The sequence below is a fragment of the Muscardinus avellanarius genome (genome assembly GCF_963383645.1).
Source record: "Muscardinus avellanarius genome assembly, chromosome: X".
Classification (NCBI taxonomy): domain Eukaryota; kingdom Metazoa; phylum Chordata; class Mammalia; order Rodentia; family Gliridae; genus Muscardinus; species Muscardinus avellanarius.
The window spans coordinates 71556320-71628408 of NC_137792.1; the positions used below are offsets into that span (position 1 = coordinate 71556320).

Sequence of the window (72089 nt, forward strand, 5' to 3'; positions counted from 1 at the left end):
TATTGCAGAGGCACAGCCTGTATAACTCTATGAAGTAACCCTGGAGAGAGACTCAGGAAAGAAAAAGTGGACAGGAAACATAAAGGTTGGTAATTCCAGAGAAGAATGGCACTTGGTCCCACATTCTAGCTATAACTCTATATACCTGCCTCATTCCCTACCTCAACATGAGGTCAGAAACAATAGCCTTGCATTTAGGAAAAATAAAAGGTCCTGAAATGGTGAATTTGGGTTCTCTATGGCTTGTTTTTAGCTTGAATGAGTTTTAACTTCTGGCCTCAGAGACTCCATAATGATGCTAAGAGAATTGGTCAACATGACAAGGCCTGGCACTTGGTAGAGAAAGGCCTGAGGTGTCTGATGACTTATCTCCTCCTCCTCCTCCCCCTCCTCTTCCTCCTCCCCCTCCTCCCCCTCCTCTTCCTCCTCCTCCTTCCTCCTCCTCCTTCTCCTCCTCCTCCTCCTCCTCCTCCTCCTCCTCCTCCTCCTCCTCCTCCTCCTCCTTCTTCTTCTTCTTCTTCTTCTTCTTCTTCTCTTTCTTTTTTTATTACTGAGGAGTGAACCCAGGGGCATTATAACTCTGAGCTACACATCCAGCCTTTTATTTGGAAACTGGGTCTCACTAAGTTGCTGATGGTCTCAGTTGCTGAGGCTGGCCTTCTATCTGCAATCTCCTGTCTCAGCCTTCCAATTACTGGGATTACAAGCATGCACCACCATGCCCAGCACAATTAATCTATTGTAAGCCATAACAGCAGTAACTACAGATACCAGCCTCAGATGTCAGTGGGTGCCAAGGGCCAGAAAAGATTAATTTTATCTGTTAAAGATGCAAGGGATATGGCAAATATCCAGAGATAAAAGGAGAGGAGAGAGCCAATGGTGCAGGCCCATTCTTCTTGATACAGTAATTGATAGCCAAATAATTTATTGGGGTGAAGGATGAGGAAGAATAGGAATGAGAGCCAGAAGAGTAGGAAAAGGAGGAGTGATTAAGGATTGAGTAAGAACGGAGGAGGAGGGAAAGATGGAAGCAAAGGGCAAAGTGAGCAGAAGGAGGAGAGTGAGCAGAGGAGCAGGAAAAGGAGGGAAGAGAGGAGGGTGTGGGAGAGGACACAGGAAGGGATAGTAAAGCCTTGATAGTGGACTTTGAATCTATTGAATTGAAGTGAAAAACAAGTAATTGACTGCTCAATGGTGATTAAGATTTACAATAGAAGAGCTGAGTTCCTTAAAGGGGCAAGGTTTGATAATTTTTTTTCATCAGTAGAAATGGGAGTTCATGAACAGGTTGATCTCAGTTATAGAGATAGAAATTCACATTTTGTCCAGTTAAATGGTTACTTGAAATTTTAAATCTGCCAGAAAGTAGCAACATCCACAACATTTTCAAATTATGTCAAAATTGAATAAAGTTTAGAAACAAATGAGACCAGACTAGTGCATGAAGCTCAGACAACAATTAACTACCCCTTGTAAAAGGGAAGAATTATTTCTTAGAGATGGAGAACAAGAGATTTCTGGGAGTGATGGCAATGTTCTTTCTTGACATTGTCAAGAGTTAGGCTGAGTGGAGCTGGTAAGAACTAAGCTGAACTGCTCTCATGATGTACTGGAACAGAGAAGGAGAAATAGTCAGTGTTCTCTATTACACTTAAAAGATCCTGGACCTAATTGGGTGAGGTGGTCCACATCTGTAATCCCAGTACCTAGGAGACTAAAATAGGAGGATTGCAGGTTTAGGGCAAGCCTCAAAAATTTAGTGAGAAGCTCTTTCAAAATAAAAAATAAGTAGCTGGGCATGGTGGCACATGTCTTTAATACCAAAACTGAGGAGACTGAGACAGGGAGATTGCAAGTTTGAGGATAACCTCAGCAACTTAGTGCGACCCTGTTTCAAAATAAAAAGAAATTTTAAAAAGGGCTGAGAGATTGGATGCTCTCCCTAATATGTGGAAGCTAGGGAGAAAATGGGTCATAGGAGGAATTCTAGATGAAGAAGGAGATTCTATAAATGAGCAAATAAGCTGACCTAAGGTGATGGGAGGAGAGGAGAGGAAAATTCTCTTATGCACATGATGTACTTTAACAAACATATCAATGTCAATTACTAAGCCAAACATGAGAAGGAGGAAGGGGAGGGAATGGGTGGGAACTGGGTAAGAGCTAATTGGGTGATGTGTGCATGTATGTCTCCACCATCTGGCATCCGATTAAGATGTATGAATACAATGCACCAATAAAAATTTTTAAAAATTAAAAAAAGAGCTGAGAGTATAGCTTAGAGGTAGAATGCCTCTGGGTTGAATCCCCAGCACCCAAAACAAAATAAAGCAAAACAAAAAGGAAACAAACAAAAAATGAAGATCCCAAACCTTCCCAGAATTAACAAAGTCCTATAAGAATCCATATATGCCTACTATTCCAACTTCAGTTCACCAGTGTTTCAGCCATTCTTCTCTCCCATCCATTTAACACTATATATATAGTCTTTGACTCAGGCATATTCTTTCTCTGGCTGGGAAATAAAAGGACAAGTATCCTTGCAGAAATTGGGGTTAAGTTTGTTGACTTGCTGTGGGGGTACAAAAAGAGGCTAGGGGTGACAAGGGTTGGGAAGGTGCTGATTGCCCCTAGAGGGTCAACAATAGCAGAGTACAAGGTAGGTGGAGAATTCTGTTTTGAGAGCCCAATTTTCTCCATAACTATTGTCCTAAAGGTAAATATGAGATTAAAGTAAAGGTATTTCAAGCAATGGATAACATGGTGCTAAGAGATGTAGTATTAGTGTGCATGTACATGTATAAGTACACATAACACAAGGGCAGTGAGTGCATGGATATGAAACATAGTTCCATTATTCCAGGGCGGGTCACAGACCATCAGTGCCCTTCCACACACCCATCAGGAAGCACCTTCCTCCCTATTCTTTCAAGTAGACACTAACTTGCCATGCAATAAGGGGAAGTATGTCAGACATTTAAAGAAGCGAGAGAAAGAAGACCTGTAAGGGGCCTGCTTCTGACACTGGAAGCTAACAGATGGCCTGCTTAAAATCTGACATTTTCCTCCTCCCTTTTCCTGATAGGAGCATAATAACATACCTCCTCCCCTTTTTTTCCTTCTTCCACTCCTGATGAGAGCATATTAATATGTTTCCATGCTCTTAATCAGTTTACTAACTGACCTGACACATGTGGATCTGAGTAAGAAAGGACTCAATGATGACTTAGACATCAGCTGTGTCACTTAAACATCAACTGTGTCCACTGATAAGATACCACTATGACCATGAAGATCTGATTCTTAAAAAAGATTCAATCTCTCTGCTCAGGGAAAATCTAGAGCTTGTTCCTGAATGCATAACTTCACTGGATTCCCGTATATGCTAGCAAATCAATACATTTATTTTTTTCTTCTTCCCAAAGTCTTGTCCCAATTATTTGACTTGAAAAATTGGGGCAGGTACTGGAATTCAGTTACAGTTTTTGGCACCCCAGATGGGACCAGAGTTCAGCCCTTGCTCTAATTGCCTAGAGGCTATGCAAGCAAAGCTTGGATTTGGGAGTCGGGGTGGAGGAGTAAGCCTAGGGTAATAATGTTTTAACAGAGGTGCTCTCCTTCAAGGGACGATGAAGTTCAAAGACTTCCCAGTAGCTGCCAAGGTTTGTTTGTTTGTTTGTTTGTTTGTTTATTTGTTTTTACTGGGAATGTTACCCAGGGTCCTTCTACCTCTGGGATACACTCCCAGACCTATTTTATATTTTATTTGAAAATAGGATCTCACTAAGTTGCTGAGCCACATTAAGTAGCTGAGGCTAGCTTTGAACCTACATGATCCTCCTGTCTCAGTCTCCCAAGTACTGGCATTACAAGTGTGTGCCACCATGCCCAGTCTTGCCAAGGTTTTAAATACCTTGGTAAATTCTTGATTTTCTCTTCCTAGGTGGGTTCAGCATCCTTTGCCATTTGGATTGAGTTAGGAGGGAAGAAACTGAATGCAGTAAGTTGTGACAACCCTGACCATCTGAGTAAGTTTCCCTTGGAGTGCACTGACTCCATAACCCTTTTATTACACACATCTATCACCCCTTATGGGGCCAGAAACTTTCTGTGGCACATCTTGTGCTGGAATCATGGTTAAGTGGGAACCAGAGGATGTCATCTAAGGGACTTGTCCCTGTCTGTGAATGCAAGTTCTTGTCCTCCTGGCTGATTTGTTGTCTGAAGATTTCCATTCATCTCTGTCTATGGACCCTTCTGGTTGATTCTGTATGTGTGTTTGCTTGTATCTGTTTTGTTATGGTACAGCAAAACTGCACCGGTGTGAAATGTAGCCTCGGGTTCTTGTTCTGAGTATATTATAGAAAGAATAGCCTGAACTCTTCTGCTGTAAGCTTAAGTCATTTTATTATTACAAAGGCAGAAGGATAAGACAGAAATTAAAGCACTACATGAAGGATGTAGTGGGATAATTTGAAAAAAAATCACTGAAGTTTTGAATACCGAACAGTTTTTATAAAGATTTTTATGCCATATCTTTGCTTATCCAATCATCTTAATGACCTGACATAGGTTGTCCCCAGGGTAATTCTTTTGATGTGGTGATTTCTTCCTGTAGGCCCACCCTGTCTCCCATACAGACCCAAGCCTTTTGTTACAACCCAAATTGTGTTAATTGATTATCAAAATCAGGGACCCCTTGAAGGCTTGTAGCATCCTCCCATAACCTTGGGGAATTTTAGCTTGCCCTGGAAGTTGTTTATTATGTAAAACTTGTCTTTAGAATGCAAAGGCCCTGGGCTACTTCTAGTCTGGTAACTCTGCAAGGTTCTTTCTCTGAGTGTCTGCATGACACCCAGCTCTGATTACATTCTATATTTTAAAATCAATGCCAAAGCATTTGAAATCAATACATTTTGAAATTAGTACCAAAGACATTTCCCAATACCGGCATATGTTTTACCTTTGAAAAATGGTCTACTACGGGATCACTTTGAAGGTTTAAGCTACATGGGTTATTTATGACTATATGGGTAAAACAAAGAGAAAGATGAGGTTTTACAATGACATAATCTGGCTGATTTATGTCAAAGAAATGTAGCTGATGATATATAAAGTATTCACAGTATGATGGGTGTGATCTTATAGTTGGACTTTTTTGACTGAAAGGAAAGTGAAAGTTTCAGTGCAAAGGAAATGACAGGAAATGGCTCAATAGCAGTACAGACTTTATTTGGGTAAAACCTGTGGAGTGGAGTCTCCAGGAAAGCATGGAGTCCATGTCTGCTTACAGAATAGAAGTTTATATAGGTTGTTTAAGGAAAGATTTTACAGGGAGGGGGAGTGGCAGTCATCTACTGCCAAGGTAATTGTTAAGGGGAGATTCTTGGCAGCTCGGTCAATGGTTATCTATTGCCAAGGAGCAGGTTTGAGCAGAACAACAGGGCTTTCCCTTCTGTAAGCTGTATAGGGATGGGATAAGCTAAGTGATTATTGAGCAAGTCTGAGTCAGACAGTGGGTACATTTCAGTGAGCAGGGAGAAGGGTGTACCAGGCAAGACTTGGAAATTTCTGATCAAGATAGAGCCACTTTTTTTTTTAATTTTTTATTGGTGCACTGTATTCATACATCATAGTGGGATACAAAAAACTTTTGTAGACATACATGCACACATCACCCAGTCAGCGCCCACCCGATCCCCACCCCATTCCCTCCCCATCCCTCCTTCCCATGCTTGGCTTAGTGGTTGACATCTAGTATTATAGCAATTTATCCAAAATTAAAAATGATAATCTCACATAACAGTTTCATTTGTCTGATACCAAACTTTTGATGACTTAGAGATAACATTTCAATATTTCTTTTTGCTTTCTTTCTTACCAGAGAATATTTTTTTCTTTTTTTTAGGTGAAACTATCATATATCTATATATTTATTTTTCAGAAAAAATCTATCCTAATATGGAATATGGACAATAGATACCCAAAATGATCTCGAAAAAGAACAAAGCTAGAAGATATATGTTTTCTAATTTCAAACCATATAAATCTACAATAATTGAAATAGTGTAGTACTGTTCTAAAGGGGGATATATAAACTATTGGAGTTAAATAAAAGCCTAGAGATACATTCTTTCATATATTGTCAAGTTATTTTTGACAAGGTTTCCACGAACATTTGGTGGTGGAAATACTAATCTTTTAACTAAATATTGTTGAAAAATAATAATTACATGAAAAAGAATAAAATTGGACCTTTTCATAATCCCATATACAAATATTAACTCAAAATAGATAAAAGACCTAAATATAAATCTTAATACTATAAACTTTTAGAAGAAAATCTGGGTCATAAAACCTCACAACATTGAAATTGGCAGTGATTTCTTGGGTATGATTTCAATGGCACAGGCAACAGAAGGGTATACAAACTCCCTAAAAAAGAAAATACTGTATATCCAAAGACAATGTAAACAGAGTTAAAAGTTACTGATAGAATGGGATAAAATATTTCCAAATGCTATATCTGAAGGTATATTAATATTCAATTAGAAATTCTAAAAATTAACAATAAAAGCAAACAATACAATTTAGAGATAGGTATAAGACTAACATATAAATAATGAATCTCCACAGATAACTAATCTTATTTGTCTGTTAGATGGAAAATCTTGTTTCTCTGGTTCTGATGTGTTACCTATTTCTTCTTTGTAGTTAATCTCTTTGAGTATTTTCCCTAGTGCTGGTTTTGAAGACATAAATTCCTTCAGTTTCTGTTTGTCATGGAAGCTTCTTATTTCTCCATCTAATTTGATAGAAAGTTTTGCTGGGTAGAAAATTTTTGGCTGGAAGTTATTTTCTTTCAGAGTTTATAGTATGTTACTCCAAGCCCTTCTGGCTCTCATGACTTGATTTGGGAAGTCTGGAGTGATTCTAATTGGTTTGCCTCTGAATGTCACTTGGCCCTTTGTTTTTGTTGCCTTTAAGATTCTCTGCTTGGCTTCCACATTGGTCATTTTGACAATGATGTGGCGTGGGGATCCTCTTCTCCAATCCTGTCTAAAGGGAGTTCTATAAGTTTCCTGGACCTGTGTATCAACCTCTTGCTCTATGTTTGGAAAATTTTCTGCTATGACTTCCTTGAAGAGATTGTTGATCCCTTTGGTTTCACTTTCTTTTCTCTCCTCTATTCCAATTATTCTTAGGTTAGCTCTCTTAAAATGGGCCCATATTTCTTCAATGTCAGATTCCTGCTGTCGGATATTTTTTTTCTATATTAGAAGCTATGCGTTCATTTTTAGAATGATCATCTTCAAGAAGCGAGATTCTGTTCTCCATGTGGTCTAATCGGTTGTTTGTGCTTTGAATTGAGGCCTTTACTTCATTAATTGCATCCTTTATCTCTTTTTGGCTCTCTCTGAGTTCTTTTCGAAGCACCTCTATTATTTCTACAGTTATTTTCCTGATTTGATCTTCTAGAAATCTCTGATTTTCTCTTTTATCGGGTTCTGATGTTGTGGGGTTGTGGGCATTCATTGCTCCAGTATTATTCCTCTTTCCCATGATTTTGGAAGTTTGTGCCTTCTCTGGGTTCTTCCCTTGGGTCACTATGACTTTACTTAAGGTGCTCTGGATCTCGAGTCTGTGGTATCTCAGTCACCACTACTCCTTTACTGGGTTGTATAACAGAGTCTCAGACCCAGAGAGTCAATAGAGGCTGCTTTAGACTATGGGGGGTGTCAGGTTGCACGTTTTCCTATGATGTGATATCTCTGCCACCGCCACTCCCCCACTGGGTCAAGTCCCAGGGAGTACAGTACTGGGATTTCTCCTCTGTGGCCCGCAATTTGACTTACTGTTCTTGAGTACGCAGATGTAGCTGTACTGGACTCGGTGAATTCACTGCTGCTGCCGCCGGTGGCAATATGGCAACGCTGTCACACCCTCGGCTGTGAGGCCTGCGTATTTTTTCTTCTCTGGTTTTGAGTTCCACTCTGAGTCCCTGCAGCGTGTGCTGAGCTCAGCCACTGGGAGCTTTAGATGCTCCCTGTGCTGAGAAATATGCTGAATCCCGCTGGGCTCTTCCGCAGCGGCTCACCTCGGCTCGCTGTCCGCCGCTCCTCTCTGGAGTCTGGTGGGCTGATGAGTGCATTGGTCTGTAGCCGTAGCTGTCCGGTGAGTTCCCCGCTGCCACCAGCAGTAAGGCACTGCTGCTGCGTCCTCGGCCGTTAGGCTGGCGTATCTCCTCTGTGGCTCTGAGCTCTGTTATGAGACCCCCTCCTCTCTGGGGCTGGTGATTTTTTGTTTCTCTGATGATGGTGTTTTCTGGCTATGAAAGGTGCTGATTTTGTGGTAATAGAGATTGGTTGTTAGCGGGGCTCTTAAGCCCCGCTTTTCTTGGTCGCCATCTTCCCGGAACTCACTAAGTTGTTTTTAAGGGTTCTGTCTCTCATACAGAGAGAGAGAGAGAGAGAAGAGAGAGAGAGAGAGAAGGAAGAGGAGGAGGAGGAGGAGGAGCCACTTTTTTTTTTCTCTAACAGAAAGAGATTCTGGCGTTATTGTTTTGGTTTTTTTTTCGTGATCATCTATGCAGTTGCAGGATAAGGAGTCTGAACAACCTGGATCTAAATTAATGGTGCAAAGAGCTGCATCATCTCCTGTGTCTGTGCCAAAAGAAAGTTGTGAAAGTTTAATAAGCTTAAGATAGAATTGCCTTCTCTGCTTCAGTGCCATGGCTTATGGGGCAGTGATGTCTGCCATGAAATTGGTGGTTCCCTTGCCCTCAGTGAGAGCAGCAGCTATACTGTTGTGCCCTGCACCACATCAACATCTGGGCAACATTTCCAAGATGCTGCGCAGGCAGTAGGCAGCTTCCTCCATAGCTTGCAGTCCCAGGCTGTGCAGAAGCTGCAGTTCTTCTCAGGTCCTAGTGCTAAAAATAGTGTTGCCCCATCCCATCTCCAGGTACCAAGGACTGCTCACCTGTCCTGCAGAGCTAAGACTAGGTTGTTCTCTCCTGGTCCTGTACTCTCCTATCTGTGACATCTGGGAAGGTGTGTGGATGTGTGTGTGTTGAGGGGCGAGGAGGTAGAAATAAGTAGGCAGATAGGGCTGGAAGGCCATGGTAGAAGACTTCATTTCCTGAGAGGCAATAAATGCTAACTAAATTCCTAAACATCTCAACATCTGAAAGGACTAGACCTCTCAAATATCTAAAGGCCTCTTGAGAGTGACCAGAGTCTGCAAAAATTCCAGTTGTTCCTGCTGCTTAAAATCCCAGGAAACAGTATCTGGGACTCCAACTGGGAAAGGAAACTCAAAGAAGCATATAAAGCCCTATACAAGCCATTTAACCAGAATGGTTACTCATTCTGGAAACCCGCTCCCTTTGAGAGTTTCTCTCTCTCTCTCTCTCTCTCTCTCTCTCTCTCTCTCTCTCTCTCTCTCATCATATTGAGAGAATGTGGTGCGTGATTCATGGCACTTAGCCTAGGCAACTTCTGGGTAGTAAGAAAATACCCATTAAGAATCAAGGCTGACTGAGGTCCCTAGTGGTAATCTGCAACTCTCTGGGTAGATTGCTTGGACTTTGGGTGAAAGCAGTTTTCAATTGAGGACACATGGCTTGGACTACTCCTAAGGAGTGTCCAGAAGGCATCTGCCAGACACCAGGGTCCCCACTACCTGAAAGTATGATTTGTCTCTTTTCTCTTTCCTTATTCTTTTTATAATAAATTCACTGCTCACCTTTCTGTTATCTGTGAGTGTCATTCTTCACACTTCATAAATAAGAATCCCAGTAAAGAAAACATCTGTTTAATCTTTTGGGGGCTTATAAATCCAGATTACTTTATAGAAGGATGACTAACTGCAGCCTGTCTCTCTCTCTCTCTCTCTCTCTCTCTCTCTCTCTCTCTCTCTCTCTCTCTCTCTCTCTCTCTCTCTCCTCCCTCCCTGTTTTGGTTCTTGAGGCTTTGCAAAATGTTATATAAAACCACTAAATTGATTTGCTCATTAGGGCTAGAGAAATGTACATTTGGTTCTGACCTGACTCCCTTCTTTGGCTTTGACCATTTCTGATATCAGTTTTAAATGACACCAACCATAGTATTAGAGTATACATCCATGTTATATTTTGTTCTCACCACTTCTGGATGCTGCACATGTGCCATTTGTTTGCAGGGCCAAACCTTTTTCCCAAGTTCTCTGCTCCTAATGATACTTACTGCAGTCAATTCCTTCTACTTTCAGTGCACCAATCGGAAGGAGAATAACTGTGCTGAAGTGCCTCACTAAGTAGCTGAGGCTGTCCACGAACTGTGATCCTCCGATCTCAGTCTCCCAAATGCTGGGAATACAAGCATGCACCACCATGCCCGGATTAAATTACACTTTTAAATACCCATCTTACTTTAAGGGGAAAAACAAATTTTGGGTGGATGGGATGAATCAGAGCACATTTTCACCAGGGATCCCTCCAGAATCTTATCTTCTAATAACATAGGTTCTAGGCTTGGAACTTATTGGTCTGCCCTGAAACTAAACAGAATTCTCATAGGGGCTAGAAGAGATCAGAGGCAGGAATAAATGGTACAGCTACATTTATACCGGTGATCAGAAATGTGTGCTGGCACCATGTCTCACTGGCAGCCTCAACAGATATACACATAGACATCTGACAGTCGTAACTAGATGCCAGCTCTATATCATGCTGTTAAGCTTGGACAAGTTCAGTAGATGCATCCTATTTATGGCCATGCATAAACAACAATCATATTTACTAACCCTGTCTATTTTGCCTATTCACTCTCCAGGCTGGAGGAACACTTTTGTTACCGGTTGGAAGAATTTAAAAATTTTCTGCACAACCTCAGTCCTTGCTTATCTGCATGGTAAGTGTTAAAACTGAAAACACATAGGGGGAGCCATCATGTGAAGGCACAATATGCAAAAGACCATGAAGAAAGGGGAAGGATCACACCTCAGGGGCAAGGATCTATAATGAGCCTTTCTCTGGAATGGAAGAGTGGCCTGGGGCAATTGGGTTATGCTCCAGAGATGGGGACTGGAACAGAGCACTTCATGGGCATGGGAAAACTGCCTAGGCAATGGTCATGCTCTAGAGATGGGGGCTAGAGCAGTCTTCTCCACTGGGATTGGAAAGTTGTATAGATTTTCCTATATGTCAAGTTTTATATTCCCTCTGGACAACTTCTTTATATGTATTACATTTTGAAATAATTGCTCTTTGCACATCACACCTTTAGTGACTCTGCATTGTTTCTCTGCCCCCTTCCTACAGAGGAAGAAGTCAAGGGAAGCAAAGCTCTGCAGGTAAACTTCCAGTTCATCTTAGTGGACCCCATCTGCTAATTATATACCTACTATTTCCTCCATCAAGAGCTTGTGGCCCTGAATTCTTTGAGAGACTAGGGCTGGAGGAATTTGACTTCTATAGCTTTTTGGAGCTGAATAGGGATGTTGCCAGGTCAGGACCACCTAATCTTTCTCTTTGTCAGATTGGGGCCTGTTAGGACTGTACATGCTCTAGGAGGGGAGGTTGTGAGGTTATTCCAGAGGTCTCCTTTGTTAATATGTTGACTGTGGGGAAATGTGGTAAGTTGGCCTGAGTTACAGTTAATGGCCTGGAGCTGGGAGAAAAATAATTTCTATTAGCAGGCTTAGGAGACCAACACCAAAGCAAAGTGGCCTGTGAGAGATTGGTTGGTTAGTTTATCAAAATTAAAGTGAAATCTAGTTGAGGAAGCTAGTTAAGAACTAGCTGAGGATCCCTTATAAGAGATGCAGAAGGCTTTAAGTTATGGGTCTTGGTGCTAGTGAATTTTTGTGGTAGAACCACCAGGGGCTTGTATTATCCCTTATATTAGAGTACAAAAGGAGTAATGATAAGATTTAACATTGCCACAATGTTCAGAGCTAATTTACAAGATTACAAAGGTCAAGACTGTCCCCAAGAGTTATAAAGACATTGTTTTCTGATCTTGACAAAATTTATGTTAGGTTTGTTTATTTCCCAGCTGTTTTGGGGATACAACTGCTTTACAAAAGAAGATCAGATGCTTTCATAAGAGTTTGGAGGTCAAATTTATCCTAATTTCTTAAGATGCAGTTTGGTAGTGATTCTTAAAATATAAATGTGTAGTCTATATTTAGTTTAGTAGTTTAGACATTCAGTTTAGTAGTGAGTCTTGAGTATAGACATGTGGAAAAGAAGATAGCATGTGAAAGGGTGTGATCCTGTCATATTAGAACTGGAGATTCTTTTTTCTTTTTGGGTACTGAGGATGGAACCCAGAACCATTCTACCTCTAAGCTACACCCTCACTCATTTTTCTTTTTATTCCAAAACGAGTCTTTCTAAGTTGCTGAGCAATCTGCAAGCCTCCTGTCTCAGCCTCCCAAGTACTGGGATTATAGGCATGCACCAATGCATTCAGCTATAGACTTGGAGATTTTAAAAGCAAATAGTATATAAAACAGAGTGGAAGTATTGCTCATATCCTTCTAGCATACTGATACTGAGTTTCTTACTAGGTCCTTGTCTTATAGAATCAAATAATGAAATCTACAGATTCCAGAAAAGTGAAAATAGAAATTTTATTCTAAAAGAACAAGCAGAGAGGCAGATCACCCCTAGAGGCCTTGGCAGACTTGAGAGTCCAGTGGGACCTTCTGGCACTGCCTGAGTATAGTCCTAGTCAACCACTGTCAGTTTTATACTGCCTTTCCGCAAAGTCCACTTGATCCACCAATATGAAGCAAGCAGAAAGGCAGATCACCTTTTGGGGCCTTTGCAAGCTTTGGAATCCAGCAGGATCTTCTGGCACTGCTCTGGGCCAAACACCATCAATCACACACCATCTTTCCCCAAAGTGCACTCCATCCACCAAAAAGAATAGCAGGGTTAAAGCAGGGGAGCGGTCCCGAGAGGGTACCCAATATTGATGATGGGTATAGAGCTTTATATATGTTTAAAGCTTCTTTATGTAGATATTAGCTAATGAAAAAAGTCCTAATTTTTTCTTAACATAATTTGTCACCTATGGCTGTTAATTACCAAAGTTATGAGACTATTTTTCTCTGTATATTTGTTCCCTGGTCTATGCATAGCAACAGTATATGGTTTTCTGGTTTGTACTCATATGTCTTTGGTTCTTGACATATTGGCTCTATTGATCTGCATTTAATTGTGTTCCGGTGCAATGAACAATACAAAACTGCCTTTCTTCTTAGGGGGTTCTGGATTTTGTTTTTTTCAACCTGTATCTCCCAGAAGTCCCATTCCATCACAGCTTACCCAACACCTAACTTCTCAAGATGACCTGATGTGTGGAGCATCCTTTGCATTGGGTCCCGGTTGACTGGGAGATAAAGTTCTCACCTGAGGCATTCTGGCCTAGGTGCAGTACTGTTTACCCCACCTGCCCTAGGTCATCATCTGTACTTATGTACTTACCACATGCCAGATGCAGATCCCTTCTTGATTTTCTTTCAGATTCATACTATGAATCTGAAAAACCCTTTATCATTTTTTCTGTGATGCCTAAACTTAGAGATCTCTACTTTGTCAGGTTTATAAAAAACGAGGCAATGAAAACTCTACTATGAAAGCAAGGCTTTATAGTTTTAAAAAGGCCTGCATAATTAAAATCTAATAAACCCTAACATTTTCTCCAACAAAAATAACATACTTTTTTCAATAAAATATGATCTATTAAAACACTGTTCAAGCTTGGGGAGGGGGAATGTAGCTCCATGCCAGAGCCCTGATTTGATGTCCTGCACCAGGGAAATTAATATTTGAGGTATATAGGATGCTGGGCAAATCTATAGTCTTGGCTATTCGGGAAGCTATGACAGAAGGATTCCAAGTTTGAAACCAGCCTGAGAGATTCTAAAAATGAATGGGGATGTAGCTTGGCATTAGAACATGCTGATTTAAATCTCCAGCAAACATGCATAGACAGAGAGAAATGCTTGCTACAATACTAAGGTATCAAACTGAAGGGTTTAAGGTTATAGCTCTGAGACGCAGCTCTGTCATACCCATTGTCTGAGCCCTAAGTTCCATTCCAGCAGGGGATGTGGTTGACTTGCATACTTACAAGGCATGCTGAGACTTGGCAGGTAGATAGCTTGCCTATTCAGGCCTACTCCCTGCTACACCAATGTGTGTTTAGAAAAAAAAAACAAACAAAACTTTTGTTACTTCCTGTTGAAACTTTCCCTCTACCCAGGATCGCCAGTCATTTCATATGCAAATTGTATCCATGGCTAAATAAGGCTCTTAACACATTTTCATAGTCTCCTGAGATAGCTAAATGGATTCAGAATACTTTGGGAACTCTGATAATATGTTTGTTAAGGAATCTGGAATTGCCTTAGTTTAGAGCTAGGGTTGGTCATTTTAAAGGTTGACACTAATGAGCAAAGTAGTTGACATGTTAATTTGGAATATGTAGAGAACTGAGCAAGAAGTGAAAGTCAGTATTCCCAGGATAGGGTACCACATATAACCAAGGAAAAATTCTCCCTTTATACCCAATTCAGTTTCTTTCATTTAGGGGTGCGCAGCATAGACTAGGTCCATGAGGCTCAGGATTATCACTACCCCCTTCTCTCAAAAAAATGCAGATAATGTAGAAGTGGTTTTACCATTGAATTTTTTGTAGAGCTGGATAGCAGGATAAAAATCAAGGAAATCCAAGTGAGAGTTGATGTTTCAGGAATAAGGCAAACAGACTTCTGGATTCATTCATAGAACAGCAAAAAACCCATACTTTATGATTTTATGATAATTTCCCCATTAAATCAATCATTGCATTATATTTAGGTGTGTGTGTGTGTGTGTGTGTGTGTGTGTGTGTGTGTGATACTGGGGACTGAACTCAGAGGAACTCTTCTTCTGAGCTTCTTCCTAGTTAAAAAAAGGACTGATTCCAAATTGAGGCACCAATGATCCAAAATCAACCTGGAGTATTTATTAGTATCAATAAATACACATGAATACTCACATGCACCCAAATCTGCACATGCACCTGAGTATTTGTGAACACACTTATAAACAATGATGGATGTATGACAAAGGGAGACAAGAGGCCACTGAAACCTAAAAGTAGCCAGAAACTGGATCCTTTGCTTATGTGAGTCTACAAATTCCCCTACTGCTCCTACTCTTAGCTGTCTTTGCTGCCATTCCATTTTGCTTTAGCTCTCACTTCACTTCCTGAAAATTCTCATTTCCAGTTTCTCAGTGTTTACCTGACTTGCTCAGCCCATTCCTTTGGGCACAGAACTGTTTAAAAGGAAAGCATCTCACAATTCTTGACCTGGGGACTGGCTTTTCAATTGGCTGTGTGTTCTGTTTAACATGCACAGATGATCTTGTCCTTGTACTTTTTGGGAACAATGAGCAGAGCCATCAACTCTAGAATCCATATAGATATTAAAAGGGATCTGACCACTCCCCCAGCTTATGGTTTGCTCTTCAACATGTTTTCTTATCAGGATAAGTGGTTAGGTTTTACTTTAAAATATTAGTACATTATAATTTCACATAGCAGTGAAATTTGTTATTACATATTCATCTGTAAGCAGTTACAAGTTAGAGGGGAATGATGGATATCATTCCAAAATAGCTTGGAAGAAAAGACTTTGATACAGAATAACCAAGTACTACAGCACCACACTTTTCAATGTGTTCTTCAGATTAATGATGGAAGAGAAGTAGTATGCAGGGTGAACTCACCACCCTCCCTGAATCTGCAAGCTCCTTCTTGGAATATTAGGATAGACTCACCTTTCCAGTATAAATCAACACCATGTCAGAAAATACACATCACACCAAAAGAAATAAAAGTATAGCTTCTATTTCAATAGCTGAAATGAGAGGGAAGTTTTATTTTAAACTGCTTTTTTTTGATTTTCCAATATTGTGGGCAGGCATAAGCATGTAAGTCACATGATTTTTTGGCAAAGGCCAACTCCATCCTGGTGTTGCTCGGGTCAGCATCCACAGCCACTTCGACAGATCCATCTCACTTTGGTGCCTCCCCAGTTGTCTACCAAGTAAAAAGCTCAGTATATTTTTGGAGCCTAGGTTGGGTTTTAAGTATTCATCTGCCTTCCTTCTAGTACTCAGTGTGGGTGTGCTTGGACTGACTTCAGACTTTCCTTTATCCATGACCGGTGGACTCCACACACAGCCTCAGGGAGATAGCACAAATAAGAAAGCCTTTAAAAAAAGATGACAAAGGTAATCAAGTGGACCCAGGAAGTTCTTCCTCACTGCTGCCTCCCTGCCCTGCACAATTGATACAGTCTCAATTTATAGGTTTCAGTTATAGGTTTCAGTTACCTCTGGCTAACTGTTGGTCTGAAAAAGTAAATTGGAAATTCCAGGAATAATTCCTAAGTATTAATTTGTATACTATTCTGAAATGGCATAATGAACTCTCATGTCATCCTACTTCACCCTTTCTGAAAGTAACGTGAGTTGTCCTTTGTCCAGTATATCCACACCATATTTGCTACCTGCCCAATTGTCACTTATTATCTTGTATTCAAATAACCTTTATCTCACTTAATAATGGTGCCACATCACAAAAGGAATGATGCATCAGGAGGCATCAGGGCCTAAAACATGGAGGAAAAGATTGACTCCAGAAGGATGTAGTTATGCAGCAGGGTGCAAAGAAAAAAGCATAATATATATAGTGTTTGATACCATAGTTTCAGACATCCACTGTGAGGGATGTCTTGGAACACATTCCCCTAAAATAAGGAGTAACTACTATAAATAAAACAGACTATTTTTTAGTGTTCATTTGACTTTTAATGTGAAAGTTCTCATTTATTTCACTTTGTCATTCAGCTGGGTCTGTGTCTAAAATCTATTTTGTTCTGCTGATGTATTTACAATTTTGATTTAAATTTCTAAATCTATCATGTAGGTTTTTATAACTTATAGGTGAAACTTCCTGTTGTAGCCTGGTGTAGTGGCACATACTTGCAATCCCAGTACTTGGAACACTGAGAAAGTAGGATCACAGGTTCTTGGCCAGCCTCAGCTACTTAGCAAGGCCCTCTGCTACTCAGTGAAACTTATTTTAAAATAAAAGATAAAAATAGGACTAGAGGTGTAGCTCAGAGGTAGAATACCCCTGGGTTCAATTATAAATGCCACAAAAAACTTTATTTAAAATTTTCTATCATGCTTATCCCCTCATGTGTTTTCTTGCTTTTAATTGAATAATTATCTCATCTAATTTCATGACAAAATCCTGTTACGTCTCATGAATGAAACTGCACTGTATTCATAGATAATTATGAGAAAAGAAAGGATATAGCAATTGATCTTTTTATCTAGAAAATGGCATTTTAATTGTCTCAAGTGGGAAATATAAAAGATTTCATATGTTTTATATTATTATTTTTTTGTGGTACTGGGGTTCCTGGAAGCCCAGTACCTGGGCTACACTCCCAGACCTATTTTATATTTTTATTTGGAAACAGGGTCTCTCAAGCCAGCACGGCTGGCTTCGAACCTGTACAATCCTCCTGCCTCCACATCCCAAGCGCGGAGATTACAAGTGTGAGCCAACACGCCCGGCTGTTTTCTATTATTTTAAAATAATATTTACATGTTTGGTGGCAAGTTTGAACTGAACATACTATTTATCTCATTTCATAATTTATTTTTAGAGTATATGATATCTCCCTTTATGTTTTTTAACTTGTATGTATTTTTTGTTTTTTGCAAATGTCTAGGTGATTAATTTGATTGATGAAAGAGGAAAATGGGAATTTTTTCCAAATTTCTTTCTTAATATCAAAGATAGCTCAAGAAAAAAATTATATAGATTATATCAAGATAGCTCAAGATTATATTAAGACAGCTCAAGAAAAAAAATTATAGGCCTATTTTGTTGATGAACTTAGATGCAAAACTATTAAACACACATTCAAAATCATATCAACAAAGTCATACACCATGACCAAGTAGTGTTCATCCCAGGGATACAAGGCTAGTTCAACATATTAAAAATAATCCATGGAATCCATCACATAAACAGAACCAAAGACAAAATCACACAATCATTTTAATTCATGCAGAAAAAGCATTTGAAAAAAATCCAGCACTCATTTATGCTAAAACACTGCAGGGAATCAGAATAGAAGAAACATACCTCAATATCATAAAGGTAATATACAATAGGCCCACAGCCAACATCACATTAAATGAGAAAATAACTATGAAAATTTCCCCTAAAAACAGGAACGAGATAAGAATGTCCATTATCACCACTTCTTTTTAATATAATATTTGAAATTTTACCAAGAACAATAAGGCAAAAATGGGAAATCAGAGGAGTACAAATAGAAAAAGAAGAAATAAAACTATCATTATTTGCAGATGACTATACTTAGAAGACCCCAAAACTCAAACAAAAAGCTTATAGACTGATCAAGAAATTCAGCAAAGTGTCTGGATATAAAATCAATCTTAAAAATCAGAAGCTTTTCTATATGCCAAACATAAAACCATTGAAAGAGAAATCCAGAAATCATTTCTACTCAGGATATCCCACAACAAATTAAATATGTAGGAATAAACCTAACCAAAGAGGTAAGAAAACTGTACAAGGAAAATTATAAAACATTAAAAAAAGAAATCAAAGAAGACCTTAGGAGATGGAAAGATATTCCATGTTCTTGGACAGGCAGAATACATATAATTGAAATGGACATTCTTCAAAAGTAATCTATAGATTCAATGAAATACCCATTATAATACCAAGGTCATTTCTTAGACATAAAAAATCAATCCTTGAATTTATTTGAAACAACAAAAATCCCAGAATTTCCAGAGTAGTTCTCAGCAACAAGAACCATGCAGCAGACATCACAATACCTGACTTCAAACAATGATACAAAGCCCTAGTAATAAACAAGCAAACAAACAAAGCCATCCAGTATTGTATTGGCATAAAAACAGAGATATAGACCAATGGAGCATAATAGAAAACTAAGAAAAAATCTGCACACGTATAGCAAATTAATTTTTGACAAAGTAGTTAAAAATACACTAAAAAAACTATATCCTTTTCTTTTTTATGAAAATGGTGGAGATGGAACTCAGGGGCCTTCAACATCCAAGCTACACCTCTAACCCTATTTTTTATTCTTTATTAGGGGACAGCGTCTCACTGAGTTGCAAAGAGCCTAAGTAGCTGAGGCTGTCTGCAAACCACAATCCTCCTAATTCAGCCTCTCAAATGCTGGGATTACAAGTATGTGCCACCACACTCACCTCAGAAGATAGCCTAGTACTAATTTTCAGCAAGTAGTGTTAATAAAATCGGTTAACTATGCAGAAGAATGGAAATAAACCCCATTTTATCACCCTGCACAAGAATCAATTTAAAATGGACCAAAGACTTAAAAATCAGACCAGAGACCTTGCAGCTCTCTGAAGAAAGCATAGGTCCAGTACTTCAACATGTAGGCAGAGGTAAAACTTTCTAAACAAGATTTCAAAGGCACAAGAAACTAAAAGGAGAATCCATAGATGGAAGCCTATTAAAACTGTAGAGCTTCTGTACATCAAAGCATACTATCAATAACCTTAACAGAGAGTCAACAGAATAGGATAAAACTTACGCCAACTCCTCTGATACAAGACTAGTATCTAAAATACACAGAGAACTCAAATAACCCAATAACCCAATAAAAACAAATAAACCCAATAATAAAACTAATAATAATAATTAATAATAAAAAATAATAATAACAAATAATAAAACAAATAAACCCAATAAAAATGGGAAAATGAACTAAATAGACACTTCACAAAAGAAAAAAAATTTAAATGGATAATAAATGTGTGAATAAATACTCAATATCATTAGCAATTAGAGAGGTGCAAATCAAAACTACCCTGATATTTCACCTAACCCCAATTAAAATGACAATCATTAAAATCATAAACAATAGCAAATGCTGTCAAGGGTGTGGAGAAGTAGAAACTCTAGTACATTGTTGGTAGGATTGCACATTAGTGCAACCACTTTGAAAAGAGTATGGAGGATCCTCAGAAGAGTGGAAATGAATCTACCATATGATCCAGAACTACCACTTTTGGGTATCCACCCAAAAGAATGGAAAACAAACTACCAAATTAATGCATGAGTATCTATGTTCATAGCAGCACAGTTCACCATTGCTAAACTACAAAACCAGCCAAGATGTCCACCAACAAATGAATGGATAGCAAAACTATGGGATATGTACACAAACAAATTTTACTCAGCCATAAAGAACAACATTACATCATTGGAGAGGAAATGGATAGAAATAGAGAACATTTTGCTACATTTGATTAGTCAGTCAAAAAAGTAAAAAAATATAATGTTCTCCCAAATATGTGGAAGCTAGGGAGAAAAAGAATCATAAGAAGAAAAAACCATAGATGAGCAAATAAGGTGACTTAACTGATAGGTGTGAGAGAAGGGAAGACAGAAATTTCCTAATGTACATAATATAAATTCACAAGCATATCAAATTAATCACTAAGCCAAACATGAGAAGGAGAGAGGAGGGAGCGAAAAGGGTTAGGAATTGGGAAAGGGCTTAATGAGTAATGTGTGTATGTATATCTTTACCATCATGTATGTACCCTATTAAGATGTATAACTACAATGCACCAATAAAATAAATCAATAAATATATCAGTCCTATGAAATAGAATGCAATCATTGGAAAGGATGAAATGGCTTTGTGTGTAAAGATATAGGAAGGATCTCCAAAAATGGTAAAGAATGGAACGTGCAAAAAACATCAAATATCTTATTGTCCCATTTTGTTTTTTTTACTGAGCCATCTATATGGATAAAATGGAATTATATCAAATTAAGAATCATTTGTACAGCAATGGAAACAATAGAGTGAAGAGACAAACTACAGCATGAGAAATATATTTGCAAATTATTCATTTGACAAAGGATTAATATCCAGAATATATAAGGCACTCAAAAAACTCAATAACAAAAAGCTGGGCGTGGTGGTGCACACTTGTAATTCCAGTACTTGAGAGGCTGAGACAGGAGGATCGCAGGTTCACAGCCAGTCTCAGCTACTTAGGCACTTTACAACTCAGTGAGACCCTGTTTCAAAATAAAAATGAGCCGGGCGTGGTGGCGCACGCTTGTAATCCCCGCGCTTGGGAGGCAGAGACAGGAGGATTGCGCAGGTTCGAAGCCAGCCGCATTGGCTTAAGAGACCCTGTTTCCAAATAAAAATATAAAAATAGGTCTGGAAATGTAGCCCAGAGGTAGAAGGGCTTCCAGGAACCTCAGTACCACCAAAAATAAATAAATAAATAAAATAAAGAATGAAAAATAGGGATGGGGTGTAGCTTGGAGGTAGAATTCCCTAAGTTTTATCCCCAGTACCACACAAATAAAACCTCAATAACAAAAACTAATCCAACAAAAATAAGTAAATGATCTATCAGAATAGACATTTTCAAGAAAAAATTACAGACTAGGTATGGTGGCACATACCTAGTACTTGGGAAGCTGAGACAGGATAATCACAGATTAGAGGTCAGTCTCAGCTACTTCCTGTGGGGCCTTTAGCAATTTAGACCCTGTTTCCAAATAAAAAATAAAATAGGATTGGGGTGTAGCTCAGAGGTATAATGCTCCTGGGTTCAATCCCTATACTACACACACACACACACACACACACACACACACACACCACATGTAAAAATATAAATGGTTATTACATACAGAAATAATATTTAGTATCATTAGCCATTAGGTAAATAAATTTAAAAAACACAAGAGACCATCTGACCTCAGAATGGCTACCCAATGAAATATGACTCATCTTTAAAAGAGAAAGTAATCTTATCATTTGTGACAACATAACTAAGCCTGGTGGACATTAGGTTAAGTAAAATAAACCAAGCACAGAAAGACAAATACCACATATTGAATCTTATATGTGGAAGCTAAAAAACGGTCAATTTGAATGTAGAATAGGACTTACTAGGCAGGGAAGGGTTGAGGAGAGGGAAGATAGAAGTTAAATAATGGGAACCAAAACGTATTAGATAGAAAAAATAAGTTTTAGTGTTCCACAATTCAGTGGAAAACTAGAGTTCACAGTAACCTATCATGTTTTATGAGGAACTAGAATAAAAACTCCAAACATGAAAATAGTAATGAATTGGAAATCTTATTACCCAACTTGATTATTATATTGTGAATGCATGTGTTGAAATATTACACTGTATCCCAGAAATGTATATAATTATTGAATTTTCACCAGTAATAAAGAAGAGATAAATCCACATAAAATGCAGAAGACAGGATCTAAAAGAATTTATGGCATACTGATAATGGAAATTATTTTGGTGTAGAGATTTAAGATAGAGGAGTAGAGGGAAGGAGGAAGAAGAGAAACTATCAATTATATATCGATACATGTTATTATTGTATAGATTTCAACAAGCATTGAGAAATGTGTGCAAGCCAATTATGTCCACTGAGGTCAAATGACAAGTTTCTTTTTAAGCAATGATTTGGGAAACAGAGAGACAGCACTAAGGCAAGTTGATCCACAGTTATTTTTTTCACTGTTTCTGCCAAGAATTATCAGTAGCACTGAAGCATAAGGAAAGTACCCCAAACCAAAAGCAAAGCAAAACAAAACACACAACAACAATAAAACAACCAAACAAAAATAGACCACGAACCGAACAATGTTTAAAGCTCAAGATAGCAAATTTAGGGAAGAATCTCCACCCTGTCTGTGACTTTAAGAGTTTCTTCTACAAGAAGAACAAGAAGTGATGACACCTTTTCTCCAGGCTCTTGGACTCTATTGTTTTACCAGTAAAACAGTAATGATCAGAGTAACACCAGCCACACTAGCAATCTGGGAAGAGCTCTTTTGTCTGCCTGACAGTCAATTCTCTAGGGATTTTGCACACATTAGCTCATAGGGTTGGAGAGAGTGGCAAAGGTAGAGCACTTGCCTGTGCAAGGCTCTGGGTTCAATACCCAGACACACCACACACACACACACACACACACACACACACACACACGTGCACACATACACTGTTAAATGTTACGATATTATTGACAGCAGGTCATTTAATCTGTGTGTGTGTGTGTGTGTGTGTGTGTGTGTGTATGTGTGTGTGTATGTGAATTGAACCTGAGGCATTCTGTTTCCAAGCTACATCCCCAGCCCTATTTTATTTTGTATTTAGAAATAGTACCTCACTGTTTCGGAGGCTGGCTTTGAAACTGTGATCCTCCTGTCTCAGCCTCCCAAGTATTAGAATTACAAACATACACCACCATATTTATTTAATCTTACAACAAATCGAGGGGACATCACTGACATTTTCATTTATCCAGGAAACTGGTGCACATAAGAAAGTTATGGAACTGGCCCAAGGTCACCTAGCTATTATGTGACAGAGCTGGAATGTGAACCCTGTTAATATGGCTTCAGGAACTCTAGACTTCTTTACCTTCAAGATGTCTCCTCTTGATCTTTGTGGATGGCAAACAAATGATTCCTGTCTTTCTCTAATTTTTTCTGACACTGAACATGGCATCAGTGATTCACCGTGGTTTTATTTGGGATTATGAAGGAACCTGGATGACTGAGGCTTCCCTGTCACCCAAGAAAGGGAGTCTGGTACCTGGATCGCTCTTACAAGTATCTGTTCCTCAATTTTCTCAGTTGTTAAATAAGGCTGAGCAGGACAGCCAATATATAGGCAAGTTACATCTTTTCATAATAGCTACTTTAGTTCCTTAGTAGAACAGCACAAAAATACAAAGTCCTGTCCTCACCAATAATCCTACAAAGCCTACATAGAGAACTGCACTAACTCTGGACAATACCCACATAGGTCATACTTTAGGGCTAATAATATAGTTTTTTCTAGGTGTTACCATGACTTAAGGAGTATGATCAACAAAAGATAATATTTATACAATTATATACCCCATTGATATGAATTGTATATTATAAAATTAGCAACTGCAGAGTCATGACCAAGGCTGATCCAGAGATTAAGAAAGAATAAAGAAACCTACCGGGGACTGAGTTCCCTAGCAGTATACACCGTTGATTGGATTTTGAGGCCCAAGTCTCTGACCACTGCTGAGTGCACCTGTGAAAATATAATGGACACTGTTAGGACATTTTGATAAGTCTTATTAACAGAAGACTTTTTAGTGCATGGGGTGTGGGAGAGCTGTGATGTTAAGAGAGCTGAGTGTCAAGGGAACAGATATGGAGGTGATACCTAAATACAGGTATTACCTGTCCCCTCTTCCAGCAACTCCACTCACTGTATTCAGTTTTGAATTAAGAGGAAGCCAGGTGGTGGTGGCCAGGGTTCAGATCCTGGCATTGTATATAGAATCAAGGTTCTGAGGTCCATTGTGAGTCACAATGATACCTCTCAACCAATCAGGTCCCAAGAATTAGGGAAAAAGCAAGAGTGGAGGAGAAATTATATTTTTTCCTCTCCTGTTTACTTTCTTTCCCAAACCAATATCTGCTCAGTGGTCTGAGAGATAAAACATACAAATAAATCAAGATAATATAGAATCTTTAGTCACCATCAACCAACAAATATAAATCCTGATATATGATGACAAGGTGGAATTGTCTTTTGTCCAAATTAGTAATATGACATTGAATACGGAAGTTAGTAGGTATATAGGCTGAAAAGCCAATTAGCTAGCTGGACATGCTGGTGCATACCTGTAAACCCAGTAATTGGAAGGCTGAAACTGGAGGACCACAAGTTTGAGAACAGCCTCAGTAACTTAACAAGTTTCTCAGTAACCTAGAAAGACCTTGTTTCAAAATAATTTTAAAAAGGTGTAGGGGGAACTTTCTGGAAGGTGGTGATTGAGAGAAGCAGCATAGATCAGTCCTGCTGATGCTCCATCTCTATTGCTATGGAAACAGTGCCTTGACAAGAGAAAGAACCCAGCATTAATTTGAACAGAGCACTGAAAATTGAAAGGCAGTGGAAACCAGGATATAAGGCAGAAGAGAGAGAGCAAAAAACGTACCCTGCCTGCTTCCAACAGCTGAGGACGCAGGTGCCTCAGCACTGCCATCTTGCCTCACTGTGCTGGGACTGCCAGAGACCCCCAGCCAAAAACCCTAACAACTTGAAACAAAATAAACAGCTGCAGCTCATCAGAATTGTAAGTGGTGTCAGCATCTCCTACCCGGACCTGACACGTAGCAGTAGCAGCCAAGCTCACCAATTCCTCCCGAGATCCAGAGCATCACTCAAAAACAGCAGTTTCAAGATGGCAACTTTGGGTGAGACAGCAAAACTCTAGTGCGCTGAGATCTACAACTCAACCACTGGGCAGTCTGCTTCTCTATCAGGGAAGAAGAACAGTAAGAAAGTAAATAATGACAACAACAACATAAACAACAACATCATCATTGAAAGTAAAAAAGCAGTGGAAACATAAACAGAATAAAGATCAGAGACCTAGAAACACTCCATGATACTCACCTGGGAAAGAGAGACTAGAGACCTGTGGCAGTTCCATCTGGGACAGGCTATTCTGGCAGAGCCCACGGCTGCCGGCACTGTAAATTCCAGAGACATCCAGGGAAGAAACTGTGGATTGCTCTGAGGCTGACAATGACAGTCCATTAGCAAAAGCAGTCGGCATTCTACCCTATGCACAGCAGGCCGGACCCAACAGAAATACATGATTCAGCTGAACACTTCAGCAGCTGCTGAACTCATCTCTTCTGGCAGTGATCTGGAGCAGCACTTATCAATATGAGTTAGCAAACTGTTTCTGGGAGTAAAGCTGCCCGTACCTGAACACAGGGGTTTATGTGGCAAGGAAATAGACTACTATTGGACATGGTAGAAACTTGAATTATTAAATAGCTCATAAGACAAAGGGAACTACTACCCACAGTTTGTGGAACTGAGGTATGGACTATAGGGATTATTGTAGTATGCCGCTTAGTGGTACTGGGGATAAATAGTGCAGCCTACCACGTTGTAGGTTCCAAAAGCAGTAAACTTTTGCCTGGTTGTGACTAGGAGCAACAAATCACCAGCACCTGAGACCATCAAGGGCCCCCAGAAATGGCCGTCCAAGTCAGGGATGGTGTCCCTGGAGCCAAAGAAATGAGCCATTCAAACTCCTGCCTTGGAAATGAGCGCTTTTTTCCTGCCAGACCTTAGGTGGAGTGTGAGAAAGGCACCATATTTGCCAGACTGCACAGGTCCAGATGGATTTCCAGCTGAATTCTACAAAAATTTAGACAAGAACTAAACCCAATACTTCACAAGTTATTCCATGAAGTAGAAAGTGATGGAATTCTTCCAAAGTCCTTCTATGAGGCCAGTATCATTTGAATATTAAACCCAAATAAAGATACCTCAAGAAAAGAAAACTAGAGACCAATATCATGATAAACATAGACGCAAAAATTCTAAACTAAATACTAGCCATGTGCATTCAAAATCACATCAAGAAAATTGTACAACATGACCAAGTTGCTCTCAGCTCAGGAAAGCAAGGCTGGTTAACATATGCAAATCAATGCATGTTATTCACCACATAAATTGAACTGAAAAAAAATCACATCATCATATAAATAGATGCTGCAAAAACATTTGACAAAATCCAACACTCATTCATGTTAAAAACATTGCAGGAAATTGGACTTGAAGGAATGTATCTCAACACCATTAAGGCAATACACAATAAACCTAAAGCCAAAATCATACTGAATAGGAAAAAACTGTAGGAATTTCCTCTAAAATCAAGATCAAGATGAGGATGCCCACTATTGCCACTCTTTTTCAATTGAGGCTCTTTCCAGAGCAATAAGACAAGAGAAGGATATCAAAGGAATTCAAACAGGAAAAGAAGAATTAAAATGCTATTTGTTTGCAGATGACATGATCCTATATACAGAAGAACCAAAAAGCTTGACTAAAAGACTACTAGAGCTGATTAAACAATACAGCAAAGTAGCATAATACATAATCAACATAAAGAAATCAGTAGTATTTCTATTTGCCAACCATGAATCTCCACAGGGGAAAATACAGAAAACAATACCATTCACAATAACCTCAAAACCAATAAAAAACCTTGGAATAAACCTAACCAAAGAGGTAAAAGACCTCTACAATGAAAATTACAAAACATTAAAGAAAGATTGAGGAAGACCTTGGAAGATGGAAAGATCTCCCTTGCTTTTGGATAGGTAGAATAAATATCATCAAAATGGCGATTTTACCAAAAGAGATCTACAGAATCAATGCAATTCCTATCAAAATGCCAATGCCATTCTTCATGGACCTAGAAAAATCAGCCATAAAATTAATGAAGAAAATAAAACCAAGAATATCCAAAGAAATTCTCAGTAACAAGAACTATACAGGATGCATCACAGCTCTTGACTTCAAATTATACTACAGAGCTACTAATTAAAACAGCACAATAATGGCACAAAAACAGACATACAGACCAATTGAAAAGAATAGAAGATACATAAACTAACCATGAAATTATACTCAATTGATCTTTGACAAAGGGTCCAAATGCATATGCTGGAAATAAGACATTTTCAATTAATGGTGCTTGAAAAACTGGTTTCTACTTGTAGAAAAATGGAAGTAAATCATTACCTCTCACCTTGCACAGAAATCAACTCAAGATAGATAAAACAAAACCCTGGAAATTAGACCAGAGTCTATAAAGCTGTTAGAGGAGTCACAGGTCTAACACTTCAATATATATGAACAGGTAGAAACTTTAACAAAACCCCCAAACCTCCGAAAATTAAAACAAGAATTAATAAGTGAGATGGCATCAAACTAAAAAGTTTCTGCTCATCAAAGGAAATCGTCAAGAGTGTAGAAAGAAAGCCTAGCCAGGCATGGTGGCACATGCTTGTAATCCCAGTATGTAAGAGGCTGAAACAGGAGAATACCACAGGTTTGAAGCCAGCCTCAGCAGCTTTGTGAGGCACTCAGCAACTTAGTGAGACTCTTTTTCCAAATAAAATATAAAATAGTTCTTGGGGTGTTCCCCAAAGGTAGAATGCCCCTAGGTTCAATCCCCAGTTTTAAAAATAAATGAATAAATAACCTTCCCCAATTGGAACTGAACATTCTATGCTAGCAAATGGGCCTCAGAAGCAACGTTCCCAAACTATGATTGATTCATTGTAGTTTCAGATGAAATTCGGACTCTGAAAAAACTTCAAATGAGAGAAAGAGTTCCAATAAGAAGTGGGAATTTTGGAGCTCGGTACGGTAGCACATGCTTGTAATCCCAATTCTTGGAGGCTGACATGGAGGATCACAGGTCTAAAGACAGCCTCAGCAAGTAGTAAGACTCATCAACCTAATGAGACCCTGTTTCAAAATAAAAATTTAAAAAAATATATGGCTGGATTTACAAATAGCTGGAAGGTACAATGCCACTGAGTTCAATTCCTAATACCAAAAAAGTAGGAATTTTGTATTTGGGTCACTGTAGACTTAGAAGAAATTGAGGGTCTGAAAACATCTAAAAAATGGTTCCAATAAAAAAATGAATAAATAAATACATGTGTCTCAATTTTTTATTCTGCATAACATTATCGATATGTTATATCCCTGCCCAACCCTGCAAACCAGTTCTTGTCATTATTACTCCCAACACAATCTTAACTGCTCAGGCCAGAAACTATTCAATCACTCTTGACTCCTGTCTTCGTCTTCTACTCTACCGTCATTCTATCAGCAAGTCCTCTTCACTCTATCTTCAAAATACATTACAAATCCGAGCATAGCTAAGCCTCTTTCACTCTCACAATCCTAATCTATGCCACTGTTATCTCTAACCAAATATACCTGCCATAACACTGGATTTCTACTGCCCATGTCATTTGCATCTATCTCCCTTAGGTTTATTTCTCACTTCCTCATTGTATACTTGTCACATCCACAGTAAAATATAAAGAAGACATTGGATCCAAGACTCTGCCTACTTGAACATTTGGAATAAGTAAGTTATAGAAGAGTAATTTGTCTTCCTGAAAATAGTCTGAAATTAAGATGGCAGTTCACGACCTCAAGGTCTTATTATCAGAGCATTATCTTTGCACTTTAAAGTGATCTATTTAGAACAAGGATAACAACCATAGATCCCAGGTCCCTAAGTGCTTAAGGATAGACTTGGAGACCTTCATGTAGGTAAGTATATGGGAAGAATAGAAACATTCTTTGAAAAGCTTACGGTGTTTTAACATTTTATGATTATTTGCCTGCATTTTTTTTTTTTGGCAGTACTGGGGATGGAACCCAGGGGCATTTTAACTCTGAGCTACACCCCCAGACTATTTTTTTTATTCTTTATTTTAAAAGAGGGTCTCACTGAGTTGCAAAAGACCTCGCTAAGTACCTGAGGATGGCCACAAACTGCAATCATCCTTTCTCAGCCTCCCAAATGCTGGGATTACAAGCGTGCGCCACCATGCCCGGCTCTTGCATTTTTAATAAGAGTTTTGATTGAGATAATTATAGATTCATATGAATGTATAAAATGTAATGCAAATAGAATCCATGGACACATTACCCAGATTCCTGCAATGATAGCTTCTGCAAAAATATCATATAACAACCAGAATACTGATACTGACACAAACTACTGCTCTTATTCGTATTTCTCCAGTTTTTCTTGAATTTGCCTATGTGCAAGTGTGTGTTTTCTGTTCAGTTTTGTTACACAAGTAGATTTATGTATTTATCACTATAGTAAAAATCCTGCATAGCTCCATTACCACTGAGCTCCCTCTTTTTCCTCTTTTTGTAATCACTCACGCTTTCCACCCAAGCCCCATTAATCCATGCCAACCATTAACGTTTTACATCTCTAATATTTTGCCATCTGAAAAATGTTATATGACAGCAGTCGTGAAGTTGTAACTTTGGGGGATTAGCCTTTTCATTTAGAATAATTCTCTGGAAATTCATCAACGTTGTTGCATGTATCAATAGCTCATTCTTCCATACCACTATCTCTTTAACCATTCACCCATGGAAAGATATCTTGCTGTCTCCATTTCAGGGCTATTATGAATACAGCTGTGGTGAATTCATGTACAGGTTGTTCTGTAGAGTTTTCATTTCTGAGATAAATGCTTCAAGGATACAGTTGTTGGCTCATATGGTAATTACACATTTGATTTTCTAAGAAACTTCTAAACAGTTTTCCATATTGATTATGTCATTTTCCATTTTCATCAGCAGTGTGAGAGTGATCCCATTTCTCTACATCCTTGATAGTGGTTAATGCCAAAACTTTTTTTTTTTTTGTACTGGGGGTGGAACCCAGGGGCTTTCTACCTCCGGGCTATACTACCAGACCTATTTTATACTGTATTTGGAAACAGGGTCTCACTAAGTTGCTGAGAGCCTCACTAAGTACCTGAGGCTGGCTTTGAATCTGTGCGATCCTCCTGTCTCAACTTCCCAAGCGCTGGGATTACAAGCATGAGCCACCACTCCCAGCTAACGCCAATACTTTTGTTTATAATGCTAGCCATTCTGATAGGTGGACAGTAACATCTCACTGTGGCTTTGATTTGCACTTCCATAATGGTTAACGTTACTTTATATATTTTCATATGCTTATTGGCCATTTCTATGTCTCCTTCAGTGAAATGTATTTCTCTCATATTTTATTTTTTGCGGGTCTGGGGACAGAACCCAGGGGCATTCGAACCCCAAACTACACCTCCTGCCCTATTTTTTAATTCATTATTTTGAAAACGGGTATCACTGAGTTGCAGAGGGACGCAGTAAGTGGCTGAGGCTGTCCGCGAACCGCGATCCTCTGGACTCAGCCTCCCAAATGCTGGGATTCCAAGTGTGCGCCAGCACGCCCGGCTTTCTCTCATATTTTAACTGGATTCCTTGCATATAACTATTGCATTTTGGAGATTCTTTCCATATTCTAGAGTGTAATGTTTTGTCAGATACATGGTTTTCCCTTATTTTCTGATTGAAGATTGTCTTTGTCCTTTCGCTTTTGTCTTCCATGGAGTAAATGTTTTGAACTTTGATGGGGATTATTTTTTCTTGTTATACATTGTGTTTTGTTTTTGCTTTTTTTTTTTTTTTCGTGGGACTGGGGTTCCTGGAAACCTTCTACCTCCAGGATACACTCCCAGACCTATTTTAGACTTATTATTTGGAAACAGGGTCTCTTAAGCCAGTGAGGCTGGCTTCGAACCTGGCAATCCTCCTGTCTCCGCCTCCCAAGCGTGGGGATTACAAGCCTGCACCACCACGCCTGGCTAGATTGTGTTTTTGATGTCAGGTTTAGACCCCAGACTAGCCTTCAATCCCTGATTTTCTCCTAAAGCTTTTATAATTTTATGTTCTACATTTAAGTCCATGATTCATTTTCAATTTAATTTATATAGGTGTGAGTTTTAGATTGAGCCTTTTATTGCCCACCTTGTTTTAGCATCCTTTTTCAAACAGGCTATCCTTCCATTAAATTACTTTTGTGCTTTTTTCTGAGATAATTTGGGCATATCTGTACGCATCTCCTCTATTCCACTGAGCTCTATGTCTGTCATTCTGTGAATATTGCTCACTCTTGATAACTGTACCTAGATAATAAGCCTTATTATCAATTGGACAAAGTGATTTCCCCACATTCACCTTTTTCAAGGTTCGTTTACCTGTTGAAGTCCCTGTGCCTTGCCATGTAAATTATAGTATGAGCTCACCTATGTCTACCATAAATTCTCTTGAGATTTGCCAGAAAATCGAGAAAACCTATACATCCGTTTGAAGAGGACTGATGTATATACTGTGTTGATTCTTCTACTTCATTGATATAGTATATCTCTATTACATCTTCTTTGATTTCTTTCTTCAACCTTTTGTAATTTTCATTGTACGGACACCCTACGTGTTTTGTTAAGTACATGCCTAAGTTTTCATTTTCATTGGGACCATTGAAAATGACACTATTTTAAATTTTGGTTTCTGCACTGCATTGCTTTTATTTAGCAATGCTGTGGATTTTGTTTTGATCTTGTATCCTGTGACCATATTAAACTCACTTAGAACTTTTTTTCTGTGGTCTTGGAGATTGAACCCAGATCCTTTCTGCCTCTGAGCTATACCTCTAGCCCTTTTTATTATTTGTTTGTTTGTTTATGTTGCTGAGGATTGAATCCATGGGCGATCTACATCTGAGCTATATTCCCAGCCCTATTTCATTCTTTATTATTTTGGAACAGGCTCTCACTAAGTTGCGGAAGGCCTCACACATTGCTGAGGTTGGCTGCAGACCTACCATCCTCCTGTCTCAAGCCTCCCAAGTATTATGATTACATGCATGTGCCACCACGCCTGGCATTTTTATGTTTGTTTTGAAGTAGGGTCTTACTAGGTTGCTGAAAATCTCACTGCACTGCTGAGGCTGTCTTTAAGCCTGTAATTCTTCTGTCAAAGCCTCCCAAGTACTGGGATTACAGGCAAGCACAGCTATACCCAGCTCACATATAAGTTAATTAATTAATCAACTTATTTTGGTACTATGTATTGAATCCAGAGGCATTCTACCTCCAAGCTACACCCTTGCCCTATTGATTTTTTTATTTTCAAATAGGGTTTCACTAAGTTGATGATTCTTTCGCTTAGTTATTGAGGCTGGCCACAAACCTGCCCTCCTATAGGTGTGTGCCACATATAAGTTTTAAGAGGATTTTTTTGTTTCCTGGAATTTTCTGTGTATAGTCAATCATATAATCCATGACACCTTTTATTTCTTTTCTTGCCCGACTGCATTAGATCCAACTTTCAGTTCCATGTTGGATGAGTGTGGCAAGAAATGTCCCTGCCTTGTTCCCAATATTAGCATGAAAACTTTCAGAAAATTACCATTACTTGTGATGTTAGCAGTAGATTTCTTCGTCGATATTCGTTATCAACCTGACATCATTCCTAATGTTATGACATCTTTTATCATGAGTGGATATGAGATTTTGTTACTTTTGCTGTGTCACTTGATCTTTATTCTTTAGTCTGTTTAAATGGTGGGTAATGTTGAATGATTTCCAAATGTTGAACCATTCATGCGTACGTGTAATAAATCCCACTTTTTTCTATTCTATACTTTTTAAACATTCTTATATTCACTTAGTCCAGATTATGCTGACAATTTTTGCATTTAATTTCATGAGAGATGTCAGATTGTATTTCTGTCCCTTTTTAGTACTGTCATTTATAGTTTGGTATCAGCAAAATACTGATCATCTGGACCTGGACATTTTGTGGTTAGAGGATTTTAAATTTTGAATTCTGTTTCTTTGATGGAGGCTATGCTCTTCAGGATCTCTATCCTATTGATTGAAATCTGGTATTTTGTGATTTTCAAAGAATTATTATGATTTACCAAATTTTAAAATTCATTAACATAAAGTTCATAGAACTTACTAAGTTGCTGAGGGCCTTTCTAAACTGCTGACACCGGACTCAAACCTGCAATCCTCCTGTCTCAGTCTCACAAATACTAGGATTACCCGTGTGTGCTACCACTCCTGCTTGCATTTCATGTATTTTTATTTCACCTTCCAACTCTAAACATTTAAAACCATTTCTTTTGGGAATTGCTCCTTAAACATATGGATTATTTATAAGTGTATTGTTTAATTTCCACATTTTTACATTTTCCTATTGCCTGTTTTTGTTTTGTAGTTTGATTGTATTTGGTCAGATTGTCCTTTCTCACCCAAATTGTATTTTTTTTTTGTGTGTGGTGGTACTGGCCTTCCTAGAAGCCCTTCTACCTCCGGGCTACTCTCCCAGACCTATTTTATATTTTTATTTGGAAACAGGGTCTCTTAAGCAATCACGGCTGGCATCGAACCTGTGTGATCCTCCTCTGTCTCCGCCTCCAAAGCGCGGGGATTACAGGTGTACCCGGCCAAATTGTATTTTTTTAAAAATTCTTAGTCTGAAGGATGATTTTTATTGTATCCTAATCATTTTGTGGATTTTATTATGAGAGTCTGGGTCCTTCTTAAATTTCTTATTTTAGCAGAGTCAATATGTTTGGAATACTATCTGCATTTTGCTTTCTTATTTTTTGAAGGGTATATTTCTTTCTTTCTTTCTTTCTTTTTGGTGGTACTGGGGTTCCTGGAAGCCCTTCTACTTCCGGGCTACACTCCCAGACCTATTTTTACATTTTTATTGGGAAACAGGGTCTCCTCAGCTAGTGCGCATAGCTTGCTTCGAACCTGCGCGATCCTCCTGTCTCTGCCTCCCAAGCGCGGGGATTCCAAGCGTGCGCCACCACGCCCGGCTGAAGGGTATATTTCTAATGGCAGTTTAATTTTTAGAGCTTTACGGGATTAATTTGGCCTTTTTGGCTTATCTGACACTGCTGGGGCTGTTCTGGTTCCTGGCTGGTGCTGCCAGAGGGTTTAGAAATGATTCCCTCAGACACATTGTGTCTTACTGGGGAAGGGAAAACTCAGCCTCATGGGATAAAGAGGTTCCCTAGGCCTAGCCACTTGTGTCTCGGGCCTTCTCTTCAGTTCTGCCCCTTCACATTGTTGTCTCCCGTTGTAGGGCAGGGATCTCACATGTATGATATTAAAAGAGTTTCTTCTACGTTTCTGTAGATGTGGCTGGCTCTCTTTTGCTTGTCTCTCAGCTGGGGTAGGAAAAGTCTCCAGATCAGTGTAGAAGGCAAGTACCTTTCCTGTTGACAGTTTTCTTGACAGATCCCTGGCTGGTACCCTTTTGCTGAATTAATCTGATTTGCCTGATTTTGACAGAAGATTTCCCATTCAGGCTAGGGAATAAGCCTACATGAGCAGACTTCTCTTGATAGTTTTAGAATTACAAAACTTTGGAGCTGAGTTATCTTCCTATGCTGGGTATTGAATTTAAGACGCAACGCTCTGCTATATTCTTTCTTTCTTGGGCTTTCAAATCTACTCGCTTTCCTACCTTATTTACAAATTCTCTTTTGGTCGTTTCTTGCATTATTGGACAGGTTTGTTGTTGTGGCTAGCAGGCAGGATCAGGGAGAAGTTTTATCCATGATAAACCAGGAAGCACTTGTTGCCGAATTGGTTAAAAGCACATATCATTGACTTGTCTCTCTGTTCCTAGAGTTTGGTTTATTTTATTATTTTATTTTATTTTTTCGCTTTGGGAAACAGATGGCTTATTGTTGTCATTATTCTCACAGGGCTAAAACTCAAAACTGACACTGGAAACGATCAACCTCAATCTGTTTCACCATCAGAAATACAAGCACCAGGAGGCAAAGTATCAAAGAAGACCAGAAGGAAAGTTGCCCAGAAAACAATGGGCAAGGAAAATGATGGCCATGCACACAGGGTACAGAAACAGAGTCGGGCGTTTCCAAGGAAGCAAAGAAAGAAACTTTCGCCTTGTAAACAAGAGTTTCCAAAACACATTGATCTTCATAGTAAAGGCTACACAGGAGAGAAGCCGTTTAAATGTCAGGAATGTGGGAAAAGCTTCAGAGTTAGCTCCGACCTTATAAAGCACCAGAGAATCCACACTGAAGAAAAGCCCTATAAATGTGAACTATGTGATAGGAGGTTTAGATGGAGTTCAGATTTTAATAAGCATTTCTTGACACATCAAGGAATAAAACCATATAGATGTTCATGGTGTGGGAAAAGCTTTAGTCATAACACAAATCTCCACACGCACCAAAGGATTCATACAGGAGAGAAGCCCTTTAAGTGTCACGAATGCGGAAAAAGATTCATACAGAATTCCCACCTCATTAAGCACCATAGAACCCACACAGGTGAGCAGCCTTATACTTGTAGCATGTGCAGGAGAAACTTTAGCAGAAGGTCAAGCCTTCTTAGACACCAGAAACTCCATAATAGTAGGGACATATGCCCAGTATCTCCAGTCTGAAAAGAGCCACCACAGAGCGATAGAAGTGAATCTGGAACACAAAATTGTGAGTCACCAATGATAGAAATAGCTTCTCATAGAAAAATTGGGAGAGGTGTATCCTGCATCACAGAAAGTAAACTAATCTCTCTCTCTCTCTTATTCGGCATTGAATCTTCAGTGCCTAGCACGAGGTTGATATTTAAGGAGTACATCACAAATAAAAGAATGAGGTATAGGTATTTGACATATCTATCATGATGTATTTATCTGTTAAAACGCACGTGCCCACCACCAGTGACCTAAAGTCCTCAGCTATCAGGTGGTATGACGTTGTAGGATAGCTATGGATCCTGCTCTTATTCTTCATGGTTGTTTTTTTTCCCCAGGATAAATGGAAAATAAGAGATTTCCTGTTCACTAAATGGAGCTCAGAAAGAAATACGAAGCTAGGGACAGGTTCAGTGTCCATGACTTTCTTCCTGTGGATCAAGGCTAGAGCTTAGCTTAGGTAAATGTTCTCTAAAGGAGGGGAAAAATCAATATTTGCAATGGGAGAAATGCTCCTGCTCTAGTTGTCTTTCTCCTGAGCATTCACTCTTGCAATGGGTCTATCAAGGAACAGTATTAAGCGAGGAGGGTCCTGAAAGCCAACACAGATCTACGGAACTTGCAAGCACTTGATCTCTCTCCCCATCTTTACATAGGCTTATGGAATGAGATGATGAGGGAGGCAGTCTGTGCCCTCATGCAGGGGTCTGTCTGTAGACAGCATAGAGTAGTGGTTAGTGGTGTATCAGAGCTTTGAAAATGTGCAGTGGACACTTTCAAATCAGTAACATACTGCTCCAGGTCTGAAAGAAGGCCCTTCATTGTGGCTGCTTAGACGTAATATTATAAACATGAATGCTTTTTGAAGTAGATATTTTCAAACCATGAGATTTTCTAAGCAGATATATAAAAGTGGATAATGATTCTTCTCTTTCGGGTCCTGTGAGAATCGAATTAGACACACATGGAAGCATGCCCGATACTGTGACTTGTGTATCATAAACTTTGAGAACAATTCTTAATTCATCTTTCCCCTCACTGCGTAGAAAAGAGAATAGTACTAAGAGTCTGGTCTCATTTCTAGGCATACTCGATGTGTTTTCCATCATTTCCTAATTTCAGACTGCTCATGGTGGTCAAGAGGGGTAGTCTTCTGTCATGACATTCCTTTCTAGCGATTCTCTTCTCTAGCCAGTATTAAACAAGAAGCTAATGTGAGCACTGCAAGGTACACTGCTCATGAGTAGCAGAACCCAAAATACACTAGAAAATCTCAACTGGAGATGTCAGAAAATGGAGGGAGATAAGGAATTGAGGAATTCTGTGGTCAGTATGTACACTGTTGGGTCCATCCACAAATAAATGCACTTGAAAGAGGAAACAAGCGATTTTGTAGAATGATCACTAAAAAAATGAAAGCGCAAAGCCAAAAGTAAGACATGACATGAAAGAAAAGGACTGCACTTTACCAATTTATGCCTAACGGCTGTCTCTCCTACCATCCCTTCCAGAAGTAACCCAAACTGTGTCCTTGGAGCTAAGAAGGGGAAATTCATCTTTCTACTGAGAGCTCCACTCCCTTTGTGTGTATCCATGTTTGTGACCTATATAGTTACTGTCATTCCGCCATTAAAAGGACATTCATTTGAATGGAGCTTTTAGAAAAAAATGAACCAAAACATTCAAGGAAGCACTGCTGGGTCCATGGGACCAGCAGTTCGTGCCACTCCTGAGATTCAGCTAGGTTTTCCAGGGTGGAGCAACACAAAGACATTCATTCCATGTTTTCAAAGCTGCCAACACCTTAAGAGAGGTGTTGCATTCCCTACTCCTCTTCACCACCCTGTATCCACCACTTTCTGCTGCCCTGGTCTTACCAGGGTGAGTTGCCCTAGATCTCTCTAGTAGCCAGGAGGCAAACAGAATTTTAAGTGGATGCTTGATATCCATGTTTCCTGATGAACTGCAATAGGTTGAACATGTCTCCTTAAGACAGTGAGTTTTGTCTGGCATGGAGGAGCACACCTGTAATCCCAGTACTTGTAAGACTGAGAAAGGAGAATCACAGGTCTGAGGCCAGCCTCAGAAACTAACGGAGACCCTGTTTCAAAAGAAAACATAAAATAGGGTTGGGGGGTGTATCTCAGAGTTGGAGCAGCTCTGAGTTTAATCCCCAGTGTGACCAAAAATATAGAAGAAACAAAAGAAAAGACAGCAAGTTGTGCTTTCTGTCTCTCTGAGGTAAAATATTCACACTCGTCCAGTTGCTTCAAGGAATGGTTTTGAGGGTCAAATTCTAGGTTGTGAAGTCACATTTTAGTTACGTAACTTTTAATAATATTAGTGTTAGTCTTATTACCTGCACTGTTACTAGCATTCTCATCTACATTCCAAGTTTGCTGATTGTAGTGATGAAGGTGTACATGTTGGTGTGTGCTGTTTGTAGAGAATCCAATTTTCAACTAAATGAATTTGGTCACAGACACATCACATTTTATAAAATTCAACAATGCCAGAGAAGAGTTCAACCTGTTGCCCTGTGGAAAGTGGGGGTTGCTTGCTGTTTTCTCACTTACTAAGAAGAAGGAGGAAGGAGAGAAGGAAAAGAAATTTGGAAAATAGCAGCAATATTTGAGGTTTCATTTTTCTCATCACTTGACATTTATCTATTTTTCCTGACAAAAGCCACGCTCTGTTGAAAAATAACAGCCAGATGGGTGTCCACCTGTGTGAGAAAGATCTCAGTCTGTCCATCTGTAAATACTGCCAGGCACTAACCATGTGCCTCAGGTACTGGGGAGAGGGCATGAGCAGAGTACACAAGGTCTTTGTCCACACAGACTTTACAATGAAGAAGCAAAACCATGAAAGAATCACAAAACCATGAAATCTACCCATTGTTGAATTCCCACAGTGCTCACATTTCTACCTTGGGAAGACATTACTTCAGCGTCTCAGCATTCAACTGGAGGGTGGTGCTGTGTTGCTTAGGAATGGAAGGACACCGACACCTGCCGTGGCTCATAGCTCGAGCTGGCGTTGGTGGAGTTGGACCTTCACTAATGTTATTGTTCAAGTTGCAGTTTGATTTACACATTTAATCTGTGCTGAGACAAGAGGAAGCAGGGCCATTAAAATATTAATGGAAGGCTGAGACAGGAGGATCGAGGTTTGCTGACAGCCTCAGCTACTTCGGCCCTTTGCATCTGAGTGGGACCTTGTTTCAAATTAAAGAATAAAAAATAGGGCTGGGGGTGTGTGCAGGTCCGAGGCAGAATACCCCTGGGTTTCATCCCCAGACCAGCAAAAAAATAACATATTAATGTAAATCAAGTGCTGAGGTAAGTGTGATAGAGGAGGACAGACGTGGAGAAAGTAGGAAGAAGTAAGTAACACAGAGCAGGATGCACTGGCCTGAGGGTGCAGCCTGGTTTCTGTGTGCACCAGGCTCTGGGTTGTGGCCTCAGGAAGGTGTGCTGCAGTTCAGGGTAGGAGGCAGCACCAAAGGCTGTCACACACACACACACACACACACACGCACGCACGCACACACACACACCCTTCCCTGTTGTGATAATCTCAGCAGGGAGGGCGAAAGCCCAGGAAACTTTCTCTTTGAAGCCTCTTTTTTTTTACTGCTTCTAAAACTTGACCATCTTTTATGAAGACTGAGAAAGAAGCACGTAGTTTGTAAAGTAGAAATTTAAAGGGAAAAGGCATCACATTACCGGGAGATGGTTGCTGTGCAAGCTCAGGCACCAGAAGAGCCTGAGCTCATTGTGTCTTGGGTCACTTTGCACTTGTGACCTGTGCTCAAGAGGGAGAGGATCCCTGCTCCGAAGCTGTCAGAGATCCAACCTCTGGGTACAGGGCAGTCATCCTGTTAGCTTCAGTCTGGGGTCTCCGGCCTCTCGAGCCTTGTCATTTATCGTTTTCACTTGCAAGCTAGCCCCAAGGCCACACAGAGTACCTGGGCGTGCACACTGACAAGCCCGTTTTAACTAAGTGGCTTTCATCTCAAGTGCTTTTGCATCACTGGCAGCTAAACTCACCTTATCTCTTCATTTTATTGGGTTTTATTTAAAGAAGAAAACGTGGTTTAGTGCTTTGGTGGAACACAGTAGACACTATATTTGCATAAAAAGCATTTTACCTCTTGTATTAGGATCCTCCAAAATAGAAAACCAGTAGGGGATTTAATGTTTTCTTCATACATTCGTCAATTTTTATGTATTTATTTTATGTATTTATTTAATGCATTCTTTTACCTGTATACTAGTTCTTTAATTACTTCAATAAAAAAAAAACTAGACTATGGCCAACTTCTGTTCGTCAAAATGGTGTTTTGGAAGCCCGACGTGACATTTTCCGGGTAAGACCTCTGGAACAATCACCTGAAGGCCACACTGGGCAATGGACTATGTATTATGAATAACTCAAACATCTGTTTCTGCAGTCCTGTCTGAATACACTGTGGTGAGTTCATTCAGTATATTCATGGTCGTCACTGAATAAAGGTGGTGGATTTATGTTACACTGGGCTTAAGATAGATTTATGGATTACAGGAATAATGCAAATAAGTTTGCCAATCAGTTCATCTATGATGCTCCCATTTCTATAAAACTAGCAATTTTTAAGTATTAAAACATATGAACCAGTACACAATGAAGTGTATCCCGGGTGAAGGGTATTGTGAGTTTTGCTTTGTTTACAGTACCTTTGATTTCTTTTCAATCATCATTAAAATTTTTTGACACATCATATGTAATTATTGCATATATCCTAGCATAAGATAATGTGGTAACAAAATAATGTACGGTAAATACTAGAAAGGAATTCTGGCATTCACGTTTACTTCTATAACTTATATAAACACAAATAGTTCAAAACCTCACTAACAGAGTTTGGGATCTGTGATTCATTTCCACAGTTCCACTTGTAAAACGATCACCTATTCTGGCAAATGCCCTGTTTACTTTGCTCAGGCAAACACATCCAGACTGTGCTCACTGATTGTTTGCAAATGAATTTATGGCAGTAGACGTGGCGCATTCATGCTCAGGTCGTTGCCATCCTCTGGCTACCCTGACCTGTTTGCCTCACTTGCTAATGAGCTTCTAAGAGGGATCAGGTTAAATAGGAGCATCTCAATGAACTGTACTGAATGCAGTCCACAGACAATCCTACATTCAGGAGAATGGTGCGTTTCCATGTGCTAATGTCCAACGGTGCCCACATATTTGAAAAAGCCAAAGGAAGAGCACAGTGTGTATAGTAGGAAATCCTCTTCAAAATGCTGGGGGGAATTCTGCGAAAAGTACGTGGAAGGATACCCAAGACTAGGAAAGGCCAGCTGTACGCTTCAGATGTGGAGAGCAGGGTCTTGCGCGGTTCACGCCATGTCTTCCACACGTTTTTAACATTTTTCAGTGAGCACTTAAATGCTTTGTGTCACAATAGAGAAAGTCCTACGTATCGGCTCCATGTAAAATCATATGGTCAATTCCAAGTGGTAGCACGTTCAGTGTTACAGAGGGCCTTTGAAGTTTCTCAAAAACTGACAGAGCTACAATAGAATTTTTTCTCGCTTAAGCCTCACCTCTCGAGCCTGGTGTGGTGGCGCACGCTCGTAATCCCGGCATTCGGAAGGCTGAGACCGGAGGATCGCGGTTCGCGGACAGCCTCGGCTACTTGGTGAGGCCCTCTGCAACTCAGTGAGACCCGGTTTCAAAATAAAGAATAAAAAAATAGGGCAGGGGCTGTAGCTCGGAGGTAGAATGCCCCTGGGTTCCATCCCCAGACCTGCAAAAAAGTAAAAATAGAAATAAAAAATAAAACCTCACCTCTCAGATGTTGGTTTTACTGGGATACAGAGGATTCTAAAATGGGTTTTTAAATAAGATCGGGCCTAAAGGAGAACAATGTGTGAGATTCCCAAGCCAGGATGGATTTAACTTCATAAGCCAAATGAAAGTGTTGGGCCAGTAAGGAACTCAACACAGCAAGGTCTCTCTCAAAAGTATACACAAGCAAATAGATATTCAGTTCAAGCCTCAAATTAAAGTAGATGCGGACTCTTTAAATGCGGCACAGAAACTGCCTACACTAGCCAGAAGAAACAAAATGAAAACCCTGTGGTCTTCTGGAACCCAAACTCAGACTTCACAGGGTTGAATTTCTTCTTTTCTTTTTTTTTTTTTTTTCTTCTTTTTTTTTGCAGTACTCTGGATAGAACCCAGGGGCATTTTCCATCTGAGCTATACCCCAGCCCTATTTTTTACTCTTTATTTTGAAACAGGGTCTCACTGAGTTGCAAAGGACCATACTACATAGCTGAGGCTGTCTGCGAACTGTGATCTTTCTGTCTCGGTCTCCCAAATGTTGGGATTACATGTGTACGCCCCCACACCTGGCACACTGCAAGCATTTCTGCTCTATACCACAGCCGCCAGCCCAAGCCTGCCAAGATTCCATGGCAGGAGCCAGAGACCTGCCTCTTGATGGCAAATGTATGGGTTTCCCACTACCACGGTTGCAGGTGACTCCACATTTAGTGACCAAAAGGAGGGCAAATTCATTTAGGTAAAGCTCTGAAAGACAGAAGTCTTGGTGCCAGCGGGGCCTAGTTTCTTCTGGTAGTTTTAGGGCAGAAGCCACTGTCTTGTCCTTCCTGTCTCCCTGTGCAATTTTAAGGAGTTTGATTTAAAAAAAAAAAAAACAAACAAACATGGAACTCCTCCTGCAAGCTGAAACAGTCGATGTAGGCCCATATAAATTAAAATAAGGCATTTATGTATTGAAACTTCCTATTCAGGGAAGTGACTATCCCCACTGCCTCTCCATTTTAACAGCCAATTTTGACCGGCTCTTAAACTTGAAGAAAAAGAGAAGAATGGCAGCTCATGGCAGATGTCCTAAGCCTCGATGTAAATGTCCACCACTTGAGGCCCCCCTGTATTCATTTTCTATTGCAGTTACAACAAATTACCACAAATTTAGTATCTTTAAATTACACCATCGTGTTCTCTTAAAATTTTTAAAGCAATACATCTAATATAGGTCATTGGGATGGATGCTGCTTCTTTTGGTGTCTTTAGGGAAAAACCCACTCCCAGGACTTTTCTAGCCTTCTATAGACTGCCCACATTCGCAGGCCTCTAGTTTCCATCACTTTAACCTCTACTGCTGCTATCAGATCTCATTCCCTAAGTCTGGCACGACGATGGACTGACCCTCTCAGCACTCACAACTTTGAAACAACTCCAAAATCTTGTAGTCATTTTTGGACTCTGGGCACAAAATATTACTAAACTAAGAATGTTATCTAAGTGTACTTAGGCTGATAATCTCATGTGAGCCCACCCTGAACAGGGCCCCTGCTATGGTTGGGATCTAGAAGGTCCCCCAAAGGCTCATGTGTTGAAGGCACAGTCCCCAGTTCAGCAATGTTCGGAGATAAGGCTCTTGGGAAATGATTGAATCATGAGGGTTCTGACTTTATCAGAACCATATAAATACACTGATAGACTTATACTCTGAAGGCATTATTGGAAGGTGGTGAACTAAAGTAGGAGGACAGACGTAGTTGGAGGAAATAGGTCACGGGGGCATTTCCCTGGAAGGGGATCTCTTGTCTTTGGCTCTGTCCTCCCTTTCCATCTCCTTTTCTCCCTTCCTTTTCTCTGCTTCCTGGATGGCATGAGCTGAGAAGTTTTACTCCTCCGCTCCATTCCACCATGATGTTCTGCCTCACTCAGGCCAAAAGCAATGGAGCTAGTCAAACATAAATTGAAAACATGAATCAAAATAAACCTTTCTGCCTCTAAGATGTTCTTCTTTTTCATTTTGTCCCAGAATTGAAAAGCTGGCCCACAAAGATCACAAGCCCTTGCATCTGTAAAATTGGGAATATAAAAGGCTGTCTTACCAGTGTCCCCCAAAGATCCTTTCATCATAGCTTCATTAAGACTTTCTTTCATACTTTTTGAATGCTCTAAACTTTTGACTCTCATCACAAGAAAAAACACCGCCCTCTTTGTTCTCTATGATGCAAGAGTGGCAATAGGTAGACAGATACTGGGGTCTCTGGGAAACAGGCCTTATGAGTGTGACGCTTTTTACCTACCTGCCAATTATGTCGTATAGTATATAAAAAGCACGCTGTAAGCGTGGCACAGCCATCGAGATTTCCTTGCTACATAATGCGACAACCCTGCCTTATTTGATAAATCCTACCTTCAGGAGAGTGTAGTTTTCTTTCCCCTTGTTCTCTTTCCAGATACCACAGTGCTGAAGAAACCTGTGTCTTAACCGGAAGACTACCGAAACAAGCTAAGTGGAAAGCCCATCACCAACATAACATGTGATAAAGCTTGACTAAGATGTCTAGAAAGGATGGAACACAAGGATAAGCACAACTGAATCCGTGGCGTTTATCTAGCACTCCCTTGAAAGTATACAGAAACACACAACAGATACACAGATCAGACCTCAAATTAAAGCAGACGCAGACTCTTTAAATGCGGCACAGAGACTGCCGACACTCGCCAGAAGAGAAGGAAGCGAAAGCCCTGTGGTCTTCTGTGACCTCACCTCAGAATTCATGCGGCGGCATTTGTGCTCTACACCACAGCAGCCAGCCCAAGCCTGCCAAGGTTCCAGGGCAGGAGCCAGAGACCCGCCTCTTGATGGCAAACGTATGAGTTTCCCACTGCTACGGTTGCAGATGACCCCACATTTAGTGACCAAAGAGGGCAAAATCCATTTAGGCAGAGTTCTGGGAGACAGAAGTCTAAAACCACGGTGCCGGCTGGGCCCAGTTTCTTCTGGAAGCTTTAGGGCAGAAGCCACTATCTTGTCCTTCCTGCCTCCCAGCCCCCACTTGTGCTGAAGGGCAAACACCCCTTCAGGCCTCAAAGGGCTCTACTCCCAGACATTGATCCCCTCCCTCCCTCCTGTATGTCTCTTGTGATGACACTGGGTTGCCCTGGCTAATGCAACACAACGCCCCAACCTGGGGATCTTTCAGGTCATCCCCAAAGCAAAGCCTCTCACCTGACAGAAGGGACCACAGCAACAGGTTCTGGGAATGAGGACAGGGACACGTTTGGAGAGGGCCTTTTGCGGACCCCCATAGGTTGATAGGAACAAATTTTCCTCTGGACATAAAGCCACCACAATTGATGAACGCCGGACACAGAGCTGTTTCAAGTATCGCTAAGGAGTGCAAGAGCTCCTGATGGGGGTGGGGGGCGAAAGGTTACTACCCGTGAGCTTGAAGGTGGAATCCGGAGACAGGAGCCACAGATGTCTTCACTCTTCCTTCCTGCCTCAGTGCTCTTGGAGACTAGCTTGTGGAGGAGTTCCCTGAGAACAATGTCTTGGGAGTCCCAGGTATAACTGAAGTGTCTGAGGAGATAGGGCAGTGGAGGTACTGCCCACCAAAGAGAAGGGTGTCGGGAAGGGGGTCTCCTGGCCTTCCCTGCTAGGTTTCCCTTTCCCACACTTCCTTCAATTTAGGAGGGGGGCGAAGGAGCATAGTTAGGAAATAGGGAGGAAGAACAACTTCTACAGGGCCTGGTGCTGAGGAGATTCAGGAGGGCCTTCTCAGGGCTAAAGTCCATCCTCTGACCCCGTGGAAGGGACTCACATCTAGAGCAAGATGTTATCTTTGGTTTTCAACCATTGGTTGTCTCGGCACGTGAATCGAGCGCAAATATTGAAGACCTATCCATGTGTTTGTAATATTTTAAGATTCAAGATGCTTCACAATGTGGACCTAGCCCACGCCAGAAGTCTGGCCTGACCATTTCAGCGGGAAATAGCCACGTGGGAGAATGAAATCCGCAATTCCCAAATTGCTGTAGTTAATGTCGGAGAAGTGGGGGCGACTACAGTTAGCCTGGATGCTAAAAGCCGACAAGGGGATGAGCTCTTGTCCCATCCTATTGCACACCTGCTACAGAAGACGAGGATCTGGAGCTGGGCCAAGGCTCAGGGTGAACTCTGATTATTTGTGAGAATAAACATTCCATATCCAAAGACTAGAATTGAGGAATAAGGCCCATGCAGTTTATGGAGGTGGCCAGGTCTCTCCCTCCAGAATGCCATGGGGACTGCGGGTACAGGGGCAAAGTGCCTTGGTTCTCTTCAGTGGTGGGCTTCAGGGGTGACAGATATCCCTCCATTTCCCCTGCTGTACTGGTGGCCTATCCTTGGCACGCTATGAGACATACCCTATGGATTTATGAGGATCCCAGTTACAAAACCCTCAAGGTGGACAGTGATGCAATGGCTGTAGAACCTAAGAGGTACTTCGGGGGGTGGGGGAGTTCTCTGTGCTCTCCGCAAGAGACAATGATGTGATCCTCGCAGAGGTAGCCATTCTCAGCCTGCTTTTGGAGAGGAGAGGCCTTCCTACGCCCTAAGTTTAGCCTTGTGTTTTTATGGCCAGCCTCAAAAACTCAGTGCCTGTTCATCGTTCTGTGTAACTTGCAGAAAACTGCTGCAAACAAATTTGTACCAGGCGATCACAGAGTTCAAAAGTGTGGGCCTTCAGCATGGGGAGCCAGGCCACCTCCTCCAGGCCACTGCCGCTGACAAACACCGGGCCACCCTGCCGTGGACTACAAATCAATTCAGAGACACAAGAGTACTCTCTACAAGTGTGCCCTACAAACCCATCCCTTAATATGTGCGGTGGATACGAAATAATTCTTCAGTGTAATTGAAAGGATTCCAAAGCAGACTTACAAGGACCCTCGTTTATTAATCAAAATGCAAAATAGCCACAATGGCAGGTAGATACCCACATTTTCCAGCTCTTAGGCAAAGAATGAAAGGAAAGCTACAATAAATGAAGTTATAAATCCATACACAAGAAAATCGCCTCAAATATATCGCAAGTAAGCAAAGTTAGCCCTTAAATATATCGGATAACCCTAAATGCTTCTAGCATTTCAACCAACTAAAAAATGAATGAAAGGAAAAAAATAAGGAAAAGAAAATGGGCGATATATTAGACCTTGTTCAGGGCAGGGTCTGCCAGTTGATACATTACAATTAATCATCACGGGATTTATGGAATATGCATTGTCTGTTATTCTTCAAAACATCAAGATCAAGCAGTAGCAAAACAAAAACCAGAACATGACCTCAAAAGCATAGAAGGTAGCGACACATGTCGGCACACACTTGGGAAGCTGAGAAAGGAGGATTGCCGTTTCACGGACAACCTTAGCAAGTTAGCGAGACTCTCAGTAACCTAGTGAGACCCTGTTTCAAAAACAAAAATTCAAAGTGAACTGAGCGTGTCAGCCAGAGGTAAAATGCCCCTGGGTTCAATCCCCATAAAATACACACACACACACACACACACACACACACACACACACAAACACAATTGTGGAAGATGACAACCAAAGTTAGACTTATTACTCCTAGTATCAGTCACTTCCATCAATTCAAACAGCAAATAATAAACATATCATGGGCCGGTATTTATTGGAAACTTTCTCTAAGGCAGGAGCTGCCTATTAGTAGCTCCCATTTAATGAACACAGTACGTATGTTGGTAGGTACAGTTTGCTGCTCGTCATAGTAATTATGAGTTGGATTTATCTCTTTTAAATGGTGCACGTGTGAAAAGTGGACTGTATTAAAGATTTAAAAGATGCAAAGAATCTAGGCGAGGCGGCACAAGCCTGTAATTCCAGGACTTAATTGGCTAAGAGGATCACAGGCTCAAAGCCAGCCTCATCGATTTTCCAGAACCTCAGCAACCTAGAGACACCATGCTTCAAAATAAAAACATAAAAAGGGCTAGGGTTGTAGCTCATTAGTGGAATGCCCTTGGGTTAAGTTGAAAAGAAGAAGGAGGGGGGGAGAAAGAGGAGGAGGAGGACAAGGAGGAAGAGCAGGAGGAGGAAGGGGGGAGGAGGAGGAGGAGGAACAGGAGGAGGAGGAGGAGGAGGAGGAAGAAGAACAGGAGGAGGAGGAGGAGGAGGAGGAGAAGATGAAAAATAACAACAACAAAGACAACAGGAGGGAGGAGGAGGAAGAGGAAAGATACAGAGGGCTATCTATGGCTGCACAGAAATAAGTGATCGTGAACTGTGGCGGGCCAGAGTCAAGAAATGTTTGTCCCCATTGCTCAAGACAGCATTGCCGCATTGTTGTCGCCATGGGACTTCCACAGTGGAATTAAGGAGCATTTCCTGCCAGGTGAGGTTTCCACCAGGAAAAATCATGCTGAGTGACAGAGAAATCAGGTTGTCTCTAGGCTGCCTGGGGTAGGAAGCCAAGATATGAAAGGAACCGCGCCTTGTCTATGCCTCTAAGATACTTCTACACTATGGCTGGCTTGCAACAAAAACTTTTTTCATCACAAGGCCAGAAAAAGAAATCTAGGAAGTGCTAAGGGTAGGAATCTAAGAAGTGCTAAGGGTAGGTTTGTGCCTTGGAAGGTAGGTTTCAAACTAGCAAAAGGCAAAAAGCTGTCTTCAGAAACAAGCTCAGAATTGTGTTGTTCCAAGGCAGCTTGCGGCAGTGAAAGGCTCTTAGGAGTCACTGCCCCTTGCCGAAGGACTCATTTCCTTCGGCAGGTTCCCGGACAATAGGCCTCTAGAGTGTTCAGCCTGGTGTGAATCAAGGGCTTCTTTCCTCATGAATTTTTTAGAACAAATGTTACACACGTAAAGGTTCTCCCCTGTGTGGCTCCTTATGTGAGCCCTAAGGTTATGTTTATGCCTATATGTCTTCTGACAATACTCACAGGTAAAGGGTCTCTCATCAGTGTGTGTTATCAGGTGCCGGGTAAGTTCTCGCCGCCTCCTAAAGCTTTTCCCACAGCTGGGACACACGTGAGGCTTTTCTAGTATGTGAATTTTCTGGTGTGCTTTCAGACTTGTTCTATCGGAAAAACTTTTACTACACTGAGGGCACTGGTGGGTGTGTTTCCCACAGTGTTCACGCTGGTGCACGGTGAGGTATGCCTGCTTAGTGAATCCTCTCTTGCACACGCTACACTCATAGGGTTTTTTGCCACTACGAGCGGGTTCAGGCTGATCTCTGGGTGACTGCTGAAGTAATCCTTGCCTATGCTGGGATACTTGGTAATTTAGCTCTATTACATGACTTTTTAGGTGACTAGAGAGGACCTCGGTAGAAGAACAACACTGCCCACATTGACCACAGCGATGTAGTTTCTTTTCGGGGCTCTTGGGTTCTGGGGCTTCAGGGTCGAGCTCCTGGTTGGAGCTGTTGGCTTCAGGGTCGAGCTCCTGGTTGGAGCTGTTGGACATCTCTCCCAGACAGAACTTCTGGGGGTCCTCAGCATTTAGGAAATGGCCAACATGATATGCATTCACATCTAAAGAGAAAAAAATAATAATAAAACAGGATTCACACCCTTCCGTTTTTTCCTTTCTCTCTCAATGTGAAAACCCGAGAAAAGAAATCCAAGTTACAGGTGCCAGTGTGTTCCACGGTAAACAGAGAGATGGGGAATCAGCAGAGTGCTGCTCCCCACCTGGAGGGCACCTGGAGACTCCCAAGGGGCTCCCCCACCCTCCTTTCCCCGAGCTAGGCTACGGTTTCCCTCCCCGCGCCCCAGGATTTAGCTACATCTCCCTTACCTCTCTCGTAGGCAGGTGGCAGATTCAAGGGCTCTGAATTCAGCAGCAGTCTCTGCACCTCCTGCTTTCCCCAGTCCTCCAATGCGCAGCTCTGGTAATTCTCTGGTGTTGCATGTCCTGGCCACAGAAAAGGTGGGAAGGAAGGAGAGTTTGAGTCACCACATGCTTTTCCAGAGTTCAGGCTGCTTTCTTGGGCGCACACACACACACACACACACACACACACACACACACACACACGTGTACGCGTGCACGCGTGCTCACATCTACCTCCTCCTCGGTTAGCAACATCTGGCAAATGGTGTTTGCTTTTCTTGTTCAGCTCCTACAACCAAAGGAAACTGCAGGGAAGAGCCCATGTGCTCAATTCAAGCTATTCTCCTCCGCCTGTGGGAAGTTTGGGGCTCCACTCTGGGCAGGAGGCAATAAAATGAAGGAGTTTTCACATGTAATTTGAGAATCCTGTAATTTAGCTGAGGATCCAAACGCAAAGGGAATCTTCAGAAGGTGTGGGCATATGCAAAGGAAGAAATACTTTCCTAGCCGGGCACTGTGGTGCACACCTGTAGTCCCAGTACTTGGTAGGCTGAGACAGGAGGAGGATTCCGGGTTGGAGGCCAGTTTAGAAACTTAGGAGCTTTGAGAGACCTTCAGAAACTTAAAGGGACCCTGTTCCAAATAAAAATAAAATAGGGCTAGGGGTGTAGTCCAGAGGTAGAGTGCCCTTGGGTTCAGGCCCCACTCTTTGTTTGTGTGTCTGTCTCTGTCTCTGTCTCTGTCTCTCCTTCTCCCTCTCGCTCTCGCTCTCGCTCTTTCTCTGTCTCTCGTTCCCTGCAAGGGGCAGAGAGAGCGAGGAAGGTGGACGTAAAGGTGGGAAATGGCTGGATAGAATAATTTCTGTAAGCGCTGTTCAGGTTACAAAAAAGACACCTTAATCGGGCTGAAAACCAGCCCTATCCATCTGTATACATTTGTGTTTGTGACTCTAGAAGCAGATTCTTTTGAAAAGGACACAAATATTTTATTAAGTATATTTTCATGCTTTTTTTCAGCCATAGTGGTCTGCAGTTTTCTTCCCTTGACATGTCCATGTCCTCATTTGGTTTCAGTGTCTGGGTAGTATCAGTTTCACAGAAAGAATCTGAGGGTGTTCCACCCCTTTCCAGTTTGTGTAAATCAGTTTGGAGGTTCCGCAAAGGTTTACGAATGGAACGCCCATTCAGACCAGCAGTACCACTTCTTGGAATTTATGCAAAATAATTAAAACTCAGCCTACTGCAGTGACGCAGGCATACCCCTGTTTACAGCAACACAATTCATCATATCCTAGTTATGGAATCAGCCTCGATATCCATCAACAGTTAAATGAATACAAAATTCTGGTACATATGCACAGTGAGTTTTCACTGAGCCAAAGAGGGGGGGGGATAAATAAGTCCCCCTGCAGGAGAACATCATGCTGAGTGAGGTAAGCCAGACAGAGAAAGTCACAGATTCTACGTATCTCTTTTATATGGAAGCTGGGCTGCGCATGTGGGTCCTCGAGTGCCGCTGCTCCTTTCTGCAGGTGCCTGGGAACTGTCATCTCTAATACCCGGCCCCAGCTCCATGATTCTAGGTGCCGGCTTTCAGGAAGCCAGCCCCGGCTGCAGCTTCTTCCTGGGTGCTGATCCAATGCATTTCCTAACGAAAGGCCAACCGAGCCCCTGCCACGGCTCCTCCTGAGGGACATTCAGACCCAGGTGCTTCAGGTACTTGCAGACTCCAAGACTGGAATATCAAAGCCCAACTGCTGACATTCATAGCCACTAGTGTCCTCCAAATCTCTGCTCAGAGCCCATGCCAGCTAAAGCCACTAGCTCTTCCACTTGCACCATCTCCCAGTCTGGCCTCAGTTCCCACCCTCTACCCTCTTCCCCTGAGTGAGGCACCACTGCTAATGCTCCATGAACTTGGCACTTGCTCCATATGTTTTCACGAAACTGGGCACTACCTCTGGATGGCAAGGCGGCGAGGACAGTGACACCTCGCATCACGCGGCAAAAAGGCAAATACCCCGAGGAGGCTCACCTAGGGAAGGGAGAGCCACACTCGCAGAGGCCGTGGTGGGAGCTCTGTGAGTTGTGATAGTTTGGGTGGACATTTGACCAGACTGGTTTTATTTGAAAATGCCTAGACCCACTAAACCACTGATGCTGCTTCTCTTTCTTATCCATACATGCCCACAGACGGATGCTCACTGTGCTATATAGCTCGGGTCCTGGGTGCTGTGGCCACCGTTCGTTGTCGCTAAAAGATCTTGTCCCCATTTCTTCTGCTGCCTGGGTGGCGGTGTGCTCTTCCCATTAGGCTTAATGCCAGACAGACTGTGTGGCGATGGAAACCACCGCAACAGTTGTTATGTAGCTGAACCTCACATGCCCTCCTTGCCCTGGTACCTATCTCTGTCTCGAACCTGGGTCACTCTTCTCAGGCCCAGTTCCACACTGGCCAAGTCTACATGGAAACCCCCAATCTTGTCAAGGTCTACATGTTCAAATATCTAAACTCACCCGGAACCACGAAATCCGATCCTTCTCCGCGCTCCTTCCCTCGGCGAACGACACGGCCATCTCCCGGGTTCACTGGCCCAAAATGCACGTGCCTTCCTTCAACCCTGATTGCCTGTCCTGTGCCACCCGGTCAATCATGAAGTCCTCTATTGCAAACCCGCTCAGGATCTTTGGACTTGCCACTTTTTACTGAATCATCAGCAATGCAGCCGCTCGGCTCCTGTCCCCACTCCACAGGGCACCAGGAGACATACTCTCTGTCCTTGACCCTTCACACACGCGGCCCCTTCTGCACAGGGACTGCTACTTTCCTGCGAATGAACTACAGAATCCCCAGAGTCTAGCACAGCGCCTGGCTCTTCACACATGCGCACGACCATGGATGAGACACTGTGTGTTAACATGTGGAAGGGAACATGGTAGCCAAGCCCTGGGACTAGACTGTGTAGTTACGAGAAGGTTTTATTTTGTAACCGGGACTGTTCTTGACTTATAGTGTAGGTCTCTTCTGTTGTCTCAGTACTATACCGCCCCTTGAGCCCTCCTGTTGCACCTGGGGTGAGGGGGGAGCCCGGAATAGGAGCATGGATAAGGAGAAAAAGGAAACTCAAGAGAGAAGGAACACAAAAGGCCACCCAGAGCATGAAATCCAGCTTCATTTCTCCACGGGAACTTTCTCCTTCTAGAATCCAGCAAGTTGTATTTGGGTGCTTGTGCCCCAAAGGTTGTGTGCACAGCACTTAACTGGATAAATTGCTAAAGGGGTACCCTGACTGGTGTTGACACAGAGTGTCTGTCTGCTACACTTTGGGAAATGCTGTTTCATGTCTGGATTTAATGAGATAGATATGCCCTTCACATTATATGAAGGAGTGCACCTTATTAAGGATCCAAAGAGAGCACAGTACTAATCTATTAGGTATGAATGAGGCTCTCATACCATTAAATACAATGGTGCCCCTAGGCATCCAGAACATCACACATACCGTGGCCTGACCGAACTTTGGTGGACAGATGAACCTTCCTCCAGAATATCCAAAGTCCCAGTTTTCCAGCACAACGTTCCTGGTGAAAAGGCCCTGAGCAGTCATTAGTTTAAACAGTTCCTAATGCCATCCTATCCAAAGTGTATTGTTCGCGCTGTTTCCGGTGAGGGACTTCCTATCCTCTCCTTCTAAGTAGTCCACTTCCACTGGGGCATCAGCATTTCCAAACCAACCCCATCCTTTGAGAGCTTTCTAACTCCCCAGCAGAAACAAAAGAGCAGAAAGGAAACGCTTGTCTTACCAGGATCAGGAAAGGGCTGGCAATGTTCCGCAGCACCATAGTTCAGCTCCCAAGGCGCTGCCTGTGGTATCCAGGCCTCTGCCACTGGAGCTTCCTGGACAGGTCCCATAACCTGGACTGCAGGTGACTCCACATGCATGCTTGGTGTCATGGGTACCATGGCTGCTGGCGACATTTCTTTCAAGAACGTGCCGGGGGTGTACACCTGCGGGAAATATCCGTCACAGTGCAGTCCAGACCCACTGCAAGTGGAGCCAGTTTGCCCTCCCTGTACATTAAAGCATTGCCCAACAGCAGTGAAGTGAGAGCCACACATGCCATTTTCAAGTGTCCAATGGCCACGGGGAGCAAAGCTTAAAAAGCAACAGGAGAGGACAATCTAAATACCATAACACATTTAAACAAACATATAAGGTTCCGGCATTTCACCAAACAACTGCCAGGCAGATAGCCTACCTGTTTTCCTCATTTACTATGTTTTCTGCATGTGGTGTGCATTTTACACTCACAGTCTATCTCAACGAGCACTGGCCACCTTTCAAGTGCTTCAAGGGCTACGTGTGGCTAGTGGGTCCTGTACTGGGCAGAGCATATCCACACCATTCCATTCCGGGAGACAGCTTACATGGCAAGCCTAACCAAGAAGACAGAGAAAGGAAGGGAAAGCAGAAAGCCCTGCCGCTACTCTAGGCAGGCAGGGATCCTAGGAAGACTCCTATTCAGGCCTCTACCTGCCCTGAAGCCCACAGCTCCTGCAGAGCCCTTCTCCACACTGGACCCAGTGCCCCTGCTGCCGAACTGGATGCACCTGCTCCCTCCTCCCAGACACACTGTCCCCTGCTGGGACATGCACTCTCCAGACAGACACAATAGGTGGTGGTCTGAACGCACAAGACCCAGGAGAATACCACCACCCCAAGGACTGTTTTGCATATGCTGGCAGGTGCTGGCTTTTGGAATCTAGCTATTGGTCCAGACATGTGAACATCACTCACAATGCAAGACGTTTCAGGTGCCTACCTACTGCGGATTTCTCCCGCATGTTGGTAAATAGCACCTGGCAAGAACCACATCCTGTTGATCGACAAAAACTATCATTGCATATTTTACTGTGACTAGGAGTTCCTAGCAATGTACTACTGAACAACTTTCAGGAAGCCTACCATACCAGTTGTTTAAAGAGAAAAAAAACTTGTTTTTCCCATGTATGTATGTATGTATGTATGTATGTATGTATGTATTTGGTGGAACCGGGGTTCCCGGAGGCCCTACTACCTCCGGGCTACACTCCCAGACCTATTTTATACTTTTTTTTTATTTTTGGAAACAGAGTCTCTTAAGCCAGCGCGACTGGCTTCGAACCTGCACGATCCTCCTGTCTCCGCCTCCCAAGCGTGGGGATTACAAGCGTGCGCCACCACGCCCGGCTGTTTGTCCCTTTTAGGAAACACGTGACAGACAGAAACACAGATCAAATCAGTTCAGCCTTAGTATGAAATTATGGTTGTCCCATCACAGTGACCCTAAGCAGGGATGCAGCCATCTCAAAACTTCCTGAGTTTTACCAGTGTAGTCCTACATAAACATGTTTATGTAGAAACATTATAATAAACCATGTCTTTTTCTTTTGTATCCTTTCTAGACGACTCCATGCAGAGCTGACAAATGATTTGGAAAAGAGTGACACTAGCTAAGCATGGTCGTACAAGCCTGGAATACCAGTACTTGGCAGGCTGAGACAAGAGGATCGCCGGTTCGCTGCCAGCTCCAGTAACTTAGAATTGCCCTGGGTTCAATCCCTAGTATAAAAAGGAGGGAGGGAGGGAGAGAGGGAAGGACAAAGGGAGGAAGGAAGGGAGAGGTAAAATCATTTTAGAATGTTTCACCTTTATTTAATTGATTTAGATTTATGTATTTACTTATTTACCTATTGCAGTACTGGGCATTGAACTCAGGGGCATTCTACCTGTGAACTACTCCCCCCAGCCCTATTGATATTCTTATTTATTTATTTATTTATTTATTGGTGGAACTGGGGTTCCTGGAAGCCCTTCTACCTCCGGGCTACACTCCCAGACCTATTTTATTTTTGGAAACAGGTTATCTTAAGCCAGCGCGAATGGCTTCGAACCTGCGCGAACCTCCTGTCTCCGCCTCCCAAGCGCGGGGATTACAAACTTGCGCCACCACGCCCGGCCAGTTATTCTGTATTTTGAAACAGGGTCTCACTAAGTTGCGGAGGGCCTCACTAGGTAGCTGAGGTTGGCCGTGAACCTGCAATCCTCCTGTCTCAGCCTCCCAAGTACTGAGATTACAAGCATGCACCAGCAGGCCCGGCCCGACCTTTATTTTATTTTATTTTGGTTGTGGAGGTTGAGCCCAGAGGTACTCTAATTCTTGTGTGTGTGTGTGTGTGTGTGTGTGTGTGTGTGTGTGTGTGGTACTGGGGTTCCTGTAAGCCCTTCTAACTCCAGGCTACACTCCCAAAACCTATTTTTATGCTTTTTATTTGGAAACAGGATCTCTTAAGCCAGCGTGGCTGGCTTCGGGCCTGCGCGATCCTCTTGTCTCAGCCTCCCAAGCACAGGGATTACAAGTGTGTGTCACCATGCCCGGCGAGGTACTCTAATTCTGAGCTATACTCCCAGCCCTATAATATTTTAATTAGTTACTCAATTTTTTTTATTTTTATCTTTTTGTGGTACTTAGGGATTGAACCCTCAGCCCTATTTTATTTTTTCCTTAGAAACAGAGTGTCAGTAAGTTGTGGAGGGCCTTGCTAAGTTGTTGACATTTGCCTCGAACCTGCAATCCTCCCATCTCAGACTACCAAAGTACTGGGCTTACAAGCGTGTACCACCACATCAGGCTTTATTTATTTTTTTTATTTTTATTTATTTATTTTTTTTTACTTTGAAACAGGGTCTCACTAAGTTGCTGAGGGACCTCGCTAAGTGGCTGAGGCTGGCCTTAAACCAGTGACCTTCCTGCCTCAGCCTCCCAAGTACTGGGATTACAGGCCTGTACCACCACACCAGGCTATGTTTTATCTCTACCTAGGTAAAAACCACTATGAGCTTGTAGGGCACATACATACAAATGAGCTATAGCCACATGGGTTGTAAACTGAGGGCTGTAGAGCTATGTTATTGGAACTCTGAGATGATGCAGCTACATAGCTTATGTTACATGTAAAATAAATTTATGGTTCATGGCTGGGCGTGGTGGCGCACGCTTACAATCCCCGCGCTTGGGAGGCTGAGACAGGAGGATCGCACAGGTTTGAAGCCAGCCTCAGCTACTTAGTGAGGCTGTCAGCAACTTAGTGAGAGCCTGTTTCCAAATAAAATATAAAAAAGGTCTGGGAGTATAGCCCGGAGGTAGAAAGCCTCTGGGTTCCACCCCCAGTACCACCAAAAAAAAAAAAAATATGGTTCATGAAAGAGACAATACAAAATATGTTTATAGAAATGGAATTGAGTTTAGATACACGGACTTACTTGCTGATTCCAGTAAAATGGGAAACTGAGAAGGAAAATGGATACGTTTGGGCACTGTGGGAGGACACACTGACAAAATATGTGGCAAAGACTGATTTGGTGCAGTACTAAAGATCCAAGCCGGGCGTGGTAGTGCACGCTTGTAATCCCCGCGCTTGGGAGGCGGAGACAGGAGGATCCAGCTGTGCTGGCTTAAGAGACCCTGTTTCCAAATAAAAATATAAAAAATAGGTCTGGGAGTACAGTCCAGAAGTAGAAGGGCTTCCAGGAACCCCAGTACCACCAAATAATAATAATAATAATAATAATAACAACAACAACAACAACAACAACAACAAACCCAAATTATTTCCTGATCCATAATATAATGATGATGATGATGATGATGATGATGACGATGATATTAATAATATAGCACAATAAAAAAAAGACCCAGAATTTACCTCCTGCTCCGGTTTGCGACATTTGCTCTTCAAGCCTTCTGTCAGGTCCAAATTTCTTTCTCCGTCTTCTGGGCCATATAGGCTGAGCCAGGTCTCCATCTCCGTTGGCAGGATCGTGAGGAATTGTTCCAGCACCAGCGTCCCCAGGATTTGTTCCATGGAACGCATTTTTGGCTTCAGCCACTCAGAGCAAAGCTCCCAGAGTTTGCTGAAAGCTTCCTGAGGCCCTGCCGCTTCGCTGTACTGGAACTGCCGGAAGCGCTGGCGGTACACTTCACTGTCATAGTCATATTCTTGCAGCATGGACCACAGATTCGAGGGCACCTGGGACAGAGCCATCACCCCTTCCAGCAGCTTCCGGTTTCTTTGGGGCCTGAGGCTCAGGTACCAGTTAGTTTCTCTCTCAAATCAGGAGAAGTCACCTGCAGGTGAGGACATGATAACATGAGAGAGGAGACACACCAGTGGCGACAAGAGAGTCCTAGCCACTGCCTTTATGTGGCCTGCCAAGAGGGGTCAAAGGAAGAAAGCAGCGCGTGAAATGAGGGCACTTAGCTGGGCGTGGTGGCTCAGGCTTGTATTCCCAGTACTTGGAAGGCCGAGACGGGAGGATCGCAGGCTCGTGGCCAGCCTCCGCAAATGTGTGAATCCCTCCACAACTAGGTGAGACCCTGTTTCAAAATAAAAAAAAAAAAAATGAAATAGGTCTGGGGGTAGACTGGTTCCTTGGGTTCAGTAGGAGAAAAAAAAATACGAAGGCACTTAAGATCGAGAAAGTTGTCCCTGAAAAGCCTAAGCACTGGGTAAAATACACAAGCAGGTGGCGTTTGGCCTGGGTGCAGGGTCCCTGTGAGGACTCCTGGAGAAGCCCAGCTTGTGCACAGGAAGGGGTCTCAGGGACACTGGCCCAACAGGGAGCCCCACCACCCTTGGATATATGTCACGACCAATGAAGGGACAACGTCCTTCACCCAAGTCCTAGTTCCAGGGACGCCCAAAGACCGGCCAGCCCCTGTCGCTCAGGTCAGTGCCTGAACTCGGGGATGCAGCCTGGCCCACTGCGGGCTTCTCAGACCAATATCGCAACCCCAGAGACCAGCAGGCACCTGTTGTTCCCCGTCGCGCGTCTCTGCACCCTGCGCCGAGTCAGGACTCGAGGCGACCAGTTCCGTAGGTCAGAAAGGAGCAGCAATTTGCCCCGTTACCCCGGGCCAAAGGGGGGCGCTCTGGCCACTCCCGCTCCCGCCTAGACGCCAGGGAATTGGCTACAATGTTTGTGGCTCTCTCCGCGCCATTAGGCGAACGCACATTCCTAACTGCCGCCGCCGCACCCCCCCACCCCCACTACCAAAGAACAATTCCCACATTTATTTCACAAACCGGACAGAGTCAGGGCTGAAAGCAGCTCGTTACTGCCGGTCCTGCAGCACGGCTACGCAGCAGCCTCCTTGAAGGGGGTACCACATCGGAAGAGAAGGGACCTGCCCTGTCCCACCTTGCTCCCGGCCCCCCACACTCCACACCCACACGGCCAGTTCCCTGTGTCTCAAGAGACGCCTGAACTCACTTCCCCATTAAGCCACCGACACGCGGGCCGCTAACAGTCCTTACCTCGACCTCCTCGACACCTGCACAGCTCCTAGTGGAGCCGCCTTGGCAAGTTCGCTGCACGTGTAGCCAGGACCAGCGCCAAAGAGGACGCCAGGCAGCTCTTTTCCGCAGCCTGTGAGCAAAAGCGGTCCAGAGAAGCCGACTGCCGCAACTTGGCGGGCGTCTAACGAGACTGTCCAATGGGCGGAGCCACCGTGGACTTGCGCAGGTCTGTTCTCTCTGTGGCATAGTTAGAGGAAGAGGGTCCCCCTGGCGTTGCGCCAGTATTCTGGTGGTTCGCGCCTAGGTATAACGGCTGCCTCTCAGAGGCAGATTATATACAATCAGGGATTTTACCTTGAGAACACAATGACAAAATATACTATGGTACAATTTGGGATGATGTTGTCATGGGTTCTTGTTCTCCGCTAGTTATATTGGGGGGGGGGGCAGAACTGCAGAACTGCTGCAAGTTTATGCAAGGTTTAAATTTTTTTTTTTTTTTTTTTTTTTTTTTTTGTCCTGGAGGTAGACCCAGGGCCTTTTCTATCTCCGGGCTACACTCTCAGACCTATTTATTATGCTTTATTTGGAAACAGGGTCTTAACAACTTGCTGAGGGCCTCACTAAATAGCCGAGGCTGGCTTCGAACCTGTGTGATGCTCCTGTCTCAGCCTCCCAAGTGCTGGGATTACTCTCAGCCTCCCAAGTGCTGGGATTTCTCTCAGCCTCCCAAGTGCTGGGATTACGAGTGTGCGCCACCTCGCCCGGCCATACAAGGTTTGATTATAGGAAAAAAGGATGGGGATGGGGGGTATCGAGCAAGTTTAAAAAGCACCACATTGGAGACACCAGGGTAGAGTGTCTCAAAAGTGAGACATTTTGTGACTTTGAAACCTCAGTGTTTATTTAGGAATTTATTATCTTGCCCCGCCTTTCTTGCTAGCCAATAGTCTTTCTTTCCCACTCAAAAGTAGGACTGGCCTGCTCTCTTTGTTGTGCTAGTTCTCGGTTTGATTTTTGGTGACCACATTTGTTATTCCTCACAAGGACAGACTGCCCTGACCTCACTGACCATAGGTCTGCATGTCCCACATTGTTCTTTGTTCATTTTTTTTTTTTTTACTAACTCTTCAGAAAGAAAGTCTTGACACTTGTGTCTTTGGGTAAGTTGTAACATCTATCTCTTATGGAAACTTGTCTGCTTAAAAGTTCCTGTAGCTAGCCAGGCGTAGCGGCCCACGCTTGTAATCCCAGCATTCGGGAGGCTGAGCCTGGAGTATCGCGGTTTGCACAGACAGCCTCAGCTACTTAGTAAGGCCCTTAGCAACTCAGTCAGACCCTGCTTCAAATTAAAGAATAAAAAAATGGGGCTGGGGGTGTTGCTCGGAGGTAAAATGCCCCTGGGTTCCATCCCTAGTACCAAATAAATAAATAAAATAATTAATCAATTCTCTTCTCTTCTCAAGGGTTTTTGTTATTGATGTCACCAGAGTCATTCTTTCTCTCCCCATCTCACTATTCTCCCTTTTGTATTGTCATTGATCCCCTACATGATTCCTCCCCCTCATTTTACAAAATAATAGAGTCTCCACCTGGACTTTTACATCCAAACCTGGAGTGAAAACTCTGTAGTCCAAAGGCAAGATTTTGAGAAATATATACCCCATTTCTAGTTGCTCCAAACACTGAATAGGACAGAGGATAATCCACCAAATACCCACAAAATACCTACAAGGCGAGAGCACTGGGGACAAGAAAACTCCACTGCCGACAAATTGAAAGGAAGTTTCAAAAGTAGGAGTTCTAGATAGGCCTGTCCGTATTAACATAAAAGTAAAACTGAGAGTGGACTATCTTCCTGAATGGACAACAATTGCTATCCAGCCCACATGGCAGCCTAAAGAAGGTAACCAGTCAATAAGGACACTGAAATATTTCAGACATCCCAGGTCTTATGTACCCTTAAAGAGCCAATAAAGGCTAAGTTTAAATGCATGATTATAAGAAGCAGATGCTCATAGATTGAGTCATACCCCACCTCAGTTCTCACTATAAAATGATAGCTACAGCTGGGCGTGGTGGCACACACTGGTAATCCCAGCATTTGGGAGGCTGAGAATGGAGGATCGCGGTTCGCGGACAGCCTCAGCTATTAGTGAGGCCCTCTGCAACTCAGTGAGACCCGGTTTCAAACTAAAGAATAAAATAATTGGGCAGGGGGTGTACCTCGGACGTCAAATGCCTCTGGGTTCCATCCCCAGACCCGCCAAAAAAAAAAAAAAAAAAAAAAAAAAGATAGCTACAGCCCAAAATACTCTAGCAAAAAGAGAAAGTGGGAACTACAAAAATATAACTGCAAAACTAAAAATCCTGAAAATAGGGGGGAAATCCACCAACACTGAAATAAATCCTCACAAACCCATAACAAGGGAAGTCACCAATACAGAGGCAGTCGACTGGTGGAGAATTCAGAATTTTGACTTAAAGATGAAACCGGATTGAGTCGCGAGTGGTGGCACATTGCTTGTAATCTCAGTACTTGGGAAGTTGAGACAGGAGGATTGTAGGTTGTTGTCCAGCCTCAGCTCTTTAGTGAGGCCCTCTGCAACTTAATGAGACCCTGCTTCAAAATAAAGAATAAAAACAGGGCTGGGGTATAGCTCAGTGGTAGAATACCCCTGGGCTCGATCCACAGAACTGCAAAAAAAAAAAAAAAAAAAAAAAAAAAAGAAAGAAAGAAAGAAAGAAACCAGAGAAAACATTCAGAATATAAATGAACAAGCCAATAGAGAAATAGTAGAAACGATGAATAAGCTAAATCAATAAACAATTTGATGGGAGCTAGAAGACCACATAAAAAAAACAAAACAGAGTCTCAGAAAACAATACATTCACAAATGAACGGTCATAGAAAAGGGCCAGAGCATCCAGGAATTTGGGGATAATATCAAATGATCAAACTGAAGTATTATTGCCATTGAAGAAGGTATCAAGGCACAGACCAAAGGGATTGAGAATCTCTTCAGGAAATAGAATCAGGCAGTGTCCCAATCTTTGATAGTGATATGAATATCCACTTACAGGAGACATTCAGCGCCCCAATCAAGATCAAAAAGAGCATCTCTACACCACTTCAATAATCAAATTGTGTAACCTAGAGGCAAAGGAGAGAATTCTAAGAGCATTGAGAGGAAAAGGCCAGATGACATTCAGAGGTAAAACAATAAGAATCACTCCACATTTTTCAATCCAATTACTGAAACCCAAAAATGCATGGAGTGATGCACTTTAGTCCTTTAGAAATAACTTCTAACAAAGATCGCTATGTCCGGCAAAAGTATTCTTCAAAATCGATGGAGAAACCAAGCATGGTGACACACGCTTGTAATCCCAGTACTTAGGAGGCTGAGACAGGAGGATCTCAGGTTCATCGCCAGCCTCAGCTACTTAGTGAGGACCTCTGCAAATAAGTGAGAGCCTGTTTCAAGATAAATAATAAATAACACGGGTGGAGGTGTAGCTTGGAGGTAAAATGACCCGGGTTCCATCCCTAGTACAACACAGACACACACACACACACACACACACACACACACACACACACACACATAAAATATGGGGAAATAAAAACCTTCCAGGATAAATAAAAGCTAAAATAGATCATGTTGAACAACCCAACACTTAATAAAGCATTCAAAGTAATGAATCACAAAGAAGAAATAAATAAAAAAAAAACATCAGAGCTGGGGGTGTTGGTACACACTTGTTATCCCAGTATTTGGGAGGCTCAGACAGGAGGATTACGGGTTTGCAGCTAGCCTCGGCAAATTAGTACCACCACCACCACCACCACCCGTTTAAAACTAAAGAACAAAATAGGACTGGGGGTGTCGCTCAGAGGTAAAATGACCTTGGGTTCAATCCCCAGTACCACAAAAAATAAAAAAAAATAAATAAACACTAGAACCAGAGAAGGGACAAATACTACCAGATAAGAGACTAAGCAAAAGAGAACTAATATAGTTTCAAATAGAAAACAAACCTCAAAATGACCAGAAATATAGTCATCTTTCCATTATAACATTGACCTCAACTCCTCAGTTAAAAGACATAGCTTGGGAACCTGGGTTGGTTCCATATTTTGGCTATTGCGAATTGAGCTGCTATGAACATGGGTATGCATATGTTGCTATAGTTCGCTGATTTCAACCCCTTTGGAAGGATACTAAGAAGTGGTATAGGCAGATCATATGGTGGATCCACTCCCAGTTTTCTCAGGAATCTCCACACTGATCTCCACTGCGACTGACCTAGTTTGAATCCCCACCAACAGTGTAAAAGAATACCTATTTCCTGACATCCTTGCCAGCATTTGTTGTTATTTGATTTCTTTATGCTTAACATTCTGATTGAGGTTAGATGGAATCTCAGTGTGGTTTTTTTTTTTTCCTTTATCTTTTTCCTGGTCTAGGGGTGGAACCCAGGGGCATCTGACCTCCGAGCTACACCACCTGCCCCATTTTTTATTCTTTATGTTGAAACCGGCAATCACTGAGTCGCAGAGGGCCTCTCTAAGTAGCCGAGGCTGTCCGCGAACCGCGATCCTCTGGTCTCAGCCTCCCCAATGCTGGGATTACAAAGCGTGCGCCTTCACGCCCGGCTCTTCAGTGTAGTTTTGATTTGCATCTCCCTGCAATGATGGCTGATGATGTTGGACATTTTTCATTTATTTATTGGCAGATAAATGGATTAGAAGTTTATGAAAAATACACACAATGGAATTCTACTCAGCAATAAAGAAGAACAAAATTATGTCATTCCCAAGAAGATGAAAAGACCAGGAGATCATTATGTTATGTGAGATTAGCCAAGTACAGAAATAAAAGGGACATATAGTTTCTCTAATGTGCCTAAGGTCGGGAGTATTAGAGATACCAGAAGGACTTGAGATAATGGAGGAGAAACTTCAGCAAAGACAGAAAGGAGGGGTAGGGGAGGAAGAAGGCTGAGGTTAATTAATGGAAAAGCTACTTTCAAATACGTGTATACATGTGAATATATCATAGTTAACAAGGACATTCCGTTTTTGGAGGAAGGGCTAAAGGGAAGCAGCGGGGGAGGGAACCAAGTACTGTGTGAATATATGCCATTGTCAACATCCACATTATGATGTGAGACTATAGTGCTCCAATAAAAAAAACAAAATTAAATTTAAAAAAGGCTTAGCCTGGAAAACTGGATTGAGACCTATAAACAAGTATATTCTGCCTGCAAGAAACACAACTTATAGGCAGAGAGATTCACAATCTGAAGGTGGAGGGATGAAAAAAGTTATCCTGTGCAAATGGACAGTGCAATTAAGCAGAGAGAGCCACCCTCACATCTAACACAGGAGAATTTAGAACAAAATGTGTTAGAAGAAAACACAAAGAGGCTCACTTTGTACTGATAAAATGAACCACTCAAAATGAAGAAATGGCCAGAGCTACTATTTATTACCCTAATATTGTCACACTTATCTACATAAAACAAAATCTTGACTTGAAGACCCAGGTAGACTCAAACATAATAATCGTGAGAGACTTCAACACACTTCTCATTATTAGATCAATTGTTAAAAAAGAAAAAACAACAACAAAAAAATGATTCTGGGAAGATGGCAACCAAGGGAAGCAGCACATACTAATCCTGCTGAAATTTGATCTCCATTGCCTTAAAAGCAGCATTCTACAAACATCAGAAAACACCATAATTAGGCAAAGGACACAATTTGTACAAGGCTTTATGGTGTACACTTTGTACAAAGAATACAAAGACACTTTGTGCCTATAAAACCTCAGTCTTTATGTAGGAATTTTGTGGAGAGCCATTAAGGTTTTACCCTAAAAGAATATTTCTGACTCAGCTGACTGTCCTTCACCCAGAGTCAACAAGGTTTGGGGTCATAGAAGGTTCAAAGTAAAAGTCTGAGAGAAGATCAGGTGGTGATGGCACGAGGGTATTGATTAACCTACCTGTAAGGTATGTGCTTTGGATTGGTCTGTATTGTATTCCGGAGGTGATAGCACGAGAATGTTGATTCACCTGTAACTGTATAAATACCCTAGGAGTGGAGAGGCCCAGGAGAGATGATGATATTGACCCAGAATTAGGCGTCGGCCAGTAGGTCGGCCCAATAGAGAATACTGAACCAGGAGTAGGGGTCGACCGGTAGAGATATTGACCCAGGAGCAGGGGTCGGCCCATAGAGATAGTAGGCTGGCGCCCCCCCCACCACGTTAGAATTAAATATTCTCAGAATCAAATTCTTAGAGTTGAAATTTTCACCCTCACGCCTCTCTTCAGAACCCGTTCTTTTGCCGGGTGGCTCCGGCAGGTGGTGGCCCATACGGGGAAAAATTGTGAAACTGAGGACCCAGCCAAGGACACCACTGAAGAATAAAGGAGTGCGCTCGAAGACTTGTGGTAGCTGTGAAACGTTTTGCATTCTTATAATGCAGTGATTTACTATTTTCCCTCTTATTGGCAATTAATATTAGTCAATTCCAATCAATTGGTTTTACATTAGTAGAAATGAGCAGTAGAATGCACGATGAGCACATATTTTACCAGTGATATGATAGTAAAACACAATGTAATGTGTGCCACCATGGCTGCAGTCTTGGTACTTGAGAGTGTGAGCCAGGAGGATCACAGATTCGAGGACAGCTTCTGCTAAGTAGCCAGACTCTGAGACAGGAGGACTTCAGGTTCAAGGCCAGCTTCAGTAATTCAGCAAAGTCCTCCTCAACTTAGTGACACCCTGTTTCAAAATAAAAAAATAAAATATGGCTGGGGCATAATATGGAGGTATAATACCCCTGGAAACAGAACATAGAATTTCTGGTCAATGGCAGTGGTCTTGGAAACGAGAAATGAGATAGACACCACAAACACAAACACATTAGGATAATTGGAAGGGAATCATAAACAGTAAGATTTGGGGCTTCAGATAGCAGACCGAGAAGTAGGCACAAGGGGACTTTCTTTTTGTAGTTACTGGGGTTCCTGGAAGCCCTTCTACCTCCGGGCTACATTCCCAGACCTATTTTATACTTATTATTTGGAAACAGGGTCTCTTAAGCCAGTGTGGCTGGCTTCGAACCTGGCAATCCTCCTGTCTCTGCCTCCCAAGTGTGGGGATTACAAGCGTGCACCACCACGCCCAGCCATAATGGGATTTTAAAACCCATCTCATTAGTGCTTTTCTATGATAGAAAGGAATAATAATAGTTTTGCTTTTCAAAACTAGTATATCTCAACTAAAATATTTATCACAAGTGCAGAAAACAATACTCATCATCCACAATTTTTTTTTTTTTTACCTAGAGACAACCATTGTATTTACAATGCTCTAGTGGTAATTTTTCCTGCACAAATACACATGCCAAGTCAGAATAACACAATTTAATATTTCACATAGTACCAAAATTTCACATAAACATCATCATTGTTTTCAAAAAAAGGGGATTACTGAAAGGGTTATGTGGCATTGCAATGAATGGGTATTCTATAATTAATTGACAGGACTCCACATTATCTGACCTTTAGTTTATCCTCTACATGATGCATTGCCTTCTCTTTGATTTATTCTCAAAGAACAAAGTCCTAGGTGTGATGTTTCTTGTTCAATCATTTCTGATGCAATGGTATAGTCTTTTTCAAAGCATAGTTGATTCCTATTTCTCAGTGGGTGGCTTTTTATCTGCCAATACAAATCTTATACTTATTTCAGTGAGATTCCCTTTCCCTGAGGAATGAACCACCAGGCTCCTGGCTGTCAATTCACCACCTCTTTTTTTCAGTTTCCAAGCAGATGATTCATCATACCCTTTCACGTCTCTGCCCTGACTCCATGCTAGCTTGTGGTTATACGGCAGACTGAACCTTTTTCAGGTTTCACATCCAACGCCCACTCACCCAATTCCTTTTGTTTCTCTTTGCAAACATCACTAATTCAATAGGGAATGCAGGTAGTTTCAAACCTGTTTGAGAAAGGATTGTTTGATGTGAATAGCTTTTCAACCAATATGGGCAACGTGGATTGATACTTCATTTCATGGTGAATACACAAATAACTTTCAGAACAAAAGGCAAATAAATATGTATGTGAATGATGAAACACGCCTTATGATTCTTGCTGCACCCAAAAGCATCCGTCCCATGGTAAATACATGAATAACTTTTAAATGAAAAGGCAAATAATTTGTATGAAAATTATGAATTAAAATGAACTGTAAAATTCTTGCCATACTCAAAAGCCACATGAGTAACATGGACATATTTATACTATCTGAAAATTAAACACATAAAAATATGGCACTGGAAGAAATAATAAAAGAACTTCATATGCTGATTTTCTTCACAAAGAACTTTTTTTCTAACATGGAAATCTACAACGTCCTTAATTTATATGTAGTTCCAAGAAGGAAACTACTGTATTGCAATAGTGCTTTTAAGAAATTGCATATAGGTTGAGGTGGGGCACACCTGTAATCCCAGTACTTAGAAGGCTGAGATAGGAGGATTGCCAGTTTGAGGACAGCCTCAGCAAGTAGTGAGATTCTCATCAACTTAGCAAAGACCCTGTTTCAAATTTAAAATAGGGTTAGATGTTCAGCTCAAAAGTAGAATGTCCCTGAGCTCAATCCCCACTACCACAAAAGAAAAAAAGAAATTACACATAAATTGATGACATTGATTTTGAATTTTTACTTATGCATTGATTGATTTTAGAGCAATAATATTCCAGTCTTTACCAATATTGGTAAAAAGGCAGTTTCACAGCCTAGTGGGGAGAAAACACATTATTGTAATGAGGATAAAAGATAATTTGATAATAGACACTAATATCATAAAATCTTAGCCAGGTATACTGGTACACACCTCTTATTCCAGTACTTGGGAGACTGAGACAGGAGGATCACTGGCTCAAGGTCAGCTTCAGCAACATAGTAAGACATTTTTTAAAAAATAAAACATAAGGATGTATTCATTTCGAGTCACCCCGTCATGCCATTTTGGCATGGGTCTATATTTCTATTTTCTGTATTTCTATCTTTTAATAAACTTCTTTAAATCTTCAAAAAAATAAAAACTAAAAATAAAGCATGATAGGGCTGGGGTGCAGTTCAGATGTAGAAGGCTTCTGGGTTCAATTCTCTCTGTCTCTCTGTCTCTGTCTTTGTTCTTTCTCTGTCTCTGTCTCTGTCTCTGTCTCTCTCTCTCTCTCTCACACACACACACACACACACACACACACACACACACACACACAGTAATGTCTTGGATTGAGAAGATATTTACATAACTCTAAATCTTTCAAAAGATATTGAACTAAATTCCCAGAACTTTGTAGTATGTTAATGATATTTTAATTAATCTATAATTAAAATATTTAAAATACACCACATTTAACATGTTGATTTCACTACTTTGAATGTATACCTTGGAAAATAGGTATTTACTAGAAAAAACAAATGTAGTAAGGTTATATAGAATCCTATCATTATCATTGTTAACAATATTGTTTATTCATTTTGTTCTGTTTTCTGATACTAGGAATTGAAACCAGGGGCCTTCTACCTCTGAGCTCTACCCCCAGACCTAGTTCACTTTTTTCCATTTTGAAACAGAGTCTCACTAGCCTACATTATTGCCTTCTGACCTGTCCAAATACCCCCCTTTTTTTTGGTGGTACTGGGGTTCCTGGAAGCCCTTCTATCTCCGGGCTACACTCCCAGACCTATTTTTACATTTTTATTTGGAAACAGGGTCTCCTAAGCCAGCGTGCGTGGCTAGCTTCGAACCTGCGCGATCCTCCTGTCTCTGCCTCCCAATTGTGGGGATTACAAGCGTGTGCCACCACGCCCGGCCAAATACCCCCTTTTTTTTAACCTTCTCTATTTTACTCCTTTTGGCATCCCTCTTGTGGAAACTAAAAAATAAAGCCTTTTCATGCCTAACCTATCTGTATCTTCCCAAAGAAATATTTATTTTAGGGCAACAGGAACCAAGGGAAACTCACAGCCTTATCACACACACACACACACACACACACACACACACACACACACACACACTTCCTTGTTAAGCTGGGCATGGTGGCTCATGGCTCATACCTATAATCCTAGTACATGAGAGGCTGAAACAGAAGAATCCAAGGTTCAAAGCCAGCCTCAGCAACTCAGCAAGGCTCTCAATAACTTAATAAGAACTGTTGTAAAATAAAATAATAGGGTTAGGGGTGGGATTGGAGCTAATGTGCTCCTGGGTTCAATCCCCAGAACGAAACAACATCTTCCCTGTTTTGCAGATCTTACAAGGGAGGGTATTAGGCTGGGTATCTTCCTGTTTCAAAGCTATTTCTTCACAGATTTTAAAACTTGCCCATCCTTTAGGAAGAATAGATACACACACATACACACACACACACACACACACACACACTCACTCACACACACACTTTGGAAGGTAGAGATTTAGTGGGAAAAGGTATCACTTCACCAGGAAATGGTTGCTATGGACATGCAGGTACCACAAGAGTCTGAGCTCATTGTGACTTGTGTCACTTTGCACTGTGTTTAACATATTGATTCTACTACTTTAAATGTATACCTTATAAAATAGCTACTGATCAGAAAAAAATAGAAGTGGTAAGATTACATAGAATCCTATCATTATCATTGTTAACAACGTTGTTTCTTTTGTTGTTGTTGTTTTTTGGGGTTTTTTTTTTTTTGTTTGTTTGTTTCTGTGGATCTGGGGATGGAACCCAGAGGCATTCAACCTCCGAGATACACCCCTTGCCCAATTTTTTATTTTTTTTATTTTGAAACAGGGTCTCACTAAGTTGTGGAGGGCCTCACTAAGTAGCTGAGGCAGTCCATGAACCGCAGTCCTCTGGTCTCAGCCTCCCAAATGCTGGGATTACAAGTGTGCGCCACCACGCCCAGCTTTTTGTTGTTGTTTCTGTTTTGGTACTGGAGGTTGAACCTGGGGCATTCTTCCTCCAAGCTACACCCCCAACTCTATTTTATTCTTTTTTAAACAGTCTCACTAGGATGATGAGAATCTCACTACGTTGCTGAGGCTGTCCTTGAACCTGTGATCCTATTGTCACAGACTCCCAAGCAATGGGATTACAGGTGTGTGCTACCACACCTGGCCAATGATATTGTTTAAATAGTACAAAAATACCCAGGTGTGATGGCGCATACTTGTAATCCCAGGGCTTGGGAGGATGAAACAGGGGGATCACACATGTTTGAAGCCAGCCTCAGCTACTGAGTGAGGCTCTCAGCAACTTAGTGAGACCCTATTTCCAAATAAAGTATAAAATAGGGCTTCAAGTATAGCCCGAAGGTAGAAAAGCCCCTGGGTCCCACCCCCAGTACCACAAAAAATAAATAGTACAAAAATAGACAATTTTAATATTTACAAACAAAATTCATTGCACACGTTTAAATACATGAATATTAGGAGAGTGGAACTTCAAGTTTTATACTACCTGCACTGAACCATCCATCATATATGTGTTTGGATTAACCCAGGAAAAAGAATTAAAAACCCACTTGGATAAAAGTATGTCCCAAAGTCCATCTTGCTTTGGTTCATTTTGTACTGGCAGCCTGCTTCCAACCCCAGTAGCTGACAGACAACCTTTTTGCCCTTTATCTTCCCCTTTACCTCCCTCTTACCCCCACTGCAGGTGGTCTGCAGGTGAACTAGGTCACTGAGAAAGAGTCAGCAGGCAAAATATCTTTAAGATGAGTGGAGGGCTACAGCTCACTCGGGCAAAACTCACTAGCAAAACTTCAAATCTCATTATAGCTTTTATTCTTACACAGAACAATTAACAAAGCATAAGCAGTAAAGCATAAGCCAAGAAATAATCAGTTCAAGCTGTAGATATCTTTAAACTTTCTGGTTACATTTCAAGGAACTAAAGAGAGCATGAGAACTTTGCCTTTCACATGCCTATCAAGCAGATATTTGTTCCTCATCTGTCCTTGATGAGGTTCTGCCTATACAGGAACTGTTTGCAGCTCTTTCTGTCCTGACTTGATATATGTGAAGATCATGCCAGGATTCTCAGCAGAACATCCTCATCCTTCTGGGGTCATGCCAGGATGCGGCTTCCATCTACATCCCACCCCTTTGTTATCAAATAAAGACTTAATCATGAATTGTGCCCCTTCTGGTAAACACAGCAATATGACGCTTGCCTGTGAAGCTAAGTGAGGCTCATTCAAGGAGGACTTGAATGTGAACCATGTCCCTCTTGATAAGATGCCAGCATGGCCTGAACTTGAATGGTGAATCTGAATAAAAACTCACTCACAGGATAAATAGACATGAACTGTGTCCCTTGTGATAAACACAACATGGCCTTGGTTCATGGATCTGAATGAGAACGAATTCAAGGAACACTTAAACATGAATTTTATCCTTTCTGATAAGACACCAGCATGACCCTGGAGATTTAACTCTTAAAAGGGGCTTGGTTTCTTTGCTTGGGAGAAACCTGGCCTTGTTCCTAAACACTTAAGTTTCCTGTTTTTTCTAATTTGCTAGCAAATCAATACATTTCTTTTTTCTCTTCCCAAAACCTGTCTCAATTATTTGATTTGGCAAATTTGGGCAGATAAAGGATATGGTGACTCTTTCAATATATGAGGTTTTCTAATCTTCCACAACTATAGTAACTCTTTTTCCATTTTTGAAAGCACATTGCAAGACAAGACACCATTATTGAAGTAGATGGTCTCATCAGTTCAGCCATGGTCATATAACTAGGGAGTGGGGTATTGTGATTTTTGTTTTGTGTGCTATACCTTTGATTACTTTTCAATCATCCTGAAATATTTTATTCACATTATACATAGTTCATATACTAAAGTGTAAACATTAGTTTACCGCATTAGTGGTAGTACAGAAAATAAGACTTGCTAAATGT

At 41.6% G+C, this 72089-nt stretch overlaps 1 protein-coding gene across 1 annotated transcript; it reads left to right on the forward strand.

The window, feature by feature from the left end:
- Window positions 1-9623: 9623 nt before the first annotated feature.
- On the forward strand, window positions 9624-36052 carry LOC308278945 (uncharacterized protein; the record flags this gene model as incomplete). Its single annotated transcript, XM_080718936.1, has 2 exons — window positions 9624-9693; window positions 35343-36052. 2 exons carry the CDS (start codon window positions 9624-9626, stop codon window positions 36050-36052), a joined length of 780 nt encoding a protein of 259 aa, XP_080575062.1.
- Between the last annotated feature and the right edge of the window lie 36037 nt (window positions 36053-72089).